This window comes from Lupinus angustifolius, chromosome LG09, assembly GCF_001865875.1.
Source record: "Lupinus angustifolius cultivar Tanjil chromosome LG09, LupAngTanjil_v1.0, whole genome shotgun sequence".
In the NCBI taxonomy this organism is placed as follows: domain Eukaryota; kingdom Viridiplantae; phylum Streptophyta; class Magnoliopsida; order Fabales; family Fabaceae; genus Lupinus; species Lupinus angustifolius.
The window spans coordinates 12,056,580-12,118,849 of NC_032017.1; the positions used below are offsets into that span (position 1 = coordinate 12,056,580).

Here is a 62,270-nt window from a genome sequence, read left to right on the forward strand (position 1 = left end):
GTATATGGCTTTCATACAACACCAACGAGTTCTTGCCAAGAGAACATGCAAGCCTTTGTATTAGACATCTCTCGCCACAAATGAAAATTTCCAATTAATCACTCTCTACAATTTAAATATTTTATCAAAGAAAGACGTCTCTTTAAGAAAATTTTCATTATATAAATATCTATTCATTGAATGTAAGTGATAATTCAACTTTTGTTACTTATGTTCAGTTTGTGATTTGCTCTTTGGAATAAAATAAAAATGAAGACATCAAAACCTCCCTATGTTTAACTTAAAACTTTGAAATTTTCATCTCCCCTCCAAATGCAACATACATTATAGTAACTTTTTAGAATTTTATAGAATCACTAATGATTTTTATAAAAAAAAAAGTGTGCCAATTAATTTTATGATTTTATAGAGTCAAATACTTATTTTTACTAATTTTTTGTAGGTATTGGAGTAATATTTAGGATTTTATATAATTATTAAAATATTTTTATCGTGAAAAATACATTTTTTTAGATATATCAAAACTAATTTTATCCACCTTAGAATATTTGATAAATTATTATGAATTCAATTTAATAAATATTATATACTCGTTATTGAGATGCTTACATTTTCAAAAAAACTTATACAAGAATTCTCCACTATAAAAATATCATGGAGAACCAACTATATAAGCATATACCAAAGAGAGAGAAAAGTGAAAAATGAGAAAAATGAGAAAGAGAAAACATTTTGCCTCAGGATCGGGCAATACTTTTTTATTCATATGTAATTTTAGACATCACAAAAAACTATATGCCCACACAATATTTTTGCACCCTAATTATTGGGCGTCTATTGTCATTAGTGGACCAATCATTCAAATCCACAGTTCAAGAGTACCAAGTGAAAATTGTTTGAAATAGGATGACAAAGAAGAAAGAAATGAAGAAGAGAGGAAAACACGTCATTTTGAGCCTTACATCTTTTGTATTTCATAAACCATTTAGTTAGACCCTCATACAAGCTCAAAAGTCTTTGTTGAATAATGATTTGTTTGGGATCAAATTAGGGTAAAAAGAAAACAAACTCTAAATAATTATATTTTGAATTAATTAATAATTTTCAAACACCACCTATACATTGTGATTATTGTATCAATATTTCCTATGACTGGGAGCGAAGAAGAGAGAAAAAAAGAAGAAAAATCTCGATAGGTTACAACCCAAAAGGACGACTTAAGCAAAAATAAAGATCAAAATAAAAAGGAAGTCTCTCAATCATGCCTTTGATTTAGTAAGAGAAAGAGTTGACATTTAGGGCAACACTTCAAAAAGAAAGGTGTCAAGTCAATATACTAGGGCAACTTATTGGATGGTTCAAACTATCTCAAAGAGTTGACATTTTGCTAATTCCTACATGTTAATATCAATATATATTTCGAAGTTCTCTCTCTCATATTCATGCATGAATTGTTAAATGATTTATTCTCACATATGACATTAATGTCCTAACTTATGCAATAATTGATAAAAAAAATAGTAATGTAAAAGGGTCACTCAACCATTCATATAGTTCTGAAAGGAAGATAGAAAACTTATATTGATGAGATTCTAAGATCCCAAATAATCAAGTTGGAAGAGCTTTATCAATATGGACCAAGTTTGTTTGGCAAAATCAAGATCTTAGTTTGTAGTGGTGTTGTGGACCAAGGGTGATTACAAGGCCTCCAAATTTAGAAAATTACCAGCATTCACCAATTGTATACTATCACTTGCAAACATAGCTCATTTTTACATCTTAAAATAAGCATATCAAATATTTTCATCACATATTTTACATTCATGCATTATTAGTTAATTCCACTTATTTTAAATGCTACAGGAATGGTTGTGATGAGTCACTTCTTTCCTCCAAGCCCTTTAAAACAATTATGATACATCATTCCTATTCTCAGATTCTCAGAGTCCTAATGGGTAGATAACATAAGCCTTTAAAGTTAGTCCAATCATTCCCCATACCTACAAACAATACTATGTTAATGCATGGTCGCCTTGGTTTAAATTTTTGTTCACAACATTGGGTAGTACTCCAAATTGTAATATCTATTTATTCTTTATTCCCAATATCCGACAGTACCTTGACCCAGACTATTGGTTTAAATTTTTGTTCACGAGTTCTGATGGTACTCCGACTTGCAATGTCGATCTATTTGTTGTTCCCATGACATGGAAGTATCGTGACATACAATACTTCGTTTAAATTTCTATTTATGAGATTCGATAATACTTCACCTACAATCTCCATTTATTTTCTATTTCCAAGACGTGACACTAATCTGACTTGTGATTCTTGATAATAAATAATATGTTCCATTGCAATGTCAAGACTAGTTAAAACTAGTTGATCACTAGGAATCAGGTCTACAACCGAGCATGTGGGATATTATCCATATAACTATTAATCTTGTGTGAAAGCTGACTTAGCTACGAAAAGGATGATAATGAAATGACATAGCCGAGTTAGCACATTCAAAGTAAGAAAACCCTTATACATGTCAAGGGCCAAGTAGTGTAGCCTGAGTAGTGCATGTTCACTTTGCCCACACGGTAGATGTAAACCAAAACTACAAGAATGAGAATATGGGCAAGGATAAAGCAACATTGTGTATAATAATGAGAGCACACATCTTGGAGTGCACACCACTTTACCTTTCTCTAAATAGAGGGAACCATTAATAAGGGAGATTTGCTTACTCATGCATACTCTCAGTCCACTTTATTATATATCTAAAGTAAACAATTATACTAACTTCGGCTATGAAGTTCCTTTTGAGGACCTACTCAATGCGGTCTAAAGTTGGCTCTTATCTGAATACATACAAATAAATTAATATTCAAACAAAAATTGGCCAATATATTCCTACAATCACTATTGTGAGATCCGTTTGAGTGGAATATAAGTTGAACATGCCATATGGTTCAATATTAATAACAATGATAAAATGATTAAAAACTTTTATAATAACTAAATTTACTTTATTTGACCAAGAAAAATCACTTTAAAATAGAATGAACTATATAGAAAAGAGAAAAAATAAAAAATAAAAACTTAATAAAAATTGTCTTAACACAATATTAAATGATCCTTATATAATTTCTTATATTTAATAATGTTGGAATACCGGAACTTTGCTTATATGTAACTAGAAATGTGGTAATTATAATGGTTGATGGTGATATGTTTAGGGTTGCTTTACCTTGTGCAATTTTTCTTTAATTTTCTTCTTCTTTGGACTTTGCCCTTACTTTCAAAGTGGAATATTAAAAAGTACAACAAAATAAATACAAATAATAAAAAAATGTAAAAATTAAGATTTTTCATACGAATTTAGGAAATAAATAAGTTAATATAACAAAAAGACAAATCACCTTAACTTATTTTGACCAAATACACAAGTAAACAACTTGATTATTGAGTTGGGCTTGAGAATGGGCTAATTATTTACAACGCGCTAGAAAAATGTGCTTCCGGTGCACGATAGAATAGATGCGCACGACCTGCGTCTATAAATAAAGCCTTAGGGGTCTCATTTTCGCCTTGGTGTACCTAGAGGGTAATTCCTCTGCGCCGATTGAGATTGAAACCGCCGAATTCGTAACTTATTGGATTCAACTACAACACACTGAAACTGAATCAAAAATTTCGTATCGCATATCTATTAGTTCCATAGAATCAAAACCTAAGCTGAAAAAGCATTTCCTCTGAAACCCTACAACTTCGAATCCATGGATATCAGATTCCCTTTCTCCCCCGCGGAGGTTGCAAAAGTCCGAAGGGTTCAGTTCGGAATTCTCAGTCCCGACGAGATTGTAATTAATTCCTGATCTCGTTTTGAAAATCGCATTGTTCTTTGATTGAATTTATGTATTTATGTTAAGTGACTGTTGTTTTGTTTCGTTTGATTTGGTTTTGCAGAGGCAAATGTCAGTTGTGCAAATCGAGCACGGCGAAACCACGGAGAGAGGAAAGCCTAAAATTGCAGGATTGAGTGATCCTCGCCTCGGAACTATTGATCGGAAGATGAAATGTGAGACTTGTACTGCTAGTATGGCTGAGTGCCCTGGTCATTTCGGGCACTTGGAGCTTGCTAAACCAATGTTTCATATAGGGTTTTTGAAAACTGTGCTCAATATAATGCGTTGTGTTTGCTTCAATTGCTCTAAAATTCTTGCTGATGAGGTAGGTGTAACTTTGGTTTTGTTGATAGTTAAGTTGGCGCGAAAATGAGATCTGATGCATATGTGTTTTAAATTGATTCTGTATTTAATGCAGAATGACCATAAGTTTAAACAAGCTTTGAGAACTAGGAACCCGAAAAATAGGCTTAAGAAAATTTTGGATGCTTGCAAAAACAAAAACAAGTGTGAAGGTGGAGATGAGATTGACATTGCTGGTGGTCAAGATACTGAGGAAGCCATTAAGAAGAGTCGCGGTGGTTGTGGTGCTCAGCAACCTAGGATTAGTATTGATGGGATGAAAATGATTGCAGAGTATAAAGCTCAAAGAAAGAAAAGTGATGACCAGGAACAGCTTCCCGAACCTGTAGAAAGGAAACAGACTCTTTCTGCAGAAAGGGTAATAATTGATTGATCTAAAATATGAGGTTTATGATACATTTGCTTCATATGTTCGATTATTGCAGAAACTTATGTAATTGTTGAATTGCTATAACTTTCACAGGTCCTTTCTGTGTTGAAAAGGATAAGTGATGAGGACTGTCAATTGTTGGGTTTGGATCCAAAGTATGCCCGTCCTGATTGGATGATTTTACAAGTTCTTCCAATTCCCCCTCCACCCGTGAGACCTTCTGTAATGATGGACACGTCTTCCAGGAGCGAGGCAAGTTTTTCTAACACTGTTTTATATGATTTGTTTTACATGTTTTGCAACCTTTTTGTCATTTAATTAATTATATTTTGCTTGTGATTGTGATGACTGATACCATTTGCAGGACAATTTTTATCTTATTTTGTATTAATTTAATGCTGACTCGCTGTCTCTGTTGCGTGTAGGATGATTTAACTCATCAGTTGGCCATGATCATCAGGCACAATGAGAATCTGAAGAAACAGGAGAGGAACGGATCACCTGCACATATTATTTCAGAGTTTGCTCAGTTGTTGCAGTTCCACATAGCCACATATTTTGATAATGAGTTGCCGGGATTGCCAAGGGTATGTTTGTCCTTAAAAACCTGCATAATACATCCCATGCTTCCTTTCACCTTCGTTGGTTTTGGTGAAGCATACAGTGTTTTTTTTATGTTTTTTCACAGGCCACTCAAAGATCAGGAAGGCCTATCAAATCAATATGTAGTAGGCTTAAGGCAAAAGAAGGTCGAATTAGAGGTAACTTGATGGGGAAGAGGGTTGATTTTTCTGCACGAACTGTAATCACGCCAGATCCAACCATCAACATAGATCAATTGGGAGTACCATGGAGTATTGCTTTGAATCTTACATATCCTGAGACTGTGACTCCATATAATATTGAAAGGTTGTCATTTTGATATGCTTTTTCATGTTGCTTGTCTTTTAAATTGTTGTCTATTATTTTTTAGAAAAAAGTACCTGACATAAAAAAACAGGTTGAAGGAACTTGTTGAGTATGGACCCCATCCTCCACCTGGAAAAACTGGTGCCAAGTACATCATTCGTGATGATGGGCAAAGGCTTGATCTCAGATATTTAAAGAAAAGTAGCGATCACCATTTGGAGCTTGGATACAAGGTATTTTTTTTCAGACAATGACAATTTTTTTCTTTTAGGGTTTCTCTTTTTTTTTTTATAATAGCTCTTAATGGTGTTGTTTTAGGTGGAGCGTCATTTGAATGATGGGGACTTTGTTCTATTCAATCGCCAGCCCAGTCTTCATAAAATGTCTATCATGGGTCATAGAATCAAAATCATGCCTTATTCTACTTTTCGTCTTAACTTGTCAGTTACTTCACCATATAATGCTGATTTTGATGGGGATGAAATGAATATGCATGTTCCTCAGTCATTTGAAACCAGAGCAGAGGTGTTGGAGCTGATGATGGTGCCTAAATGCATCGTGTCACCTCAATCAAACAGGCCTGTAATGGGAATTGTCCAAGATTCGCTTTTGGGATGCAGAAAAATCACAAAGAGAGATACCTTCATCACAAAGGTTATATTTAGTGAATTCTTCTCTTGTTTCAGTTTGTTTTAGTGTCATGGTTCTTGTAAAAGCTGTTTAGAGGTCTGATAAAAGCTATTTTTCCAGGATGTTTTTATGAACATTTTGATGTGGTGGGAAGATTTTGATGGGAAAGTTCCTGCTCCTGCAATATTAAAGCCAGAGCCATTGTGGACCGGGAAACAAGTTTTCAATCTCATCATTCCTAAAGCAATAAATCTGATTAGATATTCTAGCTGGCACAATGAGAGTGAAAGGGGGTCCATAACCCCTGGGGATACAATGGTCAGAATTGAAAAAGGGGAACTACTTACTGGGACACTTTGCAAAAAGACACTTGGAGCATCTTCTGGAAGTCTCATTCATGTCATCTGGTATCCTAATTAGACAGATTTCTCCTTTAAATTACCAGCTTAATCATATTGTTAATGTTAATTTACGTTTACAACCACTTCTAGAAGGGGGGTCATGTTGTGTTGATCAGAACTTTTTTCTTTGAAATGCTTGTAAATCCTAATTGATGTTGATAACTAATTTGATTATGTCATGGAGTACTCACTACTCTCTGACTATAGTCGTTAACTTCATGTGACTTTGGAATGGTTGATCAGAACTTTAAATCCCAAGTGATGTTGTCAAATAATTTGATTATGTCATGGAGTACTTTCTGACTATAGTCGTTAACATTGTGTGACTTTGGAAGCTGTTTCAGTTCCTTCCCTGTCCACTCACCCTACTGAATGTCTGTTCGAATACAGGGAAGAGGTTGGACCGGATGCAGCTCGTAAATTTCTAGGTCATACTCAGTGGCTTGTGAACTATTGGCTTTTGCAGCAGGCGTTTAGCATGGGAATTGGTGATACAATTGCTGATGCGTCAACTATGGAGGTTATTAATCAGACTATTTCACAAGCTAAGGAGAAAGTGAAGCAACTCATCAGGGATGCTCAAGAAAAGAAGTTGGAGGCTGAACCGGGTCGGACTATGATGGATTCATTTGAAAATAGAGTGAACCAGGTGCTTACATTAGGTTGTTTGTGTCAGTGCTATTTATAGGCTTTTGCTTTTTACTGGATCTGATGTATTTTTCATTTGATAATTTCAGACATTGAATAGAGCTCGTGACGATGCCGGAAATAGTGCACAGAAAAGTTTATCTGAGAGCAATAATCTAAAAGCAATGGTTACAGCCGGTTCCAAAGGAAGTTTTATCAACATTTCTCAGATGACGGCTTGTGTGGGCCAACAAAATGTCGAGGGTAAGCGAATTCCATATGGGTTCGTAGATCGGACGTTGCCCCACTTTACAAAAGATGATTATGGGCCTGAAAGTCGTGGCTTTGTGGAGAACTCGTATCTCCGAGGACTGACCCCACAAGAGTTCTTTTTCCATGCCATGGGTGGTAGGGAAGGTCTTATTGATACTGCAGTGAAGACTTCTGAAACTGGGTACATTCAGAGGCGACTTGTGAAGGCTATGGAGGATATCATGTGTAAATATGATGGGACAGTTAGGAACTCTTTGGGAGATGTTATACAATTTCTATATGGCGAAGACGGAATGGATGCAGTTTGGATAGAAACACAGAAGCTGGATTCCCTAAAAATGAAGAAAACAGAATTTGATAGGGTTTTTCGGCACAACTTTGATGATGAAAACTGGAAACCTAATTACATGCTTGAAGAGTCTGTAGAAGATTTGAAAAGCTTCAAAGAGTTTCGTAGTGTGTTTGAGGCGGAACTCCACAAGCTTGAAACTGACAGATTTCAACTTGCAACAGAGATAGCCACTACTGGTGACAGTTCTCTGCCACTACCTGTTAACCTTAAGAGGCTTATCTGGAATGCTCAAAAGACCTTCAAGGTTGACTTCCGGAGGACTTCTGATATTCATCCTATGGAAATTGTGGACGCGATTGATAAGCTCCAGGAGAGACTTAAGGTTGTTCCTGGTGATGATCTTTTGAGTCAAGAAGCTCAGAAAAATGCAACTCTTCTGTTCAATATTCTGCTTCGTAGCACTTTTGCCAGTAAAAGGGTCCTGGAGGAATACAGGCTTTCTCGTGAGGCATTTGAATGGGTTGTGGGAGAAATAGAATCAAGGTTCCTGCAATCACAGGTAGCCTCTGGGGAGATGATTGGTTGTGTAGCAGCACAATCAATCGGTGAACCTGCCACCCAAATGACTCTCAACACCTTTCACTATGCTGGTGTCAGTGCTAAGAATGTTACACTTGGTGTTCCAAGGTTACGAGAAATCATTAATGTGGCAAAGAGAATCAAAACACCTTCTCTGTCTGTGTTCTTGAAACCTGAGGTTGGTAAGACCAAAGAGAGGGCCAAGAATGTGCAGTGTGCTTTAGAATATACAACTCTTAGGAGTGTGACTCAGGCTACAGAGGTGTGGTATGATCCTGACCCAATGGGTACAATAATTGAAGAGGATGTTGACTTTGTGAAGTCCTACTATGAAATGCCTGATGAAGAAGTTGCTCTTGACAAAATCTCTCCTTGGTTGCTTCGCATAGAACTTAATCGTGAAATGATGGTGGATAAGAAGTTGAGTATGGCTGACATTGCTGAAAAGATTAACCTTGAATTTGATGATGATCTGACCTGCATATTTAACGATGACAATGCTGAAAAACTTATTCTTCGTATCCGTATTATGAATGATGAAGCCCCCAAAGGAGAGATTCAGGATGAATCAGCTGAAGATGACGTTTTCTTAAAGAAAATAGAAGGCAACATGCTGACTGAAATGACCTTGCGAGGTATCCCAGACATCAACAAAGTTTTTATAAAAAACACTAAAGTTCAGAAGTTTGATGAGAATGAAGGTTTTAAGCCTCATGATGAGTGGATGCTTGATACCGAAGGTGTCAACCTTTTAGCTGTAATGTGCCATGATGAAGTCGATGCAACCAGGACCACAAGCAATCATTTGATTGAAGTTATTGAAGTTCTTGGTATCGAGGCAGTTCGCCGGGCTCTTCTGGATGAATTACGTGTTGTCATTTCTTTTGATGGTTCATATGTCAATTACAGGCATCTGGCCATTCTTTGTGATACCATGACTTACCGCGGTCATTTGATGGCAATTACACGTCATGGTTTCAACAGGAATGATACTGGGCCAATGATGAGATGCTCGTTTGAAGAGACTGTCGATATTCTTGTTGATGCTGCAGTATATGCTGAGACTGATTACTTGAGGGGTGTTACTGAAAATATTATGTTAGGTCAGCTTGCCCCCATTGGCACTGGAGAATGTGCCCTGTATCTGAATGATGAGATGCTGAAGAATGCTATTGAGCTGCAGCTACCTAGTTACATGGAAGGGCTTGATTTTGGCATGACGCCTGCTCGTTCACCAATTTCTGGAACTCCATATCATGAAGGCTTGATGTCTCCAAGCTATTTGCTGAGCCCAAATCTACGGCTGTCACCTACCAATGATGCCCAGTTTTCTCCTTATGTTGGTAGAATACCATTTTCGCCTACTTCATCTCCCGGTTACAGTCCGTCATCACCTGGCTATAGTCCGTCATCACCTGGATACAGCCCCACATCACCTGGATACAGTCCCACGTCACCCGGGTACAGCCCTACCTCTCCGGCTTACAGCCCTAGCTCGCCAGGTTATAGCCCAACAAGCCCGTCATATTCACCTACCAGTCCATCGTACTCTTGATGGGCAAAGGCTTGATCTCAGATATTTAAAGAAAAGTAGCGATCACCATTTGGAGCTTGGATACAAGGTATTTTTTTTCAGACAATGACAATTTTTTTCTTTTAGGGTTTCTCTTTTTTTTTTTATAATAGCTCTTAATGGTGTTGTTTTAGGTGGAGCGTCATTTGAATGATGGGGACTTTGTTCTATTCAATCGCCAGCCCAGTCTTCATAAAATGTCTATCATGGGTCATAGAATCAAAATCATGCCTTATTCTACTTTTCGTCTTAACTTGTCAGTTACTTCACCATATAATGCTGATTTTGATGGGGATGAAATGAATATGCATGTTCCTCAGTCATTTGAAACCAGAGCAGAGGTGTTGGAGCTGATGATGGTGCCTAAATGCATCGTGTCACCTCAATCAAACAGGCCTGTAATGGGAATTGTCCAAGATTCGCTTTTGGGATGCAGAAAAATCACAAAGAGAGATACCTTCATCACAAAGGTTATATTTAGTGAATTCTTCTCTTGTTTCAGTTTGTTTTAGTGTCATGGTTCTTGTAAAAGCTGTTTAGAGGTCTGATAAAAGCTATTTTTCCAGGATGTTTTTATGAACATTTTGATGTGGTGGGAAGATTTTGATGGGAAAGTTCCTGCTCCTGCAATATTAAAGCCAGAGCCATTGTGGACCGGGAAACAAGTTTTCAATCTCATCATTCCTAAAGCAATAAATCTGATTAGATATTCTAGCTGGCACAATGAGAGTGAAAGGGGGTCCATAACCCCTGGGGATACAATGGTCAGAATTGAAAAAGGGGAACTACTTACTGGGACACTTTGCAAAAAGACACTTGGAGCATCTTCTGGAAGTCTCATTCATGTCATCTGGTATCCTAATTAGACAGATTTCTCCTTTAAATTACCAGCTTAATCATATTGTTAATGTTAATTTACGTTTACAACCACTTCTAGAAGGGGGGTCATGTTGTGTTGATCAGAACTTTTTTCTTTGAAATGCTTGTAAATCCTAATTGATGTTGATAACTAATTTGATTATGTCATGGAGTACTCACTACTCTCTGACTATAGTCGTTAACTTCATGTGACTTTGGAATGGTTGATCAGAACTTTAAATCCCAAGTGATGTTGTCAAATAATTTGATTATGTCATGGAGTACTTTCTGACTATAGTCGTTAACATTGTGTGACTTTGGAAGCTGTTTCAGTTCCTTCCCTGTCCACTCACCCTACTGAATGTCTGTTCGAATACAGGGAAGAGGTTGGACCGGATGCAGCTCGTAAATTTCTAGGTCATACTCAGTGGCTTGTGAACTATTGGCTTTTGCAGCAGGCGTTTAGCATGGGAATTGGTGATACAATTGCTGATGCGTCAACTATGGAGGTTATTAATCAGACTATTTCACAAGCTAAGGAGAAAGTGAAGCAACTCATCAGGGATGCTCAAGAAAAGAAGTTGGAGGCTGAACCGGGTCGGACTATGATGGATTCATTTGAAAATAGAGTGAACCAGGTGCTTACATTAGGTTGTTTGTGTCAGTGCTATTTATAGGCTTTTGCTTTTTACTGGATCTGATGTATTTTTCATTTGATAATTTCAGACATTGAATAGAGCTCGTGACGATGCCGGAAATAGTGCACAGAAAAGTTTATCTGAGAGCAATAATCTAAAAGCAATGGTTACAGCCGGTTCCAAAGGAAGTTTTATCAACATTTCTCAGATGACGGCTTGTGTGGGCCAACAAAATGTCGAGGGTAAGCGAATTCCATATGGGTTCGTAGATCGGACGTTGCCCCACTTTACAAAAGATGATTATGGGCCTGAAAGTCGTGGCTTTGTGGAGAACTCGTATCTCCGAGGACTGACCCCACAAGAGTTCTTTTTCCATGCCATGGGTGGTAGGGAAGGTCTTATTGATACTGCAGTGAAGACTTCTGAAACTGGGTACATTCAGAGGCGACTTGTGAAGGCTATGGAGGATATCATGTGTAAATATGATGGGACAGTTAGGAACTCTTTGGGAGATGTTATACAATTTCTATATGGCGAAGACGGAATGGATGCAGTTTGGATAGAAACACAGAAGCTGGATTCCCTAAAAATGAAGAAAACAGAATTTGATAGGGTTTTTCGGCACAACTTTGATGATGAAAACTGGAAACCTAATTACATGCTTGAAGAGTCTGTAGAAGATTTGAAAAGCTTCAAAGAGTTTCGTAGTGTGTTTGAGGCGGAACTCCACAAGCTTGAAACTGACAGATTTCAACTTGCAACAGAGATAGCCACTACTGGTGACAGTTCTCTGCCACTACCTGTTAACCTTAAGAGGCTTATCTGGAATGCTCAAAAGACCTTCAAGGTTGACTTCCGGAGGACTTCTGATATTCATCCTATGGAAATTGTGGACGCGATTGATAAGCTCCAGGAGAGACTTAAGGTTGTTCCTGGTGATGATCTTTTGAGTCAAGAAGCTCAGAAAAATGCAACTCTTCTGTTCAATATTCTGCTTCGTAGCACTTTTGCCAGTAAAAGGGTCCTGGAGGAATACAGGCTTTCTCGTGAGGCATTTGAATGGGTTGTGGGAGAAATAGAATCAAGGTTCCTGCAATCACAGGTAGCCTCTGGGGAGATGATTGGTTGTGTAGCAGCACAATCAATCGGTGAACCTGCCACCCAAATGACTCTCAACACCTTTCACTATGCTGGTGTCAGTGCTAAGAATGTTACACTTGGTGTTCCAAGGTTACGAGAAATCATTAATGTGGCAAAGAGAATCAAAACACCTTCTCTGTCTGTGTTCTTGAAACCTGAGGTTGGTAAGACCAAAGAGAGGGCCAAGAATGTGCAGTGTGCTTTAGAATATACAACTCTTAGGAGTGTGACTCAGGCTACAGAGGTGTGGTATGATCCTGACCCAATGGGTACAATAATTGAAGAGGATGTTGACTTTGTGAAGTCCTACTATGAAATGCCTGATGAAGAAGTTGCTCTTGACAAAATCTCTCCTTGGTTGCTTCGCATAGAACTTAATCGTGAAATGATGGTGGATAAGAAGTTGAGTATGGCTGACATTGCTGAAAAGATTAACCTTGAATTTGATGATGATCTGACCTGCATATTTAACGATGACAATGCTGAAAAACTTATTCTTCGTATCCGTATTATGAATGATGAAGCCCCCAAAGGAGAGATTCAGGATGAATCAGCTGAAGATGACGTTTTCTTAAAGAAAATAGAAGGCAACATGCTGACTGAAATGACCTTGCGAGGTATCCCAGACATCAACAAAGTTTTTATAAAAAACACTAAAGTTCAGAAGTTTGATGAGAATGAAGGTTTTAAGCCTCATGATGAGTGGATGCTTGATACCGAAGGTGTCAACCTTTTAGCTGTAATGTGCCATGATGAAGTCGATGCAACCAGGACCACAAGCAATCATTTGATTGAAGTTATTGAAGTTCTTGGTATCGAGGCAGTTCGCCGGGCTCTTCTGGATGAATTACGTGTTGTCATTTCTTTTGATGGTTCATATGTCAATTACAGGCATCTGGCCATTCTTTGTGATACCATGACTTACCGCGGTCATTTGATGGCAATTACACGTCATGGTTTCAACAGGAATGATACTGGGCCAATGATGAGATGCTCGTTTGAAGAGACTGTCGATATTCTTGTTGATGCTGCAGTATATGCTGAGACTGATTACTTGAGGGGTGTTACTGAAAATATTATGTTAGGTCAGCTTGCCCCCATTGGCACTGGAGAATGTGCCCTGTATCTGAATGATGAGATGCTGAAGAATGCTATTGAGCTGCAGCTACCTAGTTACATGGAAGGGCTTGATTTTGGCATGACGCCTGCTCGTTCACCAATTTCTGGAACTCCATATCATGAAGGCTTGATGTCTCCAAGCTATTTGCTGAGCCCAAATCTACGGCTGTCACCTACCAATGATGCCCAGTTTTCTCCTTATGTTGGTAGAATACCATTTTCGCCTACTTCATCTCCCGGTTACAGTCCGTCATCACCTGGCTATAGTCCGTCATCACCTGGATACAGCCCCACATCACCTGGATACAGTCCCACGTCACCCGGGTACAGCCCTACCTCTCCGGCTTACAGCCCTAGCTCGCCAGGTTATAGCCCAACAAGCCCGTCATATTCACCTACCAGTCCATCGTACTCTCCCACATCTCCGAGCTACAGCCCCACATCTCCGAGCTACAGCCCCACATCTCCGAGCTACAGCCCCACATCTCCGAGCTACAGCCCCACATCTCCGAGCTACAGCCCCACATCTCCGAGCTACAGCCCCACATCTCCGAGCTACAGCCCCACATCTCCGAGCTACAGCCCCACATCTCCGAGCTACAGCCCCACATCTCCGAGCTACAGCCCCACATCTCCAAGCTATAGCCCTACATCCCCAAGCTACAGCCCCACATCCCCTGCATATAGTCCCACATCCCCATCCTATAGTCCAACATCCCCATCCTATAGTCCAACATCCCCTTCCTATAGTCCAACATCCCCTTCCTATAGTCCAACGTCCCCTTCCTACAGTCCAACATCCCCTTCCTACAGCCCTACATCACCTGCGTACAGCCCTACTTCCCCTGGCTACAGCCCTACATCACCTAGCTACAGCCCTACTTCACCTAGCTACAGCCCTACTTCACCTAGTTTCAACCCACAGTCAGCGAAGTATAGTCCTTCACTAGCATATTCACCAAGCAGCCCAATATTGTCTCCAAGTCCATATAGTCCCACATCTCCCAATTACAGGTGATCATTCTGTTTTTTTATTAGTCTTTATTTTCAGTACTAAGTGATGATAAATGGTGGAACATGTAAAGGCTGTTATGAAGTGCAAACAGCCCAAGTCTCATTCCCTTCAATTTTCTGTCAACTGATTGGTTTCTGCATTGGGAGTTATTTTCATCAGGACATTTCAATTTGTTCAACAATTAGCTTGCTGGGTGGCTTAATATAGACTATCGTATAGTGATTTTGTTTATTAATTGCACATTTAATATTGTAATAATTCTTTAATTCAAAGTATGTCTAATAATTTATTTTCCAGCCCAACATCTCCATCATATTCACCAACGTCTCCATCTTATTCTCCATCTAGCCCAACTTTCAGCCCCAGCAGGTAAGTGAACTTCCTTAACTATCTTGCCAATCTTTTGAGCAGTTAATCTCTTTTCCGTTTTAAGAACGCCAGATTTCCAGAAGATATTGGAAATTTTCTTTCTTACAATGTTGTTAAATTTCAAGAGGTTGTATTTTTATTTTTGACTGATTTTTTAAATTCCTCTAGCCCATATACTTCCGGTGCAAGCCCAGACTATAGCCCAACTTCCCCAAATTTTAGGTATGCTAAATTTTTATATGTTATTCTTTTACTGCTAAATTTTATTGAATTCATATATGATATATCTGACCATGGTCTGTTTTCGTTATTGCTGTTTGGTCATTTGCAGTCCTAGTACAGGAGGGTACTCACCAAGTCAACCTGGCTACTCACCATCCTCAACCAGCCAGTACACTCCACAGACGAATGGCAAGGATGATAAGAGCACTAAATGAGGTGAAGTAACAGTTTTACTGATGCAAATACTTGAATGTTAAGATTTTTAACTTAACAATATTAATGGTTCAGAAATTCTTCGCCAGAAGTCGATTAACAAAACCTCTTAATTGCTTTGAATTGTGAAAATGATCCATCTGTCCAAGACATAGGCAGATTTTCAAATGGTATTAATTAACTGGAATGGTCAACATACTGTTTGCGTAATTTCAAAATAAATGTTAAATCTTGGAAGTGGTTATAAACTCACAAACTTCTTGATATGGTTGTGAAGTAGTGATATATACAATTGGCCATTTTCCCCTCCCCCTATTAGGCCTTGAAAAGGTTACTCAACTGTATTGTGTTTATGACATGTGAAGACTATCTTTATTTTATCTTTGGAAAATATCTGAAGAATAGTGTTGGAATGTTCAGGAAAACTTGAGGCAACACTGGAGATGATGTTGGTATGGGAAGTTGATTAATAACTTAAGACCAGCTTGCAGTGTCTGATTCTCAAATTCTGCTTCATAACTCTTGTTACAAATTTGTTATTCTGAGACTTTGAACACAGTCAACCTGGGTGCAATTACATATTAATTGCTAATGCAGTAATGCTCCTGGTTGTGCTCATCTTCAATGTTTGTTACCCTTATGTAAAATGTTACGGTAAATCATACTGGGCATTTTTTATATCCCGTTGTTTCAAAGGGAATTTGATTTATTTATGATCATGAGCGAATATCTGGGGACTAACTCCACTTTTCTCTGCCTCTTTATTTGTTAGTCTTTTTATTTTTCTACGCTGTAATTTAGCTCAATTCCAACTTGATACTAATTTAAATTTGTTTATCTTAACCACATGAAAAAAATTAATTCTCGTCTAGCTTTCCATCACAAGATAGAAACAAAAAAATATCTACAAGGGAAAGAAATGTCAAATTTATTTGGTTCGTGGTTTTGATGCACTTCTATATTTTTTTCATGTTTTAGGGTCAGATTACAGTAACTTGCTGTCATTGATGTTACTTGAAGGAGGGATTTAAAAGTAGTATAAATCTGTGTATTTTTTCGATTTTACTGGGAGGGAAAGATAAATGTGCAGTAGATCGTATCGTTTGTGAAATTATCGAAAGTGGTAAGGTGTGTGGTGAAATTTACTTAATGAATTTTCACAGGTTTTGTTACACCAATTCTATGAAATAAATATTTTATTCATAAGTTGGTAAATTACTTATATTGGGTTAACAATTGTGATCTGAAATTTAATAATAATTCCCGGATCCAAAGATTATACATGAATTGTGGGTATAAACTATAAAGTGATAACTTGCATTAAAATGGGAGGAAATAGAAGGTGAAAGGAAATAAGTGGTGGACATACGTGATGCTAATCCATTTGAGTGTTTAGATATTTGATCAACACGATCCAACCTCAATTCTAGCATCAACGCTAATATTTATACCCTTAGCTGGTACCACATTCATGACTTCATTTTCTGCAGAAACAGTCTATAAAACTATGTAAAGAATCTACTTAGAAAGACTTCATAATCCTTTCACAAATGTATTTATAGTTTTAAAGTTTTCCATTTTCGTTCATTCTTATTCAAAACTCAAGTCACAAAGAAACTCTTAAATATTCTATTAATGCCTTTGATTGAAAAATAGCTCCAATTTATGAGGTGTTAGTTTTACCTCTCTCCTTATATAAAAAATGAGGTTTTGCTCCTTACACTAAGGGTAAGCAGGATTTAATCTCATCCGGTCATTCAGTTTGCTTGATCATGATCAAATTTAAATATGGTCAAGTTTCATTGAGTCTAGAGCCGAGTTCTGGTTCAAAAACTAGATCTGATCAATATTTTTAGTTGGATAAAGGACAAACGTGACTTTATTTGACCAATCTAATGGTCACTTATTTGTCATATTTATACATGTTTATTCAATTGTGTGTATAATATTGCATCTATTTGGACCAAAATATTATTGATTCTCTAATTTTTATCATATATACTTATATGTAAATGTTTAACAAATATCTGAATATGTGTATATATATATAATATATAATTTGATATGTGAAATTATATATACATAATAATAAGTAATATTAATAAGATTTTATCTATAAAAAATATGTTTTATATTTGATCAGGTCTAGGGTTAGGTTTAAAAGCTGGTCCAATTAGTATATGAGGTCTAGGGCCAAAATAAATTCAAAAAATAATATGATCATCATTTAAAATCAAGAAAGAGAGAAGACTTATTCAACCCAATCCAACCTATAATCACGCTATTATTTTGCCACTCTTTTTCCCTTCCTTAAATGGGGTTTTGCTAAAACCTTTTAATGGACTCCTCCATATGAAACAAATATTTAATTAAATTGTTAGAAGGTGTGTAGTTGTGCATTCTAATAAATATCGTTCTCAAGAATTGAACTCTTGACTTTTGGTCTTTCTAAGATCTGGTAAAACCTTATACCATTAAACCAACATATTGTTGGAACCACATTTGCAATCCAGAAAAATGTGTCACTTTTAGATAAAATATATTTACCTAAAAAATTTAATAATATTTTTGGTAAATCATAATAAGTGACATATAAAGTAATACTTCTTGGTACAGAAAATATTCCCTCATATATTAGGTATTATTCTTATTGCCTCATGTCATCACCCTTACTTGTTAAGATGTCCTAAAATATTTTATAAAGCTAACATTGGCATGAAGTAAAATATTACCTAAATAACTAAATTGACAAAAAAATGGTTGTTCCATCATATTTCTTCCAAAGTGGGTGAAACCATAAAATAGGGTTTTGAATTTTGGATGGAATATGCTGTAATCTTATTTCTTTGTGCTCAATCTTAAGTAAACAAAAAAAATAGTATCAACTTATGTTTCTATCCACTTTGGTCCATTACATTCCATTGTCAAAGACTAAATCAATGGATTATCATTGAACTCAAATCCTCTATATTTTCAAAATAAATTAATATTACCCCAACCCTTAAATATTTTATCTATAAAATTAAATATTTAATCCAACTTTAATTCAAAAATTGTTAAACATAGGATAACAAAATTGGACATAAAATGCAGAAAAGAAAAGAGGAGCTACATTCTTTAGTTGGCGTTCCCTTTGCCCTTTTTGTTCTCCTTTCAATTCCTGTTTTACACCCAGAAACTCCCTTCAACTTCTCCTTTCCTCCACCCCTCATGCGCACTTTAGCCCCTCCCCCCTTCCCATGTCTATTCTGCGCCGCCTAAACCTCCCCATCCACCTTCTTCATCGCAACCATTACAACCGCCACGTCACCACATCCGCCGCCGCATCTATACACCACGAACCCGCCGTCTGGACCACCGCCCCGCTCTCAAACGTCGAACCCGCCGCCGAGTCCCTCTTCCACGTCACCGTCGACCTCTCCGACTCACCGGACCTTGCCGCGTCCCACACACGTGCCGGCCAGTACCTCCGGCTTAGGGTTCCTGACGTCAAATGGCCAACGTTTCTCGCCATTGCGTCCCCGCCGAAGCTTGCTCAAACTCACGGCGCGTTTGAGTTCCTCGTGAAGAGTGTTGCCGGATCCACCGCGGAGGCGCTGTGCCGGTTGAGGAGAGGGGATGTGGTTGAACTGAGCCGGGTCATGGGAAATGGGTTTGATATTGATCGAATCGATCCGCCTGAGAAATTCAATACGGTTCTTATCTTTGCCACAGGTTCCGGAATTAGGTGAGTGTTTGCTTAATTCGATGCAAATATCTGAAATGTTGATTATGTTTATCTAACTAGATGAGTGATTGAAATGTGAAAATTCTAAGGAATTTTTTATTCTGGGTATATATGTTTTTCTGAGCTAGAGGGTGAGTTTTGATTAGTGACCATGAGATCAGGACAAATCCTCGAAGTAACATCTTTGTTTGATCTATTATCCTGGACAAGCCTTGTGCACTTGACCGCCGTTTTATATATTTTTCTAAGCTAGTTTCACTAATTTAAAATGACATTGATGTGTGTTAACAAAGGACGAGTTTATTGTATTGAGTATATTCAAGTGTGAAGTCCCACATTAGATATCAAGGGACGAGTGAAAGAGTTTGTAAGTGGTAAAGATCCATTGAACCATCACTTTGAGGTTTTGGTTTAAGATGCGTGGCTCACGGTACCTCTTTATTTTGGTCCTGCCCATCCACCTCCTACTTTTGTTATTGTTCTAATTGTTTTACCAAGTTAGTGATCATATACAATGAAATTATGATCTGATAGTAAAAGGACAACAGGGTGATGGACTGAAAATGGGTTGTTATTCTGTAAGGGGATTGACAATGGTGACAAGAGGTGTGGCCTGTTGTACCTGTTTTTTTACACTGAATTTCATTGCTTTCTCTCTGCCAGAGTGTATTGCTTTCAAGAAAACATATATGTATATTTCAGGCTATTTAGGGTTAGTTTGGGAGTTAAATTTTGGAAGGGAAGGAAGGGAAAGGGAAGGCTTGACAGCCATGAAATACACTTGTGAGATGGCTCCCAAGCCCTCCCTTTCTCTTCCCGCCCCTCCAAAATTCAACTCCCAAACTAACCCTTAGGGGGTTGTTGACAGGGCTAGGGTATTAATAGCTGTGTTGAACATCACTTTGTGGTTGTGGTTGAATAATATCTTTTGGCAAGTTTCATTCTACATTGGAGTCCTTGTGAGGTTTTCATCCCCTAGTGCGAAGCAATCTCTTCCATGTGTTCATCTCATGTGAGGAGTGTTTGTGTAGTCAAGACTTATCCAGCCATTACCGTAAAATTTGTATAGAAAAGTTGTGTGCAAATAGAGTAATTGTAATCTTAAATTTGATCTGGTACTGGTGGTGCGTTTGATCTAAGTAGCCAATAGCGCGCTATAGCGCTACGATAGTGTAGTGGGTTTTTGGCCATTCCCCGCAATGCCACAATAGATAAAGGTTAGATGGCCGTAGCCCCTATAACAAGTCAAATAGTGGGTGAATCACTGGTCAAATAACGGGTCAGAACCCACTATGTATTTTGCTTCTAGTGGAACCCTAATCTAAGAGAGAAGTCTTTTTTGCCCCAATTTTTAATAGATGGCGGGTTTTTCCTAGGTGTTAGGTAATTTAACCCTTCCCTTCTACTTAACACGTTGATTTTCTGAGGCCATGAGATTTTACTCTAGTCTAACTTTCTTCTTTCTCCTTCCTAATTCTAGTAATACATGTTCGGATGCTTTCATGTTTTTCATCAGTGTAGAACAAAATTGCAAGGTTTCCTAATTCATGAACATACCCCATTTTTTCTCAGTAGGATTTTTCTTCGGCCCCTAATTGTTTACCCCATCATCTCTATATTGATTCTCTTATATGTGTAAGCTATAAATTACTTATATATATTTTTCTTAGCTGTAGCAGCTGTTCCGCTACCGTTGTCCCGCTATAGTATATTTTCGGGGTTGGCCGCAATCCACAGTTAAAGATGGATTGCAAATTCTGACACTTTTGGTTTTTTTTTTCCAATGTTAGCTACTAAGATGTCGGGAGAGCTTTAATGGTTTGTCTTCATGAACACATTCTCGTTGTTATGAGCTTTGATGGTTTTCTACATCTTATTTGAAGCTCTGGTATCTAAATGTGGGACTTTTAAGTTCTTTACTAAATTGAATGGCCTTTCATGAATACTTTTGCATTATAGCTACTAGGCAATAATGCAATGTGTTATTAATCCTAGGTTTTCTCTTCACTTACGTATAGTATGCACTTTAATCCATTTATTTCTCTGTTTGCAGTTCAATTCGGTCACTTATTGAATCAGGATTTGCTGCAAGGAAGAGGTCTGATGTGAGGCTATATTATGGGGATACAAACCTGCGAAGAATGGCTTATCTGGTTAGTATAGTTGTTTGATGGCTTGTCAATCTGGAACCCTGTATTTTCATCTAGAATTTATTCTAATAACTACAATATTCTTATTCTTAATTATAGGATAGATTTAACGAATGGGAATCTTCTGGTGTTAAAATTGTGCCTGTATTATTCCAACCTGATGATGGTTGGAGAGGGGAACGTGGCTATGTACAGGTAAAATGTCTAGACATGTATGGTTACATTTTTACACCGTTACCTTGGTAGGGGAAAGATTATATTTTCACACATGATGTTTTCCCAGGCTGCTTATACGAGAGCGAAGCAACTTTCTAATCCTTCTTCAACCGGCGCTGTGCTTTGTGGGCAGAGACAGATGACTGAGGTATGCCTATTGAAATTAGTTTGGACTCCTTGTTTGAGTTTTCTGTCAGTGTCGTTATGAAAAGCATATTCTGTTGAGATCAATTTCCTCTTTCTGTACAACCTTCAGGTCATCATTCGCCAGATTGTCCTATTTAGTTATAGGAAGAGATTAAATCGTAAGTATTTACTAAACCTTTGATGCTAGTGGTCTGCAGATAGAAGGCTTTATTAAAAGAGCAAGAGAAAGATACCAATAAGAGAAAAAGATGTATATACTGATAGTATAAGATATTTTTACACCGTCACTACATCATCATATTTAATCATCATTGACTCTTAAATAAAAGTAACACAAATGAATCGTATATGATGTAGTGACTGTATAAATTTTTACACCGTCATGCATAAATATTATACTCTACCAATAATGGTTGCTTGGAGGGAACTGAACCTCCCAGGCATAGTACTTAGGCCTTCCACTGCTTCCTCTTTAAGTAATAGACTTAAAATAAAGCTTATCTTTAGAAAGTGATATGATCAACGATCTTGAAAGGTGTGATGATTCACAACATCTAAAAAGTAAAATATTTCGTAAGTCGACTAAAGGGATTACTCGAAATTGAGTGATAGGGTGACAAGGTAACCTTAACTTGCCTTCCTGTAAATCACGATCCACTGGTCATCTTTTTCCTTTCCTTGACCAACATCCTTGTATAAAATTACACTATAGATTTTTCAAAGTTGGCAAGACTTGTGTAACAAATACACTGAGAAAATTTTAATGATTAAGACACATATAACTTACATCGCTAACTATGTTTATTGATAGTTTGAAGTCCTTATGTTATTTTAGTAATTATTTGAAACAGCTTGAAAATTGGAATGACTACTTCTCAAGTTTATTTCGTCAATTTTTATTTATAGTTTTCTTATCCTTTGGCGAGAAGTTTGGGTGTAGATACTGTGGAAGGAAGGTGTTTACTGTTTCAGTAGAAGTTGCAATGTAGTCAAGCATGATGAACACAGCTTAAGCATTGTCGATTTCTAACCTTCCATTCCCCACTTAATTTTGACTCCTATAGAATGCCCTCTTTAGGGAATCATGTCCTTTTTATGTGTTTGAATCTCTAGGTCTCATAAAAGCATAGCATTCGCAATTGATGTCTTTTGCTTTTGGCCAAAACATGAGGACATTGCACTCACTAGAATGATAACTTCTTTGGAATATCTTCTGTGACCTTGACCAACATGGGCATGGTATAGTATTCCCAGGAATTTTGAAAGCATTCCATAAACAGCAAATACCATCATAATATTTACATATTCAGTGCCTTGAAAATCCCAGTTCCTTTACACTTGACACCCATGAAGCAATAATGCCAATATGAGTATTGGATACAATAAGTAATCAATAAAATATAGGATACAATACGTTTGAGATAAACATATAAAATATGCGCATAAAATTCATAAAATATAATAAACATTTAATTGTTCTAAAATTCCAAATAAGAATTCATTGCTTGTTCCCCACAAACAAGAATAGAGCCGATGTTGTTTAATTCTTGATCATCATTATGCAAATACATTTCTTTTTCCGTCTCTACGCAATATGCATGCTTTATCTTTTCTTCATCTTTCTACAATTCCACTTAGTAGATTAAATGTTATGTTTCTCTGACTGGTTGTGGGTTATGTTTTTCACTCTTAAAATACTTTTCTAAGGTAGTTTGGTGTCCAAAGATATACCAAAAAGGCATTTTAAGCGTATCGAAGAGTATCCAGAAAGTATCATGTTTATAATTTATTTTTGAAAAATATTTTCCGATACTATATGAATATATATATGGATGGAGTATCAAAGAGTATTGGTATCATTTACGTATTGGATATGAATTTGTGAAGGATATTGAAATATCTCATGGCTTGACACAAATTCTGATAGGATTTGGGTGGTTTTATGAAGGATGATTTGGTTCTTTAAACACAAGGGTTTATGAATTATCAATGTGTCTGTGGTGATTGCATGTTGAGATTCCAACTTCCAAGTAATTTTGATAGCCATCGTAGGCACAACATTAACCATTCAAAAGCTTTATACATTCTAGGGATTTTGTTATTTAAAATATTCTAATTATGCAGCCTCATCTACAAAGACTTGTATACTGTGAACCCCTTTCTTTACAAGATTTAAGCTGTTTATTAATGACTCCACTGGAGGTTTAATTTAATGTTTTAGGAATGGCCTTGACCAATTTTCTCCCTAGTTCATAAGAAATTTCCATTTGGTATTTATATGTCAACTCTTGTTTTTAAAATGATTAAAAGCTGTTATCATTATCTGCTTAAGAATCCATGGTTAATTTATATTTTCTACAAATCAATGTCATTTGTTTCAGGAAATTACATCTATTCTTGTGGCTGATGGGGTCTCAGGTGATAAGATATTGAAGAACTTCTGATCAACCTGATGGATTTTTGGCGTTGTTGTAGTATCATTATTGAGTTGTAGTTGGTAATTATTTGTTCATTCCAATTGCTGAGGATCAAGCATCTCGGTTTGGAATGTAGAACTAAATTAAAATAAAAACAATTTTGGAATATACTTCAAATATTAGAAACTTAGGACAGAAACCTCAAGTTTAATTTTTAACTTGAAGGTTTGATTTGTTTGTACCCTTTCTGAGGCAGTTTTCTTTTGTTGTATTGGAAGTATACAAGTTGTAATGGGGTTGGTCCCCAAAATACTGTATGTAGCAAGTGATAAGGATCATGTGTTCACTCAAAGATTGTCAATTATACAGACTATGAAATAAATAGATAAACAAGTTTTGAAGTCAAACTAATACAAGCCTTCTGATTAGGGATGACAATATGGGCTTGGCACGACGGGCCAGCCCGTTTGGATTGACATTTTTAACAGGCTAGACTGGGGATTTGAGCTCTTTTAGTAATAAGGGATGGGTTTGCCTATATTTTGGCGGACCGGGTTGGCCCATATTGCCATCCCTAATGGTACCTCTTCATGGCAACCAAAGATCAAATTATTTGTTTTAGTGACTTTCATTTTGTTATGAAAGGAATGATCAAGAATGTAACTAACATTTAAATACATTAAGAGAATAATGCATTTCTTCATACCAGGAAATAATGTATCTCTTTCAGTCAGTAAAAGTATGACATGTGTACTATTTTGTTTAGTTTAGAAATATTTTTATAGAAATTGATAAAACATGACACATGTCATGATTTTACTGGTAATAAGAGATAATTTATCTCCTTATACCAGGAGATAACTTATTCTCATACATTAAATTTCATCAACAATAATGTATCTATGAAAATTTCATCAACACATGATCAAGAATATAATTATCATTTGTTTATTCTAATAATGTAGATGACGAAGAAGAAGACCGAAAAGATGTTGATGGTGGTAATAATAGAAAAGTGGAGATATCTTATTTTGGTGTCCAAAGATATACCAAAAAGGCATTTTAAGCGTATCGAAGAGTATCCAGAAAGTATCATGTTTATAATTTATTTTTGAAAAATATTTTCCGATACTATATGAATATATATATGGATGGAGTATCAAAGAGTATTGGTATCATTTACGTATTGGATATGAATTTGTGAAGGATATTGAAATATCTCATGGCTTGACACAAATTCTGATAGGATTTGGGTGGTTTTATGAAGGATGATTTGGTTCTTTAAACACAAGGGTTTATGAATTATCAATGTGTCTGTGGTGATTGCATGTTGAGATTCCAACTTCCAAGTAATTTTGATAGCCATCGTAGGCACAACATTAACCATTCAAAAGCTTTATACATTCTAGGGATTTTGTTATTTAAAATATTCTAATTATGCAGCCTCATCTACAAAGACTTGTATACTGTGAACCCCTTTCTTTACAAGATTTAAGCTGTTTATTAATGACTCCACTGGAGGTTTAATTTAATGTTTTAGGAATGGCCTTGACCAATTTTCTCCCTAGTTCATAAGAAATTTCCATTTGGTATTTATATGTCAACTCTTGTTTTTAAAATGATTAAAAGCTGTTATCATTATCTGCTTAAGAATCCATGGTTAATTTATATTTTCTACAAATCAATGTCATTTGTTTCAGGAAATTACATCTATTCTTGTGGCTGATGGGGTCTCAGGTGATAAGATATTGAAGAACTTCTGATCAACCTGATGGATTTTTGGCGTTGTTGTAGTATCATTATTGAGTTGTAGTTGGTAATTATTTGTTCATTCCAATTGCTGAGGATCAAGCATCTCGGTTTGGAATGTAGAACTAAATTAAAATAAAAACAATTTTGGAATATACTTCAAATATTAGAAACTTAGGACAGAAACCTCAAGTTTAATTTTTAACTTGAAGGTTTGATTTGTTTGTACCCTTTCTGAGGCAGTTTTCTTTTGTTGTATTGGAAGTATACAAGTTGTAATGGGGTTGGTCCCCAAAATACTGTATGTAGCAAGTGATAAGGATCATGTGTTCACTCAAAGATTGTCAATTATACAGACTATGAAATAAATAGATAAACAAGTTTTGAAGTCAAACTAATACAAGCCTTCTGATTAGGGATGACAATATGGGCTTGGCACGACGGGCCAGCCCGTTTGGATTGACATTTTTAACAGGCTAGACTGGGGATTTGAGCTCTTTTAGTAATAAGGGATGGGTTTGCCTATATTTTGGCGGACCGGGTTGGCCCATATTGCCATCCCTAATGGTACCTCTTCATGGCAACCAAAGATCAAATTATTTGTTTTAGTGACTTTCATTTTGTTATGAAAGGAATGATCAAGAATGTAACTAACATTTAAATACATTAAGAGAATAATGCATTTCTTCATACCAGGAAATAATGTATCTCTTTCAGTCAGTAAAAGTATGACATGTGTACTATTTTGTTTAGTTTAGAAATATTTTTATAGAAATTGATAAAACATGACACATGTCATGATTTTACTGGTAATAAGAGATAATTTATCTCCTTATACCAGGAGATAACTTATTCTCATACATTAAATTTCATCAACAATAATGTATCTATGAAAATTTCATCAACACATGATCAAGAATATAATTATCATTTGTTTATTCTAATAATGTAGATGACGAAGAAGAAGACCGAAAAGATGTTGATGGTGGTAATAATAGAAAAGTGGAGATATCTTATAATAGAACATCTAATGTTTAAAACTTAGGAGTTAGAAGCTTTATTGTGAACTAGGAGCCTAAAAGTTCAAGATTATGTTGATTTATTGTTTAGAACTTACAAGTTTTAAACTAAGACAATATGTTATTGTGAGATTGTGGACTGTAGTTAGTGATTTTTTGTTTTAAAAGACATTTATGAGGTGTGATGATTATTTATTTTGAAATTGTAATTGAGTTGATTATAAATGTGTGTTTTGAAGGAAAAAACAAGTCAGCCGCCGACCTTTCAGGCCTACCAAATATGGGTTGGGTTGCCACCCTACTTGTGATATTTCTCAATTCTTGGGCAAATATTAGGATATGTCATTGCTAAAAAAACTAAATGGAAGCAAACAAACAATCTTAACCACCATAGATAGAATCAAATATCGTCCATCTATCCATGGATAAAAGTAAGTTAACAAGAATGATAGCTGTATAATGGGTAATACTAATCAACAAGGACTAAATTTGAAAATATGGGATGAGAATTAAAGAGCATCATTAGTTCACCACCCATGTCTCTTCTATTGACATCTAAAAATATGGGATGTAAAAAATGAAGATTTTAGAGCTATAAAATATATTTATGAGATGACTTTAAAGTTTTCATTTTCCCTCCAAAATCAAACTTAGTGTAAAAGAATAGGTAATACTCATTTTTTTCTCCATATTTATTCTTTTTGGTGATTTTCTTTTACACATTAAATTAAATAAAAAAAATATTATTTTAACTTTTCAATAAAAGCTATCATAACCATTTAATTGACTATTATTGCAATCTTACAATCACAACCATACCAAACACTAAATGAAACTTTGTTTACCAACAAAGTGTTGATCTAGTAGTATTTGACCCTGTTAAATCCTTAAAATGATTAAAAGGCCAACAATTCGATTCTTGGGGGTAATACTTATTAGGAGGGATAGTCACACACTACAAAAAAGATTAATTCCTTACCCAAAGGGTGAGAGATACCCTTGGCAGTACGAAAAAATGAAACCTCATTTCTAATAGTATAAGGTCTTACTATATTATTATCTATTGTACTAGGCCAAATATCAAATGTTTGATTCTTGCAACGACATTTGTTATAAGATAGACGTACCATAGATTATTTTTGTAGGAATAACTTTATTATACCAAAAACAATGTTTAACCAATATTAAATATATGTCTATATACACTGTTGTATGTATTGCTATATACACTGTTGTATGTATTGCAGGATTTGCAGTAGTAGATACTGTTGTATAAGTTACTGTGATTTGTTGTTATCCTTTTAGATAGTTTTCTATCATAATAGTTGAGTTTGTGGTTTGTATTTTATTTTTTACATTTATTTGATTGATTGATTAAGTAACTAGCAATCTTCATTAGATGTATATATTCTGCATTTTTCCATTATACAAAATCAATTCAAGATAAGTAACAAAAGTTAGATGTCTTCTTTCTCATGGCTCTCTCAATTTCTTTCTTTCTTCTTTTTGTTGGATTCTTAAGATAGTATCAGAGCTACTCAAATGGAGAGCTCTGTTGTGCACTCATTTATCCGCTTCTTGATCAAATGTTCATCTTTCTTCTTCATCATCACCAAATTCCCAACTTCTCTGCATAAACTGAAATCTGTTGGTGTTTACCTTGTCTTACTGTATGACTCAGTGCATGGAGAAGGATTTCAAGCTAGAAGAAACAAGAATCAACTAGAAGATTGAAGAAGGCCGTAACATTATTTCTACAAATGTTGAATTAGACTTTTAGCAGCAATGGCTGCTCTACCTTTCTCAGCAACCTCTAGGCATATCAATTCATCTTCACATTCCTTTTTTTATTGCTAAGTTGCTATTAATGCCATTTGCCACCACCACAAAATCCCCATTTCTTCATAATCATCTTTTAGTATCGGACTATCAGTGATAATATCCACTACGAAATAAAGGAGAATGCAGTTTTACAAAGGGACGAGGAGAGAATGGAGAATAGGTAAGGCCAAACAGATTATGATAGCTTTTAGAATTTGTCATGTATCAGTCAAGGAAACAATATTCTACAATTGTTTTTCATCAGAAAATTAAACTCCAGAAGAGAATATCTTGCAATTGGAAGAACTCTGCAATAGGAGCCGGGTGATAATAATCATCAAATACACTACTCTAGAGAAAGAAGTAAAGTTGCATGGAATAATTGTTTCTCATTTTCTTTATCATTTTTTTACAATCTTCATATACTCTATTTCTCTGAAATTCTTCTTAACATTCTTCAGTCAATTATTGCCTATATACCATCATAATCTTCTCTTATATTCTTGAAGCAAAAATTGCTCATATTTTTCTAAATTCTCTCTTGTTATTCTAGAGCAAAAACTACTCATATTTCTATTATTATTTGGCCAAGAAACCAAAATAGTATTGTTGAGCAATAATATCATTTGATCTCATTTGACTTTCCTTCTATGTGTTGGTTCTTGATGAATAACATTAGCATTTTCAATTACTACCGAAATCACTAAAATCCTTCACCAATTCATTCAATGGATGAAATAAAAATTCTTTTTGCTCTTTAATTACTTTCTTGCAACAGTCTTAGCCTTGAATTGGAGTACCTAGCCAGTTACTTAGTTGAACTGACACACTGATGGACTATTATTTCTTGAATGTCCTTCATTCTATAATTGTTGCATCAATTGTATTGCTTGTCAAATGGACATTAGATCAAGATATTTGTACTACCATTAGACTATAAAAAAAGAGGAGCAAAAGAAAGCACTTGTTTCAACAAAATGACTTGTTTCTTAATCAAAATCCGGATGAAAAAGAGATTTCCACTCCTCTTCTAATTTCTCCAACTCGCATTAAAAACTCAGTGAAGGTCATGAAGAAATTAGGGAGAAATGCTGACAAAGGTAAGCAACAAGTAGTATCTCTCTCTAAGAAGGAGATTTTAGCATCGTGTAGAGAAGACGAGGCAGGGGAGAAGCTGGTTTCCTCTAACAATGTTGAGGACTCCAATGTCAAATGCACTAATTCTATTCAGTTCAATGAAGGAACCCAAACAGCTGGTAAAAATTGGGCAATTGGGAGGAAAATTGGGGCGACCTTCAAGGGAGATGATTCGGTAATGATTGACACGTTAATTGAATTGGAGGAACGTGACAAGATTGGGCGTTCAAACACCAATATGAGGGAGCAGGAAGGTGTCCAATGAATTATGCCCCTCTAAATGTAAGGGGGTTGGGGAGTAGGTTGAAGAAGAGAGTTTTGAAAAGTCTAATTCAAAATAACAAGGTGGACTTTTTTGGAATATAGGAAACAAAGTTGGAAAAGTGTGAGAATAGTCTCTGTTATAGTATTTGGGGCAACAATAATTGTGCTTGGGACTTTAATCAATTCAATGGCAGATTAGGTGGTATCCTAAGTATATGAGATTCCTTAGTATTTTCTAAGAGACAATCTTTTAAGGGTGATGGTTTTCTATTCATGGCATTTGGTTGCCTGACCAGATTGATTGTTGTTTGATTAATATTTACTTTCTATGTCAACTGAATAGGAAAAGGCAACTCTGGGAGGAATTGTTGAATCTGAAAACAGTGGTGGGAGTTGATCATTGGTGTTGCTTTGCAGATTTTAATGCTATAAGAGTAGATTCAGAAAGAAGAGGGGGTTGGGGTTTAGTAGTCAAACATAAATCCAGGAATATGATAGTGGCTGAGGGGTTAGCAGGGTTGCTTCCGATCATTGGCCAATCATTCTTAAGAAGCAGGTTGTCAATAAAGGTCCAACTCCTTTCAAATTCAATAATGCATGGATTATTCAAGAAGGATTTTAATAATTGATCAAATCTGTTTGGTTAGAGGCTGTAGGTGATGGGTGGCATGCTTTTGTCTTCAAAGAAAAACTCAAAACTCTAAAAATAAGAATTAAAAAGTGGAATAATGAGCATTTTTGGGGTATGGATCAAAAGTTAGATGATATATCTAATGAGATTCAGAAACTAGACTTAATTGGAGAAAGTGGAATTTTGAAGATTGACCAATTGATGTAGAAAAAGAAGCTTTTGGTGGAGTGGTGGAATTTAGCTTCAACTAAGGATAGTCTTCTTGCACAGAAAGCTAGATGCAAATGGATAAGGGAAGGGGATATCAACACAAGCTATTTTCATTCTTGTATTAATGCTAGAAGATAGTGAAATCAGATACTGGGTGTGAAGATAGTCATTCGATTTCTAGTGGCAGTGTTAACCATTTCCAGAACCTCTTTCATTGTGATCAACATTGCATCCCTTCTCTTGATGGAGTTGAGTTCCAAATTCGGCTATGCAGTTTAGAAGTATCAGCTTGGAGTTTGATGAGGAGGAAATTAAATCAGCGGTTTGGAGCTGTGCAACTGATAAGAGTCCTGGTCCTAATGACTTTAACTTCAAGTTTTCCGAGGAGTCCTGGGATATTATAAAGCCGGACATCGTTTTATTTGTCAAAGAATTCCAGGTTAATTGTAAAATTCCAAATGGCATGAATACTTCCTTTATTGTTCTAGTTCCAAAAGTTCTGAATCATGTTAGGATCCGTGATTTTAGACCAATATCTTTGGTTGGATCCTTATATAAAATTCTAGGCAAATTATTGGCGAGAATACTTAAATGTATTTTGAGTTCAGTCATATCTCTTTCTTAGTCAACTTTCCTTGGTGGTCGTAATATTCTGGATGCTCTAGTTATTCTTAATGAAGTTATCCATTCGGCTAATAACGATTCAAAAGGGTGTTGTATTTTCAAGGTGGATTTTGAAAACGCGTATAACATGGTAAGTTGGGAATTCCTTGATTATATGCTGAATAGACTTGGGTTTTCTGTTAAATAGAGGAAGTGGATCGAAGTTTGTCATTATTCTACTACAATGTTTGTGTTGATTAATGGAATCCCTACCAAACAGATCTCTATCTCTAAAGGTATCTGCAGGAGAAACTATGCCCCTTCTTATTTCTGATAGTGGCTGAGGGGTTAGCAGGGTTGGTTCGTATGACAAAATGGGGTGGTTTATTGAAGGTTTTAAAGTTGGTAGGCTGGGTATGGAAGTCTCAGATCTGCAGTTTGTTGATGACACTATTTTGGTGTGTAAACCGAATGTTACTAACCTTTGGACGATTAAAAGTATCTTTAGATGTTTTGCACTTGTCTAGAACTCTTTTCTAGGGGTGGTGACATAATTCCTTTCCTGTAAGATTGGCTTAAGATTTCGTTCAGCTTTCCTGAATCAATTATTGAGCTTTTCGAAATGCACGAATCTCTTTTGAAACAACCAAAGGGGAGGAAAATTTGGAGAATGCTTTAGTTTTGTGTGGTCTATTTGGCTTATGCAAAATGATGCAATATTTAATGACAAGAAGCTGTGTCACAAGCAAACTTTGGATTTAATCCAAGTTAGATCTTGGTCTTGGTATGCTGCAGTTATTGAGAGCAAAACTTTATCTTTTAACCATTGGTGCTCTGACCTTAGTTTTGTTATTCTTCTTTGTAATTTTTTGTTTTTCTCCTTTTGTATTGGGTTAGCACCCCTTATGCTATTTTAATATATCTTTTTCTATTTTACAAAAAAAAGATGCTCAACAACAATACTTGGTGGTTAATAGAAGGAATGTCACCATGCCCTGTATTTTTGTATTTCTCTTTGTGCCTTGTAACCATGAGAGAAGCATGTGATGAAGTTTCACATATTCAGTTCAACCTTTTGATCTTCTTTTCCAATGTTATAAGTGCTCTAGCTGTGAATTTCTCCCTTCAATTACCTTCTACTTAAGTTGGGAGTCAATGATATTTACTCTCCATCTTGAGGGGCTGGTAAATATATGTCCATATACATTATTGTATGTATCATATCAATATATGTTGATGTATAGGTATTTGTTGTTTCCCTTTTAGATAGTTCTTGCTATGGTTGTTATGGTAGTTGGGTTTGTGGTTTGTATTTTACTTTTTTACCTTTACTGGATTGGTTGATTAAGTAACTACCAATCTTCATTATATATATATATATATATATATATATATATATATTATGCACTTCAATAACAAAAACCAGATGTGTTCTTTCTCTTGACTCTCTCAATTTCTTTCTTTCTTCTTTTTTGTTGGATTCTTAAGATGGTATCATAGTGAATTTTCTGCATCTCTGAGTCATTCTTTCACATTATTCAGTGTTTGCAAGTGCAAAGAGGTGTCATAGTTTAACATCTTCTTCAACATTTGAAATTGAGAGTCTTTGGCTAGGGCTGGAAACAAGCTGAACCAAATCGAACCAAAATGATATTCTTGAACCAAAATGATATTCTTATCATCTTATTCAAATTCTAGATTTTTCTCATTCCTTGGCCAAGAAACCAAAATGATATTCTTGAACACTAATAGCATTTAATCTTATTTCTATTGTGTTAGATCCTTGATGAACAACATCATCTCTTTCAGTTTCACTAAATTTCTTCTACTCAATACTATTATTTGATTGTCATTCTATTCCATTCACCTTATATCTGAGCCTGTTTCTGAGTCACTTGATAATTTTTAGTTAGACTTGGGAAGTGACTTTATGATAGATAAGCAAGTACATAAGTCTCGTGTAATTTGGTCAATTGAGTTGCATAAAAATATTGTTGTTGCAGTTAATCAACTTGGCCTTGAAAAGGATGTTCCATAGAAAATACTTGACCTTAAAAATGTGGAAGGGCTTACTAAGGAAAATTTGGCAAGCCATTTCCAGAGACATAGACTCTCTTAAAAAGGCAACCCAGCAAGCTAGTTTGGTTGCTGCTATTGGTGGTAGTGATTCCTACACGAGGATGGATTCAATAGATGGATGTGGAGAATTTTGTTCCTCGTCTAGATTAGGAAGGATTTCAACCACTACATTACCATCATGTGCATCAAGTGGAATTTTCGGTAGGCTTAGACATAAGAGGAATTAGCCATTCTTCACTAATAAGTCTAGGCTTAGACATAAGAGGAATTAGTTATTCTTCACTAATAAGTCATGTTCAGCCTCAAAATACCTTCAGCTATGTTATTGATTCTAGTTATGATTCTTCATTACATAATGGTTTATTTCCACATTTGACAAGCGATCTTAAGTGCAGGGGTGCTAGATATATGGGAATCCAACAATGTGGTTGACGGTTCTCCATTTTATCATATTTTGTCCAAGTTGGGAGTTGTCAATATACACTCTCGAACTTGAGAGGGTGCATTAAATATATGTCCATATACACTGTTGTATGTATTGCTTGATTTGTAGTAGTATATACTTTTGTATAAGTTACTATGATTTGTTGTTATCCTTTTAGATAGTTTTCTGCTATAGTAGTTGTGTTTGTGATTTGTATTTTACTTTTTTTATATTTACTTGATTGGTTGATTAAGTAACTACCAATCATGATTAGATGTATATATTCTCCACTTTGCCATTATAAATAACTGATTCAAGATCAATAACAAAATTTAGATGTCTTTTTCTCTTGGCTCTCTCAATTTATTTATTTTTTTGCTCATAAAAATATAATTTAAACCCTATTAAAAACATTCTCTCTTTATCGTGATTAAAAGTTGTGAAATGTAAATAGGCCCAAGGCCCATATTCTGCGTCACCTTAATGTTCACTTTAACATCACATTTAACTTCAAATTTATATATTGCATGTAGATATAGCAAAATAGATAGTCTGTTCGTGCCTATAAATACCCGCAAAAATTTAAGCATATGCGAGCATGCCCATATTGACTTAATAGACAAAATGATATTCCCTGCTCATTTTAAAACATGCTAACATGTATACAGACAACTCGTGAGCACTGATGAATAATTTAAAAATTAAAAATTAATATAATAAAATAAAAAGAAACCAAATAAAGTAGTTAAAATAAAACAAAATTTTAAAAAAGCTTCGGTATTATATATAAAATTGACTAAATCATATTACACACAAATTTTTGAGGCATTAAATAATATTACATCATAATTTATTATTATTTTTCTTATATAATGCCCGCAGGCCGCCTGTATTGCCTATTATAAATGCCTGTGGGCTTCATGAGTAAGCTATCCAGGTAAACAGACAAAATTTACATATATACCACTGACTATGGGGGCGGACCCGCAGGCAATAACTATTTTGCCATTTATAATTGCATGTGGCTAATGATCTCAACCATGTATCTTCATTTTTGATTTCTTTCAAGGGATGAGAGATGAATATCGGAGATAATGAGATTGTGGCATTCTTTGACACTTTATGAGTCCCACATCTCTTTATTTTCTCTTTCTCTCTTCTTCCTTCATCAACTGAGGCACTTTACAAAAAGACACGGCAATCAATGAAACTTCAATAAACAGAGATAGAGAATTATGTTCTTATTCTTTCAATTTTTTTATTAATTGATTTTATGAAATCTTGAGTCTGTGGTTACATGATGGATGAAACTTCGAATATATATATATATATATATATATATATAATCTATAGCATAGAACGAATAATTCTTCCTTCATCAACATGAGAAATGTTAAGATCCTGGAAGAGGGAGAGCAACCACTGTGTTTCCATGATGTCATACCCGATGTTCTATATTCGGCTTCAGTTAATAATTTAGAGACAATGGTTTTCTTTTTACTTTTCCAATAAATCAGATAAGAGCCAAGGAAGAAACACCATGCAGTAACTGATTTTCTGGTATCCAAGCAGACTACCCAATCTGAGTCTGAAAAACCCTTTAAGGCTGTTGTGTTTTGAGCAGGAAATAAGAGGCCAAGAGCAGGTGAAGATTTGAGATATTTGAGGACTCTGTTTGCTGCTTGAAGATGTTGGTCAGTAGGGCATAAATTGAATTGGCTGAGATGACTTAGTGCATAACTGATGTCAGGTCTAGAATTTGTTAGATATAGCAGTTTGTCAATCAGTCTTCTATATGGAGTAGGATCAGGTAAAGGAGATCTAAAGGCAGTGTGAAGTCTTGTGTTGTAATCCATTAGTGTTGAGCATGGTTTTGCAACCATCATTTCTATTTCAGATAAAAGATCTAGCACATATTTGGGTTGATACAAAGCAATCCCTTTGGAGGATATGGCAATTTCAAGGCCTAGAAAAAAATTAAGTTTCCTAAGTCCTTGATCTGAGTGTGACTTATGGATGTCATGAGTGGTAAGTACCTTGGTTAGTTTCTCATACCACTGTCCGATGGCCTGTTTGAGACCATAAATGGATTTGTGGAGTTTGCAAACCAGGGAAGGATCAATAGTGTGCATACTAGGAGGATTTTTCATGTAAACATATTCTTTAAGGTTACCATGGAGGAAGGTTGTGTTCACATTAAGTTGGTGCAAGAACCAGTTATGAATGGAAGTTAAGGATAAAGGACTCTAATGGTTTTCATTTTAACCGCATGGCTAAAGGTGTCAAGGTAATCCACACCTTCTGTTTGTGTGAACCCTTTTGCAACCAGTCTTACCTTAAATATTTCTATGGAGCCATCTGGTTTGTGCTTAAGCTTACAAATCTCTTTGCAACCAATGGCTCTTTTGTGGCTAGGTAACTCTGTAATGGTCCAAGTATTGTTATTTTGAAGAGCAGAAAGTTCAGAGTTGATGGCCTGTTGCCAAGGTTCATGCAGGATGGCTTCTTGATAAGTGCTAGGTGTGTAGAGGTGGATGAAATGGCCAAAGATTATTTTTTTTGAGTTTGAGATAAAGAATCATAGTTGATGAATTGTTCTAAAGGATATTTGATGTGGGGTGAGGGTGTTGGCTGGGAGTTGGTTGCTAAAGTGCAATGATAGTTTTGAAGATATGAGGGTGGCTTATATATTCTAGTGGAGTGTCTGATAGGAGGTTATAATCATATCTAAAGGATCCAGGAGGAGTAGTGGTAATATTGTGAGATGTCTCACTAGGATTGTTAGGAACTATGGGTTGGTAGTTGTCAATCAGATCACTAGGGTAAGAGAACATTGAATTAAAGCAATCAGTAGGCATAATAGACTGACTTTGAGGGGATATAGGTGGTTCTTCTTGACTGTTGTGGAAGGGATAAATGTGTTCAAAGAAGACCACATTTCTTGAAAGGAAAATTTGTCTATTAAGACAATCTAAGACAAGATAATCTTTGGTTCCTTGTCTATAGCCCAATAAAACACATCTTCTTAACCTAGGGTCAAGTTTGTGTCTTTTAGCAGCTAGGGTAGAAAGATAGCATAGGTTGTCAAAGGTTTTTAAATGGGTAAGATCAGGGACACTCTTATGCATGGCCTCAAAAGGAGACTTGTTAAACAAGTACCTAGTTGGTTGTCTATTGATAAGGTGGATTGAGTGAGATATGGCATAGTTCCAGAAGCATATATGTAGCTTGGATTGGAAGATAAAGGATCTGATAACAACTAATATGTGCTAATGTTTTCTTTCAGCAATACCATTTTGCTGAGGGGATTCCACACAAGAGGTTTGATGGTGTATCCTAATGGTGGAAAAATTACCCACAATCCATCCAAATTCATCTGTTAGAACTAATAGATTTAAATGGATATAGTCCAATGGATAGTGTTGATAATGGATGGATTCAAATCCATCCATTATATCCAATGAATATCAATGGGTATATCCATCCAAAAAAATAAAAACAAAAATACTTTTTCTCATAAAGCAACATGCAAACCCAACGTGCAAAATATAAACAAATGTTATTAATATCGTACCAGTCAGAGTACTGGTATGATGGTTCAACCAATGGTTCACTATTAAACCTCATACTGGTTAAGTTAGATATTCATATATTTTATACTATTATTAATGTTGAAAAATCAATAAATAAGACAATAATTATTTTTATTTATACTACATGTTAAAAATGTATATTGTACATCATGTTTTAGATATATAAAAAATATAGTAGTTGTGTATTTGATCATCCATACAAACATATTGGTAAAAATAAATCATTTTTGTTAAAAAAAAATAATTTTAAATGAAATCAGCCGATATGACTGGTACAGTTCAATTGAAAATCGGCCAGCGTGATCGGTTTTTACCAACATAATTGCATGGCCAGAATAAATATTGTATCATAGCGGTATTAAGACCGATTCACCTATTTACCGGTTGAACGACCGACACAAATCGATTTTGATACTAGTGATATAAACTATCTTCTTCCTAACAAAAGAATTCCTTCAACAATATTTTTTTTTATCAAAACATTCTTTCAAAAAGATTCAATAAATATTGATATAACATTTTGTGCTATGATTGAACACAATAAAAAATGCATGATTGTATAATATAATATTTCTGATATCATCTACACTATTGCTTTTCACAACTTTCACATGTAAATTTAAATATACAGATTTATTAAAAAGTAATTTAAAAAAAACATTTAACAAATGTTTTTTAAATTGATTTTTAAAAATACTTTATTAAATAATAATTTTTAAAAGGATTTTTTTCTTTCAAAAAAATACTTTAGTTCAAATTAATAAAAATGGATTGGATATTCATCCATCCAATCCATTAAAATGGATATATGGATGAGATGGATGGATTGGAATCCATTGGATATGGATGGATTGAATAGTTTAGAAATGTGATTTTATGAATTTATATGAATTTATGGATAACTTTCCATCCATCCATTCATTATGATCCAAATCCATATCCATTCAAATTCATCCAATTGCCACCCATAGTGTATCCCTTGTTGGGCATAGAAATCAGTAAGGAAAAACTCATTTCCATGATCACTTCTAATAGATTTGAATTTAGAATTAAACTGAGTGTGCACATAAGACACAAATGTCTTTATGTGTTGATTTACTTCAGTTTTTGTTCTCATAAAGAAGTCATGTGTACCTTATGTGATCATCTATAATAGTGAGGAAGTATCTATGGCCATGTGTGGAGGGCATATAAAAGGGATCCCATATGTCCATATCAACAAGATCAAAAGGCTTAGCAATCTTAGAAACACTATCAGGAAAAGGTAATCTCTTTTGTTTGGCCAAATGGAAAATTTCATAAGGATCTATAGTCTTATTACATTGAATAAAAGGAAAGATAGATTGCATAACAAGCATTTTAGAATGTGACAGATGACCTAATCTACAATGCCATAAATTGTTGTCATTATAACTAGAAAAAGTATTAGTGAAATTCAAGCTAGGAATGTCATGAGTCTATTGCATTAATCCATATAATCCCTCCTTCATGTTAGCTACACCAATCATTCTCAAGGATCAGTGAGTTTTGAGACAGAAATTAAATTGAAATTGAATGAAGGTAGATATAGGACCTCATTTAAGTAAAGGTGATTTGAGAGCACTACTGTACCAGAGTAGTGAACAATTAATTTCTCTCCATTTGGCAATCTGATTGAAATAGGTTTGATTTGTTTGAAAGATTGGTATCTTGACAAGGAGTAGCACACATGATATATGGCTCATGTATCAAGAAATCAGTAATCATATTTCCAAGTGGTTGATTGAATATTAATGGTACATGAGGTTCTGTTGTCTTATTGAAGTGGTGCAGGTACAATTTGGTTAACATTGTGATGCTGAAGATTGTTGGAACGTTTCAGTAGAGAGACAAGACCTTTGTGTTGTTCATGAGTCAGTCCTAAGAGAGCCCCTTCACTTGGTTCCTTTGATGATGAGTCAGTGGTCTTGTTGGTAAATTGTTTACCCTCCACTGAATCTTGGGTTATGCAGTTGTTTATGCTGCCTTGATTTGAGAAATAATTTGGGGGGAAGCCAAGTTTTCTGTAACACACATCTATTGTGTGACCTTGCTTATGATAGTATGTGCAAATTTTGGTGCCTATGCCCCCTCTAACACTGGTTTGGTACTTAAATTGGGTCTAGTGTCTACCACCTATTTGACCTCAAAATCATCTTCCTCTCCCTCTCATTTTACCATCAAAACTGTCACTGGAAAGATTTGCAAGAAGCTTGCCATCATATTTGAGGAGGTTGTTTTGTCTTTCTTGTTGAATTAGCAAAGAAAAGACTCTATTGATAGTGGGTAGGGGATCCGTTAACATGATCTGAGTTTTGACTATGGAAAATTTGTCATTCAACCCCATAAAAAACAAATAACATAGTCATTCTCTCTATACCTTTTTATGATAGGGATGAGTGTGTATTTGCATTTTATTTCACAAAGTAGAGGGTAATTGGTTTGAAGGTGTTAAGGTGTTTCCATAAACCTTTAATTTGGGTAAAATATGCCCTAATAGTGAGGTTACCCTACTTGACGGAGTAAATTTCTCCCATTAATTCAGATATCCTAAAGATATCTTCTATGTAGTATCTCTCCCTTAAATCATCTCAGATCTCTTAGCCAATTTCCATCCAAATAATACTTTGGGTGATTGATGAATCAACCGATTGATTCAACCAAGAGACTACTAAATTGCTACATCTTTTCCAGTATGGATAGAGAGGGTCAATTTTGTTCTTGGATTCTAGGGCCATCTCCATTGCTCTTGCTCATGCATGATAAGTATTGTCATTCAATATCGTAGTTACTATCTTTGAACCTGGATTCTCACTCGGGTGAATGAAGTACGGGTTTCTAGGATCAAGCATCGTGTCTTGAGTTATAATCTGATTCGCCATTTCTTGTTGCCTTGATTAGAATGCGATGAAGAAGAGGGATTGCAGATGTTTGTGATAGAGAAGGAAGCAGATGAGACGAAAGCGTGACATAGACACTTACAAAGAAGGTGCTCTGATACCATGTAAAACATGGTGGATTCCATGATGAATGATGAAGGTGAAAGAAGAACAAAGAGTTGAAAGATCTTGGATATGAAAAATGAATTTGTATATTGATTGATAGGTGGAGCTTATGAATCTTGATTATACAAGTTGGTTTTTCTGCTTGCTAAATACAAAGAATACATTGTCTATATAAAGCTAAAAAAGAAAGGTATAACAAAAAAACTATTTTAACTAGATTAACATATTTTCCCGTGAGTCTTCATTTCTTCTTCTTTTCTATTTTATGGGCTAGGTTTGCTGTTTGGGCCAATGATTTTAGTATCCAAGAGTTGGTGTCTAACATTCCCTCTAATTCCATTGAAGGAAAAGGTTCTAAGAAAACAGAAAAATATTGACAACTAACATGATTTGGCTACAAATCCACTCAATATTTTCTTGCATCAAGAGACTTTACAAGCATAGGAAAGCATTTAGATCCTTATTCACAAATGTTAAGGTTTATAACACCTCATTTTCAAGACCAAGCAAAATTATCTAGATAAGATATTCTTATGTAGCATGACTAGTCATAAGCTTCTACCCTTGACTCTAGATGATGGGACAATTCAATTTTTTAATGGAAATCTAAATGAAGCTTTCCAAGAAAACCTCATTGAAGTAGTCATGTAGATATGAACTATAGTCACTTGATACGTGGTTCTCATTGATACGGTTGCAGGTGTATAATATGTAGCATGTTATCCTATTAAATACTGATATGTTAAGGGTATATTCAGTTGAGTTTCTATAGCTCTTTACACAGTTGTTTCTAGTGCTGCTTCTTGTAGGTTTAAATTAACTTTTGTTTCACCAAAGGATAAAAAAAATCTTGTTTGTTGTAATTTATTCATATAAGTGATTGTACATTACTAATTATTCTTCTTTTCTTTTACTTAGGCTATAGGTAAAAATTTGGCTCGTTCCTTGAAGAGAATCAGTTCACCAAAAAAGTCACAAATTTATATGAGAGGACTAATTCGCGTTTATCTAACTAAATGGGAGAATTGTGTTGCAATGATATAAAATTCAAGATTCACATCCCTCTCTTGGAAAAGATCTGTTATTCTTTCCTTTATACTGAAACAAATCATCTAGACATCAGTTTGAAGAGATTTATTTTCTGTTGGTTTGTTTACAAAAACTTACAGATGAATAAATGAGAATGTGATGACCAAAGCTGTTATTTTCTTGCAATATGGACACCAGGATAAATCTAAACTGTTGCTATTATATGCCAGGTAAAATTTAGATAGCATCACAATCTACATACATTCATATTTATGACATTGAACACTTGATGAAACTGTAAATTCCATTAAACCAATAAAAAGGTGAGGAACCCAAGATTCAACTGAACTGTGCAATGTCAAAACATTCTTTTCATGCATTCATGATGGTGTATTCAAATAGAAAGGAATATTTGGTGGAGTGTTCCTGTTGACTCAGAACCCAAGGTTGTTAGGGCATCCTTAGTGCAACAGTATAGTTGCTTGCTTATATGTTAACAATAAGACTGTTTGTTACAAATATAGGGATAAGTTATATATCTTTACCTTGAGGTAACATGTTAGATATATAAAATTATTCATGCGCATGATAAGCTTAAACTAAGTCTATAGTCTCGTCATCTATGTAATAAAAGAAAGTTGGTATCCACAAGGATTATATATTTCTTGATTTCGATTAATTAGTTATCCTTTAACATTTTTTATATAAGTTCAATTTAATTTGAAATAAAATAGATGAATAAGAAAAATAGAAAATAATTTGAATTAATTTAAGATTGGAAAAACATTTCCAGTATAAGAGTTACTGCAAGATTCAATCAAATCTTTTAGTTGGTCATCGTGCCCATATCTTAATATCATTGCAATAGAAACCCCTAAGACAGTTGGACAGTCTTATTGCCAAAAAACCATATACGTCCCAGTCATCCCATCAACATCCCAAGGTGTCTAAAAAGTTAGACAGATCTTATTCTCTTTGCATGAAAACCAATAGTGTGATGCATTCAGAACGCGATTGACTCTGATCTAACTATTAGCAAAATTTTCCAACGAGCCCAAATGACACAAAGAACTATTTTATTAGGACATTATTATCATAAGACAACCATCACCGGTTCAAAAAAGAAAATCATCAGTTCATCAACGAGAATCTGCACACTGGTATTTCCTTTCAAGACCGTGCATTTACACCTGGGAAAATCCCTCTCGTAAAGTATAACTTAATAAAATTAGGCTTTACATAGAACAATCTTGTATAAGCTAAGCTACTAAGAATCCGATAATAACGCAGTCCAACAGACATAGACAAGATCAAAAGGGTAGATCAAGCTGAATCCAATTTATTCATCGAGCAGCAATAACATCAAAATGAGTAGTCTCTTTTATCCTACACAGGATGAACACTATTGCTGCTTATAGTAGCCACTTTGGTGAGGAGGATATGGAGATTGGTCGGTATAAGGAGGCCGGGGTGCAGATGCAGGTTGTTGTTGTTGATGTTGTGCTTGTCCATTATAGTATGGACCACGCCATCCTGGATATGCAGGTTGGCCATAGTCATGATTTGCCTGTGGGTGATGGGCCTGAGGAGGAGGTGGATATGGAGCACCTGAAGTTTGTGGAATGTGGTATGGCGGTGGAGGCTGGTGTGAAGGACCAGGACCATATGGTGTAGGGGGATGACCGTAACCGGATACCGGTGACTGCTCAGATGGCTGATAATATGGTGCTTGTGGACGAGTATCGGTTTGTTGCGGATTGGGCCTTTGGTTTTGGTGTCCCACTGAAGGGTAGTTGCCGTTAAAAGCACCGGTGTTTCTGTTATCTTGGAAACTGAGACCAGCGACTTGTCTTTGAACATCTTCAATCATTTCTTTGCACTGGATGTTTCTTGTCATTACAAAGTCACTGCACTGCTGCTTTACATTTGTTATAGCATCCTATTGAACAGGAAATTACATATTGTTACATAACTATTTGCTTGTAGTAGCGCAGACATAAAGTACTAGGGAAGATTTAAAATTAACAGCAATGAAATAATGTAAGTGCTTATCTAGCCTCATCAGATGAGAATAAAAACAATGTCAAAGACTTAGACATATCTCGTAAGTACTAACCTGCAGGGTAACATAAAATTTTAACCCTTCATTGATGTTATCCTTTATTTCTCGGAACTTTGCTATCGCAGCTTCAATCTGCTTGTACGATTTTTCACGTGAAGCTGGAATAATTAAGAGGGAAACATCAAAAGATCAAACAACATAAAGGGTGCGATAAAAAAATAGTGCATTCTGTATGAAATGAATGATCAACTAAGGGCAAAACTTGGATCTTCTTTGAGTGTCTGATATTGTTTTCAGACATGAACACAGCATGTGTAATAGTTGTAACTTGTAACACGTTAATGAACACGTTATACGTGCTTATAAAAAGCATCAATGGCACCACAGGTAGCTATTGAATATCGCCCAAATTTTTGCCCTCAGAACAATCAATTGAAGCAAAAAATGGAATTTTGTGTACATAGCTATAAAATTGAGATATTTTTCTTTTTATTGGAAATTAAGATGCACTAAACTAAATTATTTGTTTCTAGAATCGTGATTGGCTGGCACTTCGCCCCTGAAGGAGGGATGCAGCTAAAAGTCAAGGTCTTCGGCTCATTATGTAAGAATTTTACACCCATTCAAACTACCATTTTAATCTCCACTTGAAAGAGCAAAACATAAAAAACCTCCTCTCCATATTAATGAGTAGAAAGCATAATGAAATTCAATTTTATGCACATTACTAAGCATATAACCTTATCTCCATGGTGATAAAGTATTAAAACCATATTTAGTACAATAATAGGAGAGAAGAACCAAACAAGACCAACCAACCTTTGTAATCTTCAAGATTGAAGATAGCAGAGAAATCCTCATTTTGAGCCTGTGAATGAAAAAAACAATTATTAGAATCACATAATTTAATAGCCAAAGGATTCTTTTGGACAAAGCAATTTGCAAACCCAAAGTTTCTTCTAATGTCAAATCTTTTGTTTGGACCATTGGTTCTTTGACAGGATTAACACTAATAACATATTACAGATGTCTCACTGCTTTGTCTCTAAAACTGTGCATAATGTTTTATTCAAGTTTGGAAACTGGAGCTGATCTCTTTTCACGTAACTCTGAAGCATATTTTCTTTGGAATATTCTGACTAGGACTTTTGGAGCACGGGTCTTCCCTACGAAATGGATTTGTGATAAGGCTCAATACAGGCCAAGGGTGACAAATATATACAAAAGGGGCAAGAGGGGAGTTTGGTTGAAGTAAAATAACCAAACTTACCCATTATACCCTTTGGGTAGTTAGGTAGTTATTCCTATTTCTATAAATAGGAAGTTGTTAAGAGAAGTTAGTTAGTTTTTGAGAGGGAAAGTTCACTGATTGTGGAATCAGGAACAGGGGAGGATCGTGGGATCCATTGTACTCCTAATTCTTCTATTTTTCATTCTAATTCAATAAAATTCTCTACTAGAACCCTAGCAGAAGCAAATTGATTCTGGTTAGGGGCATTTCCTTTTGCTAATTCTTTCTTTTTCTACTTCTTTTGATACCAGTGTTTATCACTGGTATCAGAGCACCGTTTCTGGTGCCTGAGGGGAGTGAGAACCACCCATGATTCTGCTGCAATTTGCTAATGGTATCTACCAGAAGTATGTCACGAGAAGACGAAGATTGGGAGGGGATGAAAAAAGACAGAGAAGAGCTACGTATGCGTGTGGAGTTCAATGAGGCACGCATGAAGAAGACGGAGGATCTACTCGAAGCTATAGCTTCGAAATTGGGGATTCTGAGTGACAACCAGAATCCAGAAAGGAGTAGCGAGAACGATGAGGAGGTAGAAAGTCAGAAATTACCTATGAGCCACGATAAATGGAGGAAGCTAGAGATTCCAATTTTCAGTGGTGATGATGCGCATGGATGGATCCAGAAATTGGAGAGGTATTTCACCATGAGAGCCATTACAGAAGCTGAGAGGATGCAAGCAACCATGGTGGCCCTAGATGGGAGAGCTCTTAGTTGGTTTCAGTGGTGGGAACGATGCAACCCATCACCTACTTGGAGCAGTTTCAAGATTGCAGTGGTAAGGAGATTCCAACCCTCCATGATACAAAATCCTTTTGAATTGTTGTTAGCCCTAAAACAGGAGGGGAGTGTTGAGTTGTATGTAGAAGAATTTGAGAAATACGCAGGGGCTTTATTGGATACTAATCAAGATGTGGTGAAAGGAATTTTCTTGAATGGGTTGAGAGAGGAGGTTAGGGCTGAAGTGAAGTTGTATGAACTGAGCACCTTAGCTGAGATGATACAAAAAGCCATACTCATTGAACAGAAGAATACAGTTGTGAATAGGAGGCCTAATGGGGGGTTTGGGAGGTCTACTGCTCCTTCCAGGAACTCTGCCTATAGCAGGGTGGTGTTAGTGGAACCTTCTAATATGAGTAATAGTAGGAGGGAGGGGTCCTCAACAGGGAGTAGTGGGGTTGGAAGTTCCAGAGGGGTTCAGGAGGTTGATCACTTTAGAAGCAGAGGGGAGTATAGGAGGCTTACCAGTGGGGAGATGAGGGAGAAGAGAGAAAAAGGTCTCTGTTTTAGGTGTGATGAACCTTTTTCCAAGGATCATGTATGCCAAAAGAAGCAACTTAGGATGCTCATCTTGGGTGAAGGGGAGGAATCTGAGGGAGAAATGGAGAGTGGACAGGAGGTTTATGTCTTCAACTCTTTGCAGTTGTCATTGTATTCAATAGGGGGGTTCACATCTACCAAATCTTGGAAGATCAGGGGAATTCTAGGAGGGAGATCAGTAGTGGTCATGATTGACTGTGGAGCTTCACACAACTTCATAGCCAAGGAAGTGGTGGAGGATATGGGGTTGAAGGTGCAAGAAACCAAGGCTTATTTTGTGGAAGTAGGGGATGGCCATAGAGTGAAGTGTCAAGGGAGGTGTCATCAACTCAAATTAAGTTTGCAAGGGCTTGAGGTGGTGCAGGATTTCTACCTGTTTGGGTTGAAGGGGGTGGACTTAGTGCTAGGCATTGAATGGTTGGCAGGACTGGGCAGAGTTAGTGCGGATTTTGGGAAGATGGTGTTGAATATAAGCAGAGCAGGGTCTACTTTCACACTGACAGGGGATCCTACTTTAACCAGGACAAAATTGTCATTAGGGGCCTTCATGCAGGTTCTCAAGGAAGAAGGGGAAGGCCTACTCATTCAATATGGTACACCCCATCAGGTTCAGGGTGCAGGTGGAGTGCCCAAGGAGTTACAGCAGGTGCTCACCCTGTTTCAGGAAGTTTTCCAAGGACCTCAGGGTCTTCCTCCCTCAAGGAGGCATGATCATGCTATTCACTTGAGAGAGGGCACTGAGGTCCCTAATATTAGACCTTATAGGTGTCCACACTACCAGAAGGCTGAAATTGAAAGGTTGGTAGCAGAAATGATGGGGGCAGGAGTGATCAGGCCTAGTATAAGCCCCTATTCTAGCCCTGTCATCTTAGTGAAGAAGAAGGATGGAGGGTGGAGGTTTTGTGTGGACTACAGGGCACTTAACAAGATCACTGTACCAAATAAATTTCCTATTCCTTTGATTGAAGAATTGCTTGATGAGTTAGGGGGTGCCAAGGTGTTTTCCAAACTGGATCTCAAGGCAGGGTACCATCAGATTAGAATGAAAGAGGCAGATGTTGAGAAGACTGCTTTTAGAACTCATGAGGGGCACTATGAATTCTTGGTGATGCCCTTTGGGCTTACCAATGCCCCTTCTACATTTCAATCCATGATGAATGAGATTTTGAGACCCTATTTGAGGAAGTTTGCCCTAGTATTTTTTGATGATATCTTAGTCTACAGCTTGGACATAGAGACACACTGCCATCATCTACAACAAGTATTGACACTATTAGCAGAGCATCAGTTGAAGGCAAATCAGAAAAAGTGTAGTTTTGGGCAGACTAGCATTGAGTACCTAGGTCACATCATCTCTGGGGCGGGGGTATCTGCTAATTTATCTAAAGTAGAGGATATGGTGACCTGGCCTCAACCTGCCAACATTAAGGCCTTGAGGGGGTTCCTAGGGCTCACTGGTTACTATAGGAAGTTTGTCCAGAATTATGGCAGGATTGCTAAGCCACTGACTGAGTTGCTCAAGAAGGATTCATTCAAATGGAGTTCTGAGGCCACTGTTGCTTTTGAAGAGTTGAAGAAAGCCATGACTACTTTGCCTCTGCTAGCTGTTCCTAACTTTGAGAAGGTTTTTACCATAGAGACAGATGCATCCAGCAAGGGATTGGGAGCAGTCTTGATGCAGGAGGGAAGACCCTTAGCTTTTTGGAGTCAAGGTCTGTCCCTAAGGGCTCAACAGAAATCTGTGTATGAAAGGGAGTTGATGGCCTTGGTCCAGGCCATTCAAAAATGGAGGCACTACTTGGTTGGAAGGCATTTCATTATCAAAACTGACCAGAAAAGTCTGAAATTTCTCACTGAGCAGAGGTTATTCTCAGATGAGCAATTCAAGTGGGCAGCTAAGTTGGTTGGGCTAGATTTTGAGATTCACTATAAGCCAGGATGTGAAAATTCTGTGGCAGATGCTCTTTCCAGGAGGCTTATGTACTCTGCCATATCCCTTATCAGCAGTGAGGAGGTTGCTTTATGGAATGAAGAGTTGCAACAAGACACCAAGTGGAAGCAGGTTATCCAAGAGATGATCATCTCTCCTACATCTCACCCAGGTTATGAGTTAAGGAAGGGGGTCCTTTATTATAAAGGCAGGTTGGTGTTGTCCAAACATTCCAATAGAATTCCTATCATAATGGCAGAATGCCATGATACTCCCATAGGAGGACACTCTGGCCATCTCAGGACATACAAGAAGATTGCCAATTTTTTATACTGGGTGGGAATGAAGACTGATATCAAGAGGTTTGTAGAGGATTGTGAGGTGTGTCAGAAGAACAAGTATTCTACCCTCGCTCCTGCAGGGCTCTTACAACCCATCCCTATACCTCAGGAAGTATGGGGGGATATCTCTATGGACTTTATAGGGGGGCTACCCCGAATCAAGGGCAAGGATACTATTTTTGTGGTGGTTGACAGATTGTCCAAGTATGCTCACATGTTTGCTTTGGGACACCCTTATTCAGCAAAAGATGTTGCTACTCTGTCCCTAAAAGAAGTGGTTAAGCTCCACGGCTTTCCCTCTAGCATCATTTCTGATAGAGACTCTGTGTTCCTCAGCCAGTTTTGGAAGGAGGTGTTCAAGGTTGCTGGCACACAACTCAAGTTTAGTACTTCTTATCATCCTCAAAGTGATGGGCAGACTGAGGTGGTTAATAGATGCTTGGAGACCTACCTTAGGTGTTTTGCTGGCCCTAAACCCAAGCAGTGGTTAGAGTGGCTATCCTGGGCTGAATTCTGGTTTAATTCTAATTATAATGTTGCAGCTGGGATGACACCCTTTAAAGCATTATATGGCAGAGAAGCACCAACTCTACTGAAGGCAGGGGCCATTCCCTCTAAGGTGGATGAGGTAAACAAGATGGTGATACAGAGAGATGGGGTATTGGCAGAATTGAAGGAAAATTTGTTGAAAGCTCAGAATTTGATGAAGCAGCAGGCAGATAAGCACAAGAGAAATGTGAGATTTGAGTTGGGAGATTGGGTCTATCTCAAGTTACAACCCTACAAACTTAAGTCTTTGGCTAAGCGCCCTTATGCTAAGCTAGCTCCTAGGTACTATGGTCCTTACCAAGTGATTGAGAAGGTGGGAGCAGTTGCTTATAAGTTGGCTTTACCCCCTCATGCCAGAATACATCCAGTATTCCACATATCTTTGCTGAAGCAGGCTCTAAAACCTCAACAATCACCTCAGGCACTTCCTCCAATGTTGAATGAAGAATTGGAATTAGTGGTAGAACCAGAGGCTCTTTTAGACCAGAGGACAGTAGCTCAAGGGAAGAAGGAGGTATTAGTCAAGTGGAAAGATCTTCCAGACCATGACTGTTCTTGGGAGGATGTGGACACCCTTCAAGCAAGATTTCCAGATTTCCAACTTGAGGACAAGTTGTTTCTTTTAGGGGAGGGTATTGATAAGGCTCAATCCAGGCCAAGGGTGACAAATGTATACAAAAGGGGCAAGAGGGGAGTTTGGTTGAAGTAAAATAACCAAACTTACCTATTATACCCTTGGGTAGTTAGGTAGTTATTCCTATTTCTATAAATAGGAAGTTGTTAAGAGAAGTTAGTTAGTTTTTGAGAGGGAAAGTTCACTGATTGTGGAATCAGGAACAGGGGAGGATCGTGGGATCCATTGTACTCCTAATTCTTCTATTCTTCATTCTAATTCAATAAAATTCTCTACTAGAACCCTAGCAGAAGCAAATTGATTCTGGTTAGGGGCATTTCCTTTTGCTAATTCTTTCTTATTCTACTTCTTTTGATACCAGTGCTTATCAATTTGCACCAATTTCTCCTTACTAATTTTGAAGTTTTGACTCATCTAAAATTAGCTAAGCATTCTGGTAGTGCTTGGTCATTTGAGGTTGTCTAGTGTTTATGGCTGGAGAAGAATGCTATGACTCTAAGGGTGCTTGTTTGACTATAGACTTCATCTAGGATATGGTTGTTTTTAGCTTCCCTTTGGTGTTCTGCTAATGATTTTTTTAGAGGTGTTTCTTTGTTAGGCACGCAAAGAGATTGGCATGCTTTATTACATGATGCAATCTTTTAGATTCTAATTATTCTCCTTTTGTAGTCTTCTTGTGAGACTGTCTTGTCCATTTTCATTGTATACCGAGGTTCAAAAATGAGAGAGATAATGACATCATTTAAATGTCCACTTCCTTTGCCATCACTTTCAGAATCTCTGCAATCACCAATACAAGTACGAGAAAGGGATGTCATGTTTGCCCTATCTTGTACACGAATAATTTTATGTATAATCTTTCACTTCCGTCCCAACAGACATTAGTTAACTTCTCTCTAAAATATAATTATAACAAGTTTGCATTTTGCAGCTAAATCGGGTACTCTGACAATGTACAAGAGGTATTCAGGCACATCATAACTCAATAACCTCAAGAATACAGTCTCATGTGACTAACCACTTATAGGGAAAAAAAGTTTGCAGCAATCAAAGTAATAAATACAAAAGGGCCCAAACAAAATATATACCAGATATTTGAGACATATTTCTCTTATTATATGCATTGGTTATACTTAGATGGGTCTACAGAGAGAAATACCTGGATCTGCAGCAACAACTGTTCTTGTGCCTCAATATTTTGAGCTATTTCCTCACAAATATGGTCATATTTTGCTATCTCCTTCTTGAAAAGATCCTCATAAGATCCAGTAGATGTCATCAATTTGGGTAGTATATCATCCTGAAGATATTTATATTAATAGAAATATGACCAACACAATTTTCTTTCAATGTGTGTAATAGATGCACAAAGAACCAGGTTGCACATTTGCACTCAGCATTTCACAGCTACAAAAGTTGAGTAACCTTTTGGGCATAGTCCATTTAATTACCAGACATACCTTTCTTTTCATCTCTTTAAGCATGTCTTCAAGACCAGCCCTTTGAGCTCCCAGAGTTTCTAGTTGCCTCTGTAATATTAAACACGAATATAATAAGAATCTGAACAGAAGATGACCATTTTGAAGAAGGAAAAATGAAAAAAATATTCAGTTTAAATATTACAGCCCTACCAAATAATCAATACTTATATTACAAATATTCAGAATGCACATTATAATGTCATCTGTTGCTATCTCTGCCCACTAAGTAGTGAATAAGAAAACTAAAAGCATAAGTAAAGCTCTTTTTATATGTTATTTCCTGTGTTTTGTTTTACTGTAGTTTTGTTTTAGTAAGTACTATCTGGCTTTTCAAAGTCTATTGGGCTGAGTTGTTGGGACTTTATGTTGGGCTGGGTTTAGTTTTATATATGCTTAGCCTAGTAGAAATAGCCCATCAGAGTTGTATTTAGCAGTCATATGTTATAGTTTCAGTTTCATTAGATACTACAATCGTAATTCTTGTTCCTACTTCAATTTTCCCAACTCTTAAATGAGTAAAGGAAGCAAAGGAGTTAAGGTATCAATGGGAGGAAAGAAGGAAAAAATAACTGAATAGACATGTGACAAGTAGAGAATGGGACAGAGGATTAGAGACTCATGACAAAGGATTTAAGGGGAGAGCAAGAGTAAGAAAGGGGCATCACTGGATTTGGAATAAGTTGTGGGTGGTCTTTGACCTGGGGAGGACTGCTCATTGCAGATCCTTATTGTTCTTTTCTTTATTTCGTTGGTGTATTTCTGGTTTTCTAGATAGCTTTACTCTGCTGTAATGAGCTGGGCACCATTTTTATGGCTTAACACCACTAATATTTCTCAATTCTCAGTTCCAATAAGCATTGCCGCAAATGATAGAACTTTGAAAGTATAAAACTATAAGGGGTAGCTGAACCTGTCAATATAACATCACGTCTACCATCATAAACACTACAATTTCCAGCTTTTTAAACTTTTGAAAACATAAGCCTGCCCAAATATGTATATTGGCTTAAAACTTCCACAAAAAATAAGTCGAAAAATTTATGAAAGCAAAAATCACCACTTATGGGCATTAGCCGCATTAGATATTTCAAATGCAATATACCATTACACTTGAACTATGATGCTAACCCCAAAAAACATGTTCCCCAACTTTATCCTATATTCCCACGACTACTTTTAGAACATTACAAAATGTACCAAAAAAGAAATTATACTTGAAAAGAAAACCTACTAAATAATTAACTTAATTTTTATGCACTGACGCTAAGTTTTTTACACCATCGAGGCATCGATCAATCATATATTACTATATGCATGACTTTTGAGGTTTTTATTATGAATCGGATATCGTCAATGATGTAGCAAAACGTGATTGAATGCCAGTGTAAAACAAGGTACTTAAATTAAAACCATAATTAGTTGCCTCGATAAGTTGTTATAGATTTATTCCTTGTACATAACATAATGATAACAATTGCATAAAAGACAACATACCAAACTCAGCTTGAGAGACCCCAAAACAGCATCTTCATTTTGATCCAAAGACATTATTGGCCTAGCCAAGGTTGGAAGTGCAGATTCAATCTGGAAAAAGACAAAGGAGATTCGTTCAGTTACCAATATACTCAGACACCATGAACCAAACAAATCATACCAAAATATTTACATAATTTGTTATGGAGACGAGAGATTGACATGCCAACAGTACTCAAACTATTTTATCAGCTTGTTCCAAGTTGTAACAACTAATTATATCCCATGATAGTTAAACAATTTAATTTGCACAAGTATATGATAATGGGAAAAAATTACTCTAGCAAACTTAGGAAACAAAAGCAATAATGAACAGTTAATTTGATATTTTGAACCTTCACACTGAGCCTTCAGCAACAAAAAAAAAGTGGTAGGGTGGACTTATTACATTTTTATTTTCATTTTGTGGCAGATGAAATTAAAATAAAATGAATGCCCACATGCAAACTATATGTTTCACTATCACATATGAAGTAAGGCCTAATTTTTAGAACATAAAACACCAGTAAATCATGAAACATTGTATCCAGATCAACAATTTACCGGACGGGTGTCAAGGATCGACATAAATGCTGAATTTTCTCTAACTGAACGCTCAATACGACCATCACTTTCGGCAGCTTGCTTCAAGTTACCTGCAAATCTGTTCAATCTATCCTGCAAGTTCTTTGTCAAAGTGCTTGATTGAGGCCTAGTCCACTTCATCCCAAATTGACTTCTAAATTGAGAATCTTCTCTTGCTTCCTTCTGTAACAGCTCCTCAGTCTGGACCAAAAATTCTTGATTTACCCTCCTTAGGTCCTGAAGTTGCTGCAATTCTGAATCCAAACCAGAAGGGCCTCCACTGATCTGCACAGCCTCCACATCTTCTTTGAGATGAGTTGGCAGAGAAAAATTTCCTTCCAAAGCAAGAATAGAATCTGGCAGTTCCATTTCCTTGAGCCTAACTCGGGTTAGCTCACTAGCTTCTTGCAACTTCTCAGCCTGTGTTCTTATAATGTCATCTACCATTTCAGTGTACCTGGAGAGGGCCTTTGCACTGCTGTCAGGAATTAGACTTGCAAACATCTTCTCTTTGCTTGCATCTAAAACCTCATTCATTGCCATTGGCTTCACCATAGAAAATGCTGGAAGAGGAGGTAATGAATTGGGGGAAGGAACTCTCATGAGGTAAACTCTATCATTCTCCTTAACAGCCCTTTCAAGATTTCGGTTCATATTGGACTCCAACTTGCCAATTGCATCTACAATTTGTGCTGCAGCACCCCTTGTGTTTTTCTTTGCCTCAGTTAATGCATTAATTCCACTCCTCAGTCGTGCAATCTCCTCTGCTATTTCTTCTTTCTCATGTAGCTCTAATCCATGCCTATAACAAGCTTCTGCATAGAATAAAGCTGCCTTTAACTGCACATGAACTATCCATGATTTCTCAAAATGCTGGCTTAGAGGTGCAATATTCAGTGCAGCTAAAGCTTCCTCATAGTACAGCCCAACCTACAAGATTCCAAGTGCATGTTAGAAACTAGCTCCAAAAATAGTGCAATTAAGTGAAGAATCAGATCAATGATCGAAGTTGTTAAAGAAGTAGCCTTTGCAACATGTGATAGTAACTAGTCAGAATACATATTTAAAATAGATACAATACAAATTACTATGTTCCAATATATAACCATGAAGCATCTGAGCTTGTGCCACCAGTTACTATATTATGAGCTGAGCATGCACCACACAGATAGGTAACGATGTTTTATCAGTTGTGCCAAAGAAAGTAAAACGAAAAAGAATATGCTACAAGTAATCAACTTTAATAAGCATTTTGTTACTTTCAATCAGTTCTTATGTTATTCACCATCAACCAACATGCTTCAGAGCAGAAAACAACTCATGGTATTTTCCCTCGCACCCAAAATGCAATCAAGTATACAAAAACACAAATGCCAAATAGATGTTATTCTAGATATGCCCAAGATTCAGAGCACAACCTTTACCACCAATCAAATGCAAAATCAAAAAGTTGAGCAGACCATTTTATCCTACATCCACAAAGGTAAATTCATTAACAAAACTAGAGTTGATGATATTGACAAGTTTAACTTCAAGGGGATTACCACAGTACCCATATTTTTTCAAGTTTACTGAGGGTGAGTGCCGAGCACTTATTACTTGCTACTTATTATGTGTAATGAACTTACAAAAATTTATGATAAAACCAGCAACCAACAGATGTTTAACAACTCAACTCAATACGGTACCCATCCTAACTCCCTTGCTTAAACCAATTGCATATCATTCGGTCATCATTGAAAAATAAAGACTATGTTTAACTTGCAGGTGATTGAATGGGATGTAATCTCATAAAGTTTCCATAAACTTTTTGGATAGTTAATGAAGGAATTAATTAATTTTACATTTCATTGGTTGGAAGTTTAGTGGAGTGATAAGTTTTAGGTGGCTGTTGTCATACATCATCAAACACTTTAAATCATGTGACAATAACTGATTATACGATGGCAAAAAAAGCTAGATTAAAATTAACTCCAATACATCAGAAAGGTCAATCATAAATCAAGAGAAATTTCTGCATAAACTAAGAAATGAGAAAACTTAAGAGTTGGGTGCACTAGGCCAATTACTACTTAGGTGGTCCAGCTTTATACAGGAATTTCTTCTTAAATCAAACATCAAGTAAAGCCTAAGATGCATACCCAAATTAACTCACAAGATTAAGACAATTGACACTCTCAATTGCCTACTCACACTTCTCGTTAAGCAATCATGATTTTCTAAAATAAGAACTAATATCACTAGTTAGTAAGGAGTATAGATATGCAATTAGGAGTGTGAATATATTCGCCAACCCACAAATACACCTACCAATCTTAGCACCACAATACCAGTGGTGCTCCCATTTTGCAATGGGGTTCTTGACCTTCCTATAAGCTCTTTTCAGCTTACCTTAATAAGATTATCTGGCAAGCTATTACAATAAGCTTTTTCAGCTTGTTTCAAGAAAAATAATTGAACATGTGCTTACTAAAGCTACCTACCCAAACACTCCCTAAACCTAATATCAAATATAACCTAAAAAATGCAAGCCCGGTTATAACTCACAAACCTGCTTAGGTGGTCCAGCTCTATACAAGAATTATTCTTCAAACCAACAACAACAACCAGACTTAGTCTCGCTAAGTGAAGTTAGCTACATGGATCAAACGACGCCAGGATACCTCCTTAAATCAAATCTCGAATAAAAAATGAGACGTGCCCAAATTAACTCACAAGGCAGCACTATCAATTGCTTATTCACACTGATTGTTAATCAATCATAATTTTGTAGGTATCGCCAATCATTAGCAGGGACATGGAGTATAGATATGCAATTAGCAGTACGAACTATGAAACTGTGAATATCCTTTGCCGGTCCCATAAACCTACCTAGCAATCTTAGCACAACAATACCGGTGGTGCTCTCTTTCAGCTTATCTGGATTCATGAGAATAACTTATAAATATAAACTTCTCACCTTCCTAAAAGCTATTTCTACTTATTTCAATACAATTATCACAGAAATTATTAAGATTAAGTTTTTCATTCTGTAGCTTGTTTCAATGAAAATAATAATCAAATAAGCACGTCATTAAGCTCTCTACCCAAACGTTCACAAAATCAAATGTCAAATATTATAAAATGAACAACCCAATTATGTCTCACAAACCTGCCTAGCAATCTTAGCACAAACACCATGAGTGCTCCCTTTAGCAATAGTATTTTCAAACACACACTCCTGCGCCTGTGCCAGCATCAACCTCTCCAACATCCCAGCACACTCAACCGACACATCAACCGTCGCAGAACCCCCAACCGCGGCCTTCATCGCGGCGCCATCCCTCAAGTAAGCAAAGGCCCCAGCAGCACCAACAAAAGCATGCACCGCCTGCCTGCGTCCATCCGCAGCGCCGCGGTCGAACGAAAGCCCGATCTGACTATAAACCGCGGCGAGGTTAAACAAAACAGCAGCCTTCTCCAGATGGATGTTCTGGAGAGATGCCTTTTGCTTGGGCTTGAAGGCATCGAACCAAACGAAGTTAACGGTGTTGACGTGGTAGGGATCAGGGGAAATTGGGAAGCGGGTTTCGACGAGGCAGAGGGATTTGAAGTAGGCGGTGAGGAGGTCGCGGCGGGCGGGGAGGGAAGGGTCGGAGCGGCGGTCGATGTCGGAGCGGTGGCGGTTTAGGGTTTGGAGATCGTCTTCGAGGTTTTGGGCTTCGCGTTCGGAGTAGTGGAGGGAGATGTAGTTGCGGAGAGGGCGGTAGAGGTCGATTGGATTTGTTTTTTTCTCCGTTATGGCGAGCATGATGTTGGAGGTGGTGGTGGCCGCGGCCATGGACGGCGGCGATGATGATGATGAATTGACTTGGTTATAAAATGTGTTTGGTTGTAAGAAAGTTCAGATTTCAGTTGAGTCAATATCAGTAATAGTAATAACTACAAGTCATCTTCGTATATCCGTGGTGGTTTACTTCTTCACAGAGGAACCAGTTATGGTAATTGGTAAGATCTATATTGAGTCAGAGAGAAGAATTATAAAAATTATAACAAGAAGCTTCTATAAAAAATATTTTAATTTTCTATTTTATCTATTTTATTTTAGAGAATAATGTATCTCCTCATTTCAGCAGTAGGAGATAATTTATTCTCTAGCTAGTAAAAATATGATATTTGTGATATTTTGTTTATTTTTTAAAATATTTTTTATAGAATCTGATGAAAGATGAAAAATGTCATGATTTCATTGGTAGAAAGAGATAATTTATCTTCTTATATCATGAGATTATTCATTCCTTTTTTATATATATGTATCTTGTCATATATCTTTCAGAGAGTATATTGAGATTGTTGAATTGAGATGACAAAAAATTAAAGACCATCCTTACCAAAGAATTCACATCCATCTATGTGTGCCAATTCACAAGTAAGTTAAGGCATTATATTATTAGGGCAGCTAGCTAGTGATCTTACTTTGTAAATATGTGATTCTTAGATGGTCATATTTGATTGTTAAGCTGCCTATATATCAATGATAATACAATAAATAGTCAAAAACCTCAATACAAACTTAATTAAATTTTATTGTATAGTTTGGACAAAAACTTCGATTATTGTATATTAGACTTTCATATTTTAATTATAAGGTTCCATCTTCACTAATTTCCCCTTCTTTTATCTCCCCTTTACTTCACTTGCTATTTGCTAATGTGAAAGTAAACTTAAAATTAACCTGGAATGGATTTTTATTTTCTTTTAAATTCATCAAGATCTTGAACTTACTCTTTTTACTCTCTTAATTTTTAGGAACTAAATTAATAGATATGAAAAAGTTTACTAGGATAAAATGATTATGAGACATTTTATTTAGAGAATAAAGTATCTCCTCATAACAGGAGATAATCTATCTCCTCCAGTCACTAAAAGTATGACATGTATACTGTTTTGTTTAGTTTTAGAAATATTTTTCTGAAAAATGATTAAATATAGAGTAAATTACACGTACCCCTGAGTTTTAACAAAACTACATACTATCCTCATCTTTTTACTTTTTATAGTTACACCTATCTTCCTTCAATTTAACACCATTAACTGAAAGTTAAAGTGAATTTCTAAAATACTAAACTACCCTTTATTTCAAAAAATACAACTCTTTGTTACTTTTACCATCATCTTTCATGGTCTTATTTTGTCAACATCTCATCCTTTTTGTGTGGTTTGTATTTAGATATGGAATTCTATCAAAAACAGGTTGAAATTAATAAGGATTCATGCTAACATTAAATTTCTTTTCTCATACCACTTTCATTGTTTGCTTCACTTAATGTGCGTCATTGAAATAAAGTTCTTCAAGAAACATTATAACTCAACTTATTGTTGGGAGTTATATGTTTATGTAGATTTTATATTTGGTTTGATGTTTTAGGAGAATATAGCGTATAATGAATTATTGACAAATGATGATGTTTTGGAGATCCAAATCTTCCAAAACCTGATGCATATAAAATGCAAGAGCTTTGTTATCAATTGCTCAAGTTGGGTACAAAGGTGGGTTTCAGAAGTGCATTTATCTTTATTTTCTAAATATTCTACTTGAATGCAACTGTCAAATGATATTCAACCATTTTATCAAACAAGTTGTAAGCAATATATTGAAACATGTTCTATATGAAATCTGAAAAATGTATTCTTATCATAATATTTCTTTAAATAACATGTGATATGCACATGATACTATTATTGAATAGTCAACTAACGCTGGGGTAGTCAATGTAACATGCACGTATAAATCAGGGGAAGTTTGTATAGGTGCAAAAAAGTGAGAGGTGATTCGTGTAATTTCATTGAAACTCAGGAAAAGTCTATATAATTTACTCTTAAATATAACATATGTTATGACTTTACTAGTTGATGGAGATAATTTATCTCCTTAAAGCCAAAAATATTTTATTCTCTTTTATTTACTAAGCATCCCAACAAAGTCATAAGTTAATTGTTCATAAATTATTATTATTATATTTTATTACTATTTAATTAAAATAGCTTTATCAGAATAGAATATAATATTTATACACTACAATTGCAAAAATTTACATATACGACATGATCCACCATTATTTATACACAATTAATACTTTATCAGTTATTTATTTATGTTACTCATATATTTAAATATGAATGATAAATGATATAAGACATTATACAATTTTTGAGAAAAATATGTATACATTGACAATATAAGAGTTTTTACTCTTTCTCTGCATCATTTACCATTCATTTCCAAGTATCATTGACTTTTAAATAAAATTAATGCAAATAAATGGTGAATGAGGCACTGATCGTGTACAAATCTTTACACTGTCAATGCATAAATATTGCACTAAAAAATCTTATATGTATATTTTTCTAATAGTAATAATATATTAGTCTTATTATTAGTAGTGTGTCGGCCCACATTCTTATTTTATAGTATTAAGTATTCAAATTTTACATATTTCATTTTGGAAAATTAGAATGTTTTGTTTTTACATTTAGTGTGATTTATATTATTATTTTTGTATTAGATGTATTTTGTATTATATATTTTTGTGTTGGATGTACTTTATATCAGAGTAAATATTCATTTTAGTTTCTCATGTTTTTTTACCTTACCAATTTCGTCCCTCCAAAAATTTTAAACTTAAAATGATCTCCAAAATTTTTAAACGTGTGTTAAATTAATCTTTTCTAACATGTTTTACAAGACTTGATAGAAAATAATTTGACCTTAAAAATGACTTATATGACCCATATTTGAAGACTATTTTGCGTTTTTCAATTTTTAAGGGACTAAATTGGTAAGGTAAAAAAACATGAGGAATAAAAATAAGTATTTAATCTTTAAGGTGAGAGAAGTGATTAATATTTGGTGGTAACATATGATTATATGGTTTTTATAGCAATTAGAAAATGTCAATGACAAAATATGGAAGTGCAAATTACTCCATAGTGTTGGTTTCTTATGTTTTGCCTATATATACTACTAGCATGTTGACAGACATATGGTGTGTGCCGACCCGCATTTTTATTTTCCGATATTAAGTATTAAATTTGTATTTTTTATTTTAAAGAATCAGAATGTTTTTTATTGGACGTATTTTATGTTATAATTTTTGTATTTACTATAATATCAAACTTAAAGTGAAATGTATTAATTATAGTTAGGGAATAGAGTATCTCCTGGTGGTATAAGAAGATAAGTTATCTCATCTTGTCAGTGAAATCATGACATGTGTCATGTTTCATCATTTTCTATAAAAATATTTTTTAAAATAAACAAAATAACACACATGTCACATTTTTACTGGCTAGAGGAGATACTTGTTCTCATAAAAAAATGTGTTATTAAGTTAAGTGTCTTGTTTCTTAGAACAATGATTATCATCCAAAAATTGGAAATTGGATATCATGTTTTAGAAATTAATAATAGAAATCAAAGAGCAAGAAGAGAATGTAAAAATTGACTAATTCTCATTGATTGGAAAGTGAAGGTAAAAAAGAAGTAGTTGATTGGAATAGGAAAAACACGTACAATATGGGGAATATTGAATGTCATTCACCTTATGAAGTATCAGCATTACTACACTTCTTTGCTTAAGCATGTAGCCCCTGAAAGTTACAAGCATATTTGCCTATAGAAGTCTTCTCCAAGACTCCATCTTGTGAAAGCAAGATGGATCATAATCTAGCAAGTAATCAAGAAAATTCATTGATCTACTTATCGGAGCCGAATCTTTGGTTATTGTTGGGGTTGTTGGTTACATGAAAACTCCTCCTGGTCCCGTAATGAAAGATAGGGCCTTGAACCAATTCCACTAAGCAAAAGAAGTTGAGGACTCCCAATTGCACTAGCTGATAGAATAACCTCATCATGATCATGCACAATTCCATGATGATACCTTCCATTTTGGTCATGGTAAACAACATCAATTGCATATTGTCTTGGATTACTTGTAGCTGAAGTAGCCGTATTATTACCAGAAGAGAAGATGCAAGAAGAAGTCTTTCTATACTTGCATACACAACAACCTTTTGATTAGAAGGTCTAGCATATTAAGTGAGGAAAAGAAAGGTTGATGGAGACAAAGAAGATGAAAGGCATAAATGGAAGTCATTAAAAACATAATTATTGCTCTGATATCATAATAGAAATCAAAGATAAAGAATAAAATGTAGAAGTGGACTAATTCTCATTGATTGGAAAGTGAAGTCATTGATGACTTATTTATACATGAGAAAAAGAAAGCTTATAAACCAAACAACCAATACAAACTTTACAAAATAACTACTAACTCCCTAACCAACTTCTAAAATGATCTCTAAAATATCTTTAATAATTAAATTACAAGATTAACTAAATTAATGTTTCATAAATGTTGAACTTGGCCTATATTATGTTGCTTGACATTATGTCATGAGACATTTCATGATGACATTTGATGATAAATGAATTAGATTGACTCTCCTGATTCCGTGTGCATATAGGGGAAGAACTACATTTACAAAACAAGTGACATTGATCTCATGAAAATATAGTTTCTCAATATTAATTGTGAAGAAGATCTTTGCTCCTGACCTTGACAAAGTTTTGATGAAGACACCAACATCACCAAAAAGAAGAAAATGAAGAATACTTATGAAGACAAAGAAGATTAAAGCTTCAAGAAAATTAGAATAAGTCTCTATAGGTACTTCTATCCTAAAACTCTTACTTATGCAAAGTAGTAATGATCAAAACCATTTTTAAAGAATAATGAAACACTTTGAAAATACTTAAAACAATTTTTGAAAAGATGTGTAACGGGTTACTTAATTCAAG

The 62,270-nt window shown here is 35.7% G+C and overlaps 4 protein-coding genes across 7 annotated transcripts; 3 read left to right on the top strand and 1 right to left on the bottom strand.

Moving 5' to 3' along the window:
* Positions 3,575–16,233, top strand: LOC109356486 (DNA-directed RNA polymerase II subunit 1-like). Of its 4 annotated transcripts, XM_019599800.1 has the most exons (17): positions 3,576–3,851; positions 3,958–4,221; positions 4,315–4,617; positions 4,723–4,881; positions 5,055–5,216; positions 5,318–5,538; positions 5,630–5,713; positions 9,905–9,962; positions 10,048–10,383; positions 10,480–10,766; positions 11,151–11,409; positions 11,498–14,235; positions 14,320–14,682; positions 14,981–15,052; positions 15,221–15,274; positions 15,384–15,490; positions 15,908–16,233. In XM_019599800.1, the coding sequence occupies exons 1-16, from the start codon at positions 3,768–3,770 to the stop codon at positions 15,487–15,489; spliced, it is 5,550 nt and encodes a 1,849-aa protein (XP_019455345.1). In that variant the 5' UTR covers positions 3,576–3,767; the 3' UTR covers position 15,490; positions 15,908–16,233. The 4 variants fall into 4 exon arrangements, with proteins under 4 accessions (XP_019455346.1, XP_019455345.1, XP_019455343.1 ...); XM_019599798.1 differs by having other exon boundaries at positions 11,498–14,682; XM_019599799.1 differs by having other exon boundaries at positions 11,498–14,682; positions 15,384–15,495; positions 15,908–16,211.
* LOC109356261 (fruit protein pKIWI502-like) lies at positions 18,244–24,418 on the top strand. Its single transcript, XM_019599588.1, has 6 exons — positions 18,244–18,271; positions 18,581–19,214; positions 21,268–21,367; positions 21,464–21,559; positions 21,648–21,728; positions 24,109–24,418. Exons 1-6 carry the CDS (start codon positions 18,244–18,246, stop codon positions 24,169–24,171), a joined length of 1,002 nt encoding a protein of 333 aa, XP_019455133.1. The 3' UTR covers positions 24,172–24,418.
* LOC109356262 lies at positions 29,803–31,912 on the top strand. The gene is made up of 5 exons (XM_019599589.1): positions 29,803–30,124; positions 30,552–30,703; positions 31,250–31,516; positions 31,601–31,729; positions 31,787–31,912. Exons 1-5 carry the CDS (start codon positions 29,803–29,805, stop codon positions 31,910–31,912), a joined length of 996 nt encoding a protein of 331 aa, XP_019455134.1.
* Positions 42,858–57,408, bottom strand: LOC109356966 (ALG-2 interacting protein X-like). Its single transcript, XM_019600630.1, has 8 exons — positions 56,583–57,408; positions 53,411–54,361; positions 52,829–52,918; positions 51,314–51,382; positions 51,013–51,153; positions 44,608–44,656; positions 43,843–43,946; positions 42,858–43,665 (listed from the first exon to the last, which is right to left on the bottom strand). The coding sequence occupies exons 1-8, from the start codon at positions 57,249–57,251 to the stop codon at positions 43,129–43,131; spliced, it is 2,610 nt and encodes an 869-aa protein (XP_019456175.1). The 5' UTR covers positions 57,252–57,408; the 3' UTR covers positions 42,858–43,128.

Excerpts from the sequence above, each read along its gene's own strand:
- LOC109356966 (XM_019600630.1), bottom strand. The coding sequence starts at position 57,251 with ATGGCCGCGGCCACCACCACCTCCAACATCATGCTCGCCATAACGGAG. Across the intron at positions 54,362-56,582 it reads GTGCTAAGATTGCTAGGCAG|GTTGGGCTGTACTATGAGGA; the intron begins GTTTGTGAGACA and ends GGAATCTTGTAG. Across the intron at positions 51,383-52,828 it reads GGTCTCTCAAGCTGAGTTTG|AGGCAACTAGAAACTCTGGG; the intron begins GTATGTTGTCTT and ends TTAATATTACAG.
- LOC109356261 (XM_019599588.1), top strand. The coding sequence starts at position 18,244 with ATGGTTGTTCCATCATATTTCTTCCAAA. Across the intron at positions 21,368-21,463 it reads TGCGAAGAATGGCTTATCTG|GATAGATTTAACGAATGGGA; the intron begins GTTAGTATAGTT and ends TCTTAATTATAG. Across the intron at positions 21,560-21,647 it reads GGGAACGTGGCTATGTACAG|GCTGCTTATACGAGAGCGAA; the intron begins GTAAAATGTCTA and ends ATGTTTTCCCAG.
- LOC109356262 (XM_019599589.1), top strand. The coding sequence starts at position 29,803 with ATGAAGAAATTAGGGAGAAATGCTGACAAAGGTAAGCAACAAGTAGTA. Across the intron at positions 30,125-30,551 it reads CAATATGAGGGAGCAGGAAG|ATTTTAATGCTATAAGAGTA; the intron begins GTGTCCAATGAA and ends GTTGCTTTGCAG. Across the intron at positions 31,730-31,786 it reads TTGAAAACGCGTATAACATG|AGGAAGTGGATCGAAGTTTG; the intron begins GTAAGTTGGGAA and ends TCTGTTAAATAG.
- LOC109356486 (XM_019599798.1), top strand. The coding sequence starts at position 3,768 with ATGGATATCAGATTCCCTTTCTCCCCCGCGGAGGTTGCAAAAGTCCGA. Across the intron at positions 5,217-5,317 it reads AGTTGCCGGGATTGCCAAGG|GCCACTCAAAGATCAGGAAG; the intron begins GTATGTTTGTCC and ends GTTTTTTCACAG. Across the intron at positions 9,963-10,047 it reads ATTTGGAGCTTGGATACAAG|GTGGAGCGTCATTTGAATGA; the intron begins GTATTTTTTTTC and ends GTGTTGTTTTAG.